This window comes from Netta rufina (assembly GCF_964035555.1).
Source record: "Netta rufina genome assembly, chromosome: 2".
In the NCBI taxonomy this organism is placed as follows: domain Eukaryota; kingdom Metazoa; phylum Chordata; class Aves; order Anseriformes; family Anatidae; genus Netta; species Netta rufina.
The window spans coordinates 88,058,422-88,130,510 of record NC_140124.1 but is presented as its reverse complement, the minus strand read 5'-3'; the positions used below and the strand labels follow the sequence as shown (position 1 = coordinate 88,130,510).

The following is a 72,089-nucleotide window of genomic DNA, read 5'->3' as shown; positions in this document are numbered from 1 at the left end:
TCTATTCACTGGGTGACCTGAACTTTGTAATACTACTAGTTTAAATGAATTTTATTTTATTTTATTTTAGTACTGCTTGTTTGCAGTATGTCTAACTGCATTAGTAATCAAGAACAATAGCTGAAAACAGTACTGTGACCATTCATTTCTTGAAGACCTTGGATAACCCCTTTAGTCTGTTAGCCTGCTATGGTAATAGGCTAATGGGAATGAGAGACTGCAATCAATAAGTATAACTTAAGAAGCCAGTTGACAAAGAATACACATATAAGTACTCTCTCTCAATAGATAGTATATGATAAACCACTTAAGTTTTATTAGTTCTAGATGGAAATTTAGGACAAGTTTAGGACCCATATGTAGCCAGGTGTATGTTAGCTCCCAAAGATTACAATCAACCTTTATACCTACAAAATACAGATAAACTACAAATGTATTGAAGTGGGCATGTCATATATGTTTACTGAGGAAAACAAATAAACAAACAAACAATAAACCGTTTTTCACATGGATTCTGCTAGCCATTCATTTCTCTCACACCTTTAGATCGATCTATAATCATGCTTTTAAGTGAAGTGTCAGATAAAGCTGTTCACACTAAAACAGTGTGTTTAGTAAGTGTTTAGTAAAACCGTGTTAAGTAAGCTGCCACTTACTTAACAGTTCTTGCAAAGTGTAAGACAGATAAGTGTTTTTCTCTTCTGTTTTGAATTGATTATTTTTCTAATGTAATTGAGAGCTCTATTAATATATATATTTATTAATTCTTAATGTCTTGGATCTTAGAAACTTCCTCAATTTCTTCACAGGAAGATCCTTAAAAATCAAATGATGTGCTAGGAGACCCAATGTCTTGAGAAATAAAATTAGACATATGTATCCTGTAAATGCAAGAGGTTTTAGACAGTGCAGTATGACTTCCTTAAACACTAGAGCAATTTAGCAGAAATAGATGGTCATTAGCTATTTTGTAATCAAAATTAGGTTATTTGGTTTTCTTAACAATATGTATGGATTAATTTAAGCAAGAATTAATTTAAGGAAGCTTTCTACACTAAAATCAGACTAAATTATCACAGAAATGCCATTCATTCTCCATTAGTAAGTAGTTTTGGTGTTTTCTTGACTTGTCTTTTAATACTGAAACTCATCACACCTCAGTTTTCCAACAAAACTTATTTTTTTCTACTCTTCATTGTTCTTGTTGTTTTGATGACATGAGAAGAATGGGTTTGTTAAAATTAGAAATTATTTCTGAACTTTTACAGGTTAAGAATACCGCAATTTTCTACCCTAATTATACAGTCCTTGGATGCTAACAGATGCCCTTTCTCACTCACAAAGCTTAAATATCTTCTAGAACTTTATTTCCACATTTAAATGTGAAGCTATTGTAAAATAACCAAATTATCTCCTTCAAGAAATGAGAAATGTGGTGATCTGTTGTTGTTGTTTGTTTGTTTGTATGTATGTTTTAGTTTCTCACCATCCACTACCAATGATAAACAGAAATTTTCTCCAGAGACTCTTGTGAGAGAGACAATATATGTAACTAGGTTGAATATTTTTAGTGAGCTGTTAGTTTCAGGTTCTGTGCAGTTGTAGATTCTCAAACGGTAACTCAGTTGACTATTCCAAGCACTTCTCTGAAATGATACTAGCAGGTGCAATAAGAGCTGTCAAATTGACAATAGGAGGCTCTATGAGGGAGAGTAATTTAGTTCCTATATGTTTATGGAAGTATGAGCATATCATGTGACCATTTCTGGAGAAGATACCATATAAAAGTATAGCAGTCAATTCATTATTTTGCTTCTTCTGTTGCAATAAATACACTAAATGTATCTATAGAAACTGAAATGCTTATTACTAGTTAAAATAATGAATTTTAAATTTCTACTAACAGCTAAGCAAATTTGCTTTTTTCTGTTTATGATTCTGTTCAGGAAATACCATACTGAATTTTATAGCCCACCTGGACTCCATTTACAGCAGAAAGTAGGACGCAGTAAAAGAAGAACTGAAAGCATCCTATTACTATAATATCTCTAGGCAGTTGCTTCAAATAAACAATTATTATTTTACCTATGTTTCATGATATTTCCTATTTCATAAAACAGCATAGAATAATCCTTCACAATTTCAGATGGAGAGAGGCTGGAAGTTTTTGTGAATACATGGTAGAGTTTGGGTTTTGTCATAAGGGCCTGTTCTCTGGGTAAAAATCTTGGAATGATAGCTAATTATCTACAAGTGGAAAGAAAAGTATAACAGTTAATTGCTGCAGTACCATGACAGATAAGATGCATTTTCCATCATCAAAAAGAAGAAGCTGGTAGGAGACGTGGAAGATTATAAATGTACGCAATTCAGCAGAACTTTGACATAATCTGTTTCTTAATGCACAGTCATAGGTAGGCTCATGTACTGTCTGAGTTATTGCCAGCACATGAAGTCAACATAATCAAAATCCATAGTGCTCACAAAATCTGAACTATACAATTTAATTAGACTAGGCATTGCTTACAGTGATGTCAGCTGAGCCTAAGAGTTGCAATTTTTCAACTGTGTAAAAAGGCCTATATAATAAAAGGAAATCAGAACTTGAAAATAATCTGGGTCTTGAAGGTAACAGTTTCACTCTAAACTATAAACAATTAAGGAAGGAGGAGACCCCGAGTTTTGTAATTTGCTATTATTCAACTAGACTAAAAGTTATTATTACTTATAGCCGAGGACTGGACTTGGGAATCGCAGAACATAAAATCAGTTTCTCCTGAGTAAACTGTAAAAAAATAATAATGTACAATAGCCTAGTCATAGCGTAGAGCAAGGTGTAGTACATTTTTTACAGGTGAAAATAATTCCACCCATTTCTGTAATAGTTAAAATTGATGGCATTATAAGAAATGACTTTGCTTTGAATGAGCACTCCTTATCTCATTTCAATTAAAAATGGAGAATTGGAAGAGTGAACTTTGCATATCTATGTAAACCTGTCATTTGTTAAATGTAACTATATATTTAATATGTAACTATAATGGGTTTACCTGACAAGGTTTTGGTAGCAAGGGGGCTGCGGAGGTGGACTCTGTGATAAGAATCCAGCAGCTGCCCCACGTTAGATAAGGGTCAGTTTCAGCTGGCTCCAAAGTGACTCACTGCTGGCCAGCTTTGAGCTAATAAGCGAGGTTGTTTGCACCTCTGTGAGAGCAGATTTAAGAAAGGGTGAAAAAGATTGCTGGGACAGTGAGAAGTGAGAACCAGCCCTGCAGGAGAGTGCAGCTGGAAGGCAGGAGGTGCTCCAGGCTTTGGAGCAGCAGTTCTCCTGCGGCCTGTGGAGAGGCCCCTGGTGGAACAGGCTGTCCCCCTGCAGCCCATGGGTCCCCCATGGAGCAGATCTCCATGCTGCAGCCCCCCCTGGATGGAGGAGCCCCTGGTGGAGCAGGTGGTTGTGGCCTGGAGGAGGCTGCGGCCCATGGAGAGCCCCCGCAGGAGCAGGCCCCAGGCTGGAGCTGCAGCCCATGGAGAGGAGCCCCCGCAGGAGCAGGGGTCTGGGGGGAGCTGCCGCCCAGCCGTGGGGGACCCGTGCTGGAGCAATTTGCTCCTGGGGGATGGATGGATGGACCCAGTGGGACGGAGCCGTGTGGGAACAGTTCATGAAGAGCTGCTGCCTGTGGGCAGCCCCCTCAGGCTTAGCTCGGGAAGGGAACGACGGCATCCTGTGGGAGGGGCACCACATGGAGCAGGGGAAGAGAGCGACTGTGAAGGAGCGGCAGAGACAAAGTGAAGGGTCAGGGACTGACCACAGCTCCCATTCCCCTGCGCAGCTTGGGGGAAGGAGTTGGAAGAAGGTGAATGGGGGAAGGTGTTTGTTTCCTCACTGCTGTAGCTTGTTGGGAAAAGATAATAAATTTGATTAATCCCCCTATTCTGAGTCTGTTTTTCCCATGACAGTAATTGTTGAGTGATCTCCCTGTCCTAATCTCAGCCCTTGAGCCCTTTCCATCCTGTTTTCCCCCTTTTTCTTTGAGGAGGGAGAGAGAGTGGTTGTGATGGAGTTCAGCTGCCCAGCTGGGTAAAGCCACCACAGTAACTTTCACAGATTTTTTTTTTCTGGTTTATGAAAGTTAGCTGTGGTGAAAGTGCCAGTTTTACCAGAGTCATACTGTTAATTATTTGTAATTTAATAAATTACAATGGTGGTGGAGTTACAAAGATAATAACAAAGAAATCAGAACATGGAAACAGCAAGAGAATGATGATTAATCTCCCTTTCTTATTAGTATACTGTCTATTAAGGGATAATTTAATTTCTGTACATAGTTTATGGAATTGCAAGAGTAGTGGAAATATATGCAAGACACATATACATGTATATTAAGAGAATAACAATCCACTCCTGAATTCAAATATATTTATTTGGTGAACATTTGTCTGAATATGATTTGGATTCTCAAAGAGAATTCTCTGTGTATTATTTTTACCTACTTTATTTTTTGCACTGTCATAACCAGCAACAAAAATAGGAAAAGGTGGTATTAGAAAATAAAATAAATGTCTTGCTAGCATTTGAAATGCTACTGGTATTGCTCATAATCAGCAGTAGTAGGCAAATAACTCTTTCAGAGAGAAGAAATAATGACATGCTTCTTAATATTTTTCTTAAAAGGGGCTCTGGGAAATTTTGCTGCGATATGCTGTCAGGGATTAACTTGTATTTAACTATCATCTTGGAAGACAATTCTTAAGTCTGTCAAGCCAAATGACCTATGTGCTGGCTTGATTCACTTCTCTTATCAACCTTTTTCTGTTCCACTTTTCTCTAAAGGCATATTGTAATGATCATTAAAAGTTTTATGAAATGTTAGAATTTATGGCCACATTGTTCAAAGTTGAAGTGCAACAGACATACAAAAAGAATTGTTGATGAAGTAACAATACAAGTTTAGTTTTAAGTCTCTTAAGATCTCATTTTTCTAAAAGTGCTTTTTTTTTGATGCCACAGGTGACGACAATGGCTTAACAGAGTTCGAATAATCATTACACAGGAACATAGCAAAACATCTGCCTCAAGAAATTCTATTCCATCCTGTCATTATTATGGAAAGCTGTACTTCAGCCCTCTTCAACCTTCCCCCCTTCATCCCCCCCCCCCCAAAAAAAAAAAAAAAAAAAAAAAAAAGGCTTCTAAAAAGGCTTCTACTTATGTCTGTGAGCCACCTGCATGTACATCTGTGTGGAAAATGTTGCTCATAATGGTCATCATTACCAATTGTTCTTATGTTTTTCCATTCACAAGGACTTCATGTTGAACTGTCTTCTCTTTCTGTTTTCATTGCATGCAAATGTTTTGCTTGCTATTACTAAAGGGAACAGTGACTACATCTGCCATATGATTAGTGTTGTTCCACATGGTGTCTGGAATCTACACATTTTAATGACCTTAACTGGTTATTGAGTGTTGGTTGTTGTTGTTTTTATTCATTTATTTGTCAGGCAGCACAATTAGAGCTCTGGATTAATATTAAAAATACCTTGGATTAATATTAAAAATACCCTTCATCTTGGAGTTGAATGTCCTGTAATCCTGTTTTTCATCTCTGACTGACCATCATCATCAGTGCCTTTATGTTTTCAACTACTGTGCCTGAAGCTGGGTAGGTTGCAGAGGAGATTGATTGATTCTGTGTAGTTTCAAGCAGTATAACACTGCATTGTGAGCTCTGTTATCTCATATTTTACTGTGTGATGGTTAGACTCAGTGCTGCCTTTAGATTCATAGGTAGGGTCTGAGTTTAATAACTATTTAAGTTCTCAAGATACTCTTGAGAACTCAAGATTCTCAGGTGAAATGAAAGATTCTCAGGTGAAATCTTAAGATCTCAAGATTCTCAGGTGAAATGGCACTTTCTTTAAATTAAAGAGAAGGAGCTGATGAGGTGGCTGTGAAAATCTTATTGAAAACACATATTCCTCCTTAGAGACATGAATACAGTTTAAAAGAAGTCTTTTGATGCCTCTGCAGTCCATCTAGTGTTGAAACTACATTTTTTTGATGTCTTTTAGGGTATCCTAACACTACTTTTTACTTTTTTTTTTTTTTTTTTTTTTAACCACATATTTGAGGACTTTGCACTTAGAAGGAAAAAATCTCACTGTTACCCCAAGTCTTACAGTGAATTCAGACCTTCCCATATTTTGTCTCACAGCCCTTTGTGTCTGAAGCAATGGTAGGGGGGAACCAACACCAAGCAATGTGCTGAAACTTGAAACATCACGATTGGAATTATAGAATGGGTTTCACACTGCAGCTGAAAAATGCAATCACAAAAAAATCAGACAGGTTAATGTGTTGCTAGAACTAGAAAATTGAGAGACAAAGGAAAAATATCTATGCATGTGAAAGAAGGAAAGGGAAGTACCCTAAGAAGCTGGCAGAGTCAGCAGAGAAAGAAGCCAAGAAAAACAGATGCTAGATCTAAATATCAATTCTGGAAAGGCTGAATTACTTATTCAGCAGCCATACATTGACTGCTGATAATAAACAACATGGGTATAATACTGTTGTCTGCTTGGTGAAGAGTTTTTGCACAGTCAGACTTAAATTATTCAGAGAGGTCAAAAATGGCTGTGAAATCAACTGTCTATTTTTTCTTCATACAGATACTATAATGATCCAGATGTCTGCCCTTCAACAAATCACTGAGCTTCTCTGGGCTATCAACATAGCTTTCAAAACACATTTGACAACTTTTTTTTACACGTTGCTCTCTGACACTCTGTAATATATGTATGCATCCAAATATATTTTAAAGGTATTTGTAACATCCATTGTCCTAATCTCTTTGATAATTTTTGCCAGAATGATAACAGATAAAAATTAATGTAAAAAATATGGGTTAGAATAATCAACGTTGTTTCCCTTAATCATATACCATTTACAGTTGATTGAAAAAGTTGACACTGATATCACGTGGCATTAGTTCATGACCAGAGTTTTCCCAGTCATCTTTAATATTTGACTTCTCTGTTAATTTTTGCGAAAGCCTAGAAGGTAGAATGAAGAGACCTTGAGAGTCATTGAGTTCATTCCTCTACTCCAGTACAAAATGATTTATACAACAATCTTTCTGAAGACTGTCTAATCTGCTCCTAAAAGTGTCTAAGAGTAACATTTGGTAAGTCAGTGCTAAAAGGAAAAGAATGCTCTGTAGATAGAGTGCTTTGAGCTAATGGAGTTGTGAAGATAAATTAAAGACTGAGAAAAGCCTTGACCACATACTGCAACTGTGTTCACAGAACCATTTCTAGTCTAGCTGTAGATAGACATGTAGATAGATACAGAAATAAACAATAAATTTAGAGCAGTTAATGGATAAGTTCTGTAATGTCATAGCATTGCACAAAGCAGAGAGAAACAAATTGTTTTCTGTAAATTGTCTAAATGTTCTTTTTAAAAAAAAAAAAAATAGTGTTTTTACTCTGTTAGAATTTGAAATATTGAAAAAATTTAAGAAACTGATATTTTAGCATTATTTTATGTATAAGCTTTATTTATTTATTTATTTTAAGATTTTTTTTAAGATGGTGAACATCATTGAGTTTTGTTAATAGTATGTTGCTATTACAACTGATTTGTATTATTCCCCAATTAGAAATTATAAAGTTATTATGAAATTCTGAGTTTCCATAATATATGGAAATGCAGCTCGTGCTTTCAATGAAGATGAATTTTATACAATTACACAGGTATTACATTGAATGACCGAGGGCTAGGAATTCATTTAGTATTAAATAAATATCTAATTATTCTGATCTTCAAATTACAGTGATGTTGATGGAAACAAGCTATCCCTGCCACTCTAATGTTGAAAGCTGTGTTAGTTTTGGAATCAGCACTGTGCCATTCTTGCCAGTGAGTTAGTATTTTCAGAGTTACCATAAGGCAGTTTCTTAACACCATAACCATCATAACCATTTTTTAACCTTAAAGCAGTAAGAATGTTATTTTATGAGCAATGTTGACTTTTAAACAACAATCTGTTTAATAAATAGCAAACCATAAAAAATAAAATTTCAAATAAAATGAAAGTTTTTGACTATTTATGATTTATATATATATATATATATATATATATATATATATAAACTTTGTTGCTCTTTGCAATAGTAAAGGCAGACCCAAACATTAATTTAGCTACTTAGATTGTGTACATTTGACAATTTATTCATGCATTTTGATCTTTCCTGTTTTAAGCTACTGAGAAGATGTTGCAGAATAACTAGGTAGTTATCATGTAGTTGTGTCAGTATTATCAGTTGGTGTCATGGTTTTCACTGGGATAAAGTTAATTTTCTTCACAGAGGTTCACATAATGCTGTGTTTTGGATTTTCGTTGAAAGTAGGGGTGATAACGTAGTGATGTTTTTAGTTGTGGCAGAGTAGTGCTTCTCTTGCTGCCCTGATAGTGAGGAGGCTGCGGGTGCAGAAGACGTTTGGAGCAGATACAGCCAAGACAGCTAACCCAGACTGACTATACAGTTCGTGATCTTATTCAATGAAAAGCTTTGTGGTGTTACATCAGCCTGCCAAGGTATAGGAAAAATATTACATAGAGGAAAAAATTGCCATGTGAGAAATTAACTTGAGAGATTGATAGACTTGCACGGTTACATTAAAAAAAAATAAATAATAAAAATAAATAAATTGATGGAATTACTATTGCTTCCCTGTCCATAAAAATTTAAGATTAAGACTGTGTCCACTAAAGCAGCTTAATCAAATTGCCATTGTTGAGCAAATTCTTGGTTTATCTTGTATCCACATGCAAAATTTTCTAGAATCCATTTGAGACCAAAATCTTGGCCTAGTACATAGATAGGTGTATATAACTATCAAGAGTTAAGTGTTGGACAAGAATATCCTTTAAGAAGGATATCTTAGTCTTTTTTATTTTATTTTATTTTATTTTATTTTATTTTATTTTATTTTATTTTATTTTATTTATTTTATTTTTTATTTTCAACCTGTAGAAATTTTCTGTTAATTGGCAAATCTTTAAAATATAAAATATAAACAAAATATAAATAATGAAATTAAAGTGAATATAAAACAAAATCCTTAAGAAGCTGAGAGTGGTAGAAATAACAGGGGTGGAAAACCTTGTCAGATCAGACAGGTAGAAGGAAATATGGTTGCTCTAAGACTAAAAGTTTGTGTTGATGCATCAAAAATACAATAATTGAATAAATTTCCATTTCAAAACTCAGAGCAATAGAAGGGAAGTTTTCAGACTATACAAGAATAATCTTAGAACTACTAGTGCAGAGTAGTTACTCATAATTTCCAAAGTTAATACAAATGGTTTCAAGCATTCATCTACAGTTTCACTTGAAGACATCAGTGGGTGAAATCACTTAGAGAACTTAATAATTTTAATACCAGTTCAGGCTCAACTCAAAGACCAAGATGCATGGTGTATCTGTCTGCTATGTGCAGCATCCAGAAGAAACTGACATGGAAGAAGACAGAACAAGTTAATAACCCTTCTACCTAATGCTACTTTCAGCCTTCACTTACTTTCACTTCAAAAGTCTGACTCTACATGTGTCTATATATTTTTAACCCACAATGGCTTTCTCTTCCATAAACTTTTTAAGTCTCCCAGTCAACCTATGAACTTTTAGGATCCACATCAGTTTTGGCAAGGTCTTTGCATTTGATCTTGTTTGGTTTGAAACTCATTCCTGCATTAAAATAAATAAATAAATAAATATTAAAAAAAAAGAAAAAAAAGTAAAAAAGTGAACAATTTCAATCTTTCAAACCATTTTCTGTTATGCCACTTAACATTTTATTTTTCTCCTATTGAACCTCTTCTGAAATTTCTCTTTTCCACAAAGGAAAGCTACAAATGACTTTTATAGTTCAGTAAAAAGAAATCACACATTGATGCATGGAGATAAAAATACACTTAGAAATTGTTAGAAGGTTGTCTCCTATGTGAGTAAATTTAAAGTACATTTAATTGGGTGGTGTAATTACTAATTTAACATACACCAAAATAACTTGAGATGTGACATGTTTACAGGGATTTAAACAACTCAATATACTTAGGTTGAGTTTCTTAGTAGCATGTAGAGTTTTATGTCTTAATTTCTCTCCTTTTTGCCATGCAGAATTTAGCAAGTGATGAAGACAGCATTCTCTTTACATCTGTCTTACTTTTGCACATTTCATAGCTTAACAAGAACTACAGCACTGGGTCAAGTAAAGATCTCAGGACATAAACAGTAGTTGTCAATCTAATTAACCCCATATTTTGTTTTTCATTTTAATTCTGTACCAAACCATTTGTAATAGGTTTATTGCTATGATATTTTTCCCTATCTTCTACTTCATTTTCCCTTCTCTGCACAACTATCAATCTTATTATTCATTTCTTTTTTATTTGTTTTTACTCTTGGCTGTATTAGGCCATTTTAGTCATTTCCCTCATGCCATTATTTTCACTGCTCAGAATGGATCTGAAGAAAAGTTGAACCTCATGATACAGCAGTATGGGAGGCAACTCACAATGTCTGCCATTTGACACTAAAATATCACCATCAGAACAATTTATAAGAAGAGAATTTAACACTGAAAAAACCCTCTTAGCAGCTAAAAAAAATCTCTCTTCTCATTTCTGAAGTCCCTTGCCTAACAGAGGAAAAATTGTGGTCCATGTATATAAGCACTCAAAGATGTGAGAATTTGTGTTTTCAAGACTAAATTCTAAATGTAACTAGTTTCCTATTTCTTTTAAGTGCCTTTTCTCAGCTAGTAGTATTTTAGAGGGCTAAGAAGCTGTTTAAGTTGGTCACTGTATTATTTGAAATACTTGAAATATCATTCATCTTTCTCAGATCTTTCCTCTTCTGATAACAATTATTAGAGGTATGGTGTTATATGCTATATTTATAAAACATATCATATAACATATTGATTGACATATATTGTCATATATTGTCAATGATATTGTTATATCGTATAATGTCATATAAAGATATAACATATTGATTCCCTCCCTGATAAAAAGTTCAGCCCCACATGATGTTGGAGCTCCCTTCTATCCAAATCTTAGTCCTTGAAAGTCTTCTAGGCAATTCTAATACTATTAGTCTCTCATTTTTAAAAGGCAGTGCCTTAAGCAAAAGTCGTCTTAATTTCTCTCTCTGACTTTACAGTGTTTCTCATCTCAACTTCCCATGCCAAGCAGCCTTACACATTTCCATTTTGGAACATTTGTAGTCAAGAGACACATAAAAAGCTTCTTCTTCACTTCTCATTTTATTCCCAAAAGAGACATAGCGAACTGCAATAAAAAATAAATACATTAATAAATAAATATTCAGAGTACCCAATAACAAATCATACTGAAGAAAAGCACCACAGAAGGAAAAGAAAAAGAAACATCGTTCTTATCAAGTCAGTGATGAGCAGTGATAAGAGAACCACTAGCTCCCTTGAAGTAGTCAACCCAGTGCATAGCAAGAATTTCTGGATGAATGTTATTGAATGCATCTGTGATTGTTGTTTATGATGTCTGCATTTGATATATGATCAATTTGTTGACCAATCTCTATTAGCTATGTCTTTTTTTTTTTCCATTTTAACATCAGAAACTCTTGAGAAATTTTAGAGACATTGTAGCATGATAAAGAGGAGAGTTTTTCCAAAGTAGTTGTAACTGAACTGAAGAAAACAAGAAAGCAAAACCTAAGAGATTTTCTAATTGTGTGGCTTAGAGATGAATGGTTCTAAACTCTTATATCAATAAAAGCTGTTTCCTGTTCTTCGGCTGCTGGTAGGATAGGGATTAGATCAATTAGAGATCTGACTTGAATGCAAAATCCTGAACCACTTAAACATTGACTAGATTTTGGGTTTTGCTCTAACCTGGAATGAACCAGACATGAAGACATAGTTCAGAAAGTGTTTCACACATAACTTATGGCTTTGAGTTACCTACCTCTGAGATCTAACCCTGCACTCAAGGACATTTACCAAAAACGTAACCAAAAAAGGTTTTGTTGAAATTAAATAAAAGTCAGTCCTGTGTCATCCCATGCATTCTGTAACTGAGAATTTGTGAGAAAACTGAAAGTTTTTCTTTTTAATTATTTTTTTTTCTCACTTCTCTTTTCCAGAACAACAAGGAGAGCTGTGAATCCAGCTACTTGCTCACTCCCCCTGATTGGTGGAATGGGGGCAAAGCTAGGAAGTACAGGAATGAGAAAGCTTGAGATTCAAGACAGAGACAAGAAGATCACTTACCAATTACCGTTGTGGGTAAAACAGAGTTGATTAGGGGAAAATTAAATTACTGACAATAAAAATTAATGTGTAATTACTGATATGGGTATTGGGAAGAAAAGGAAAGAAAAAAAAAAAAAAAAAGAACAAACATTTACAGACTTAGGGAAAACAGGTTTATTTCAATTTTTCCCAGTTTCAACTTCACTCCAACTCCTTTCTCCTTGTTATTGCTGCAGGTCACATTCAGTCCTTTCAATGATAGACTAACAGTATCTTCTGGTGGAGATTTACTGTCAGTACACAACAGTTTTACTCTGTCACTCCTTACTTCTCACTCTTTTCCTCTGCTGCAGTGTGGGGTCTACATGATAGCAGGGATATATCTGCTCTGTAATGGAGCACCTCCTCCTCTTCTGACCTTGGTGTTTCCCTGGTTGTTTCTCATTTTTCTGTTCACTCCTCCTTTTTCTTACCAGCATGTTCTGACCTTTCTTAATAACATGAACTGACCATTGCAAAAGATCAAGTTTGAGACCAGCTAAGGAATCTGAAAGTGCATAAGTCCATGGGACCATGAGATACATCTGCAGGTCCTGTGGAAACTGGTAGATGTAGTTGCTAAGTCACTATTCCTCATATCTGAAAAGTCATGGAGAAGTAAGTAAAGTTCCCACTGACTGGAAGATACATAGAAAAATTCAAGGTGAAACTGGACAGTGGTAGATGTAATAGAGGTTAAAAACTAAAGTCTACAGAAACAGTAGAAAAGTCTTATGAACAAGCTTTTATGAGTGAATCTAAATCTTTACATGTTTCAGAACTGAAGCTAACAGCTGGTAAGGAATGAAATAATCATTAGGCACACTATTGAATGAACATACTGTTCCATGAGATTTATTTTGCCTATCTCTGAAAAACATGTAGGTATGACTGCTACTGAACACCGAATAAGGAACTAGCTGGAATCCACTGAATGATGAAGAAATTAAGACATTAAGACATGGAGATTTCATAGGTTTTGAACTGTCAGCAGGAATATGGCAAAATTTCTCAACAGTAAAGTCTTTTTTCAAAATTTTCAATTTTTTACATGATGGTTCCTACAACCCAAGAAAATCTTTTAAAGGTAAATGTGAAAAACAAGATTATCATCATAACCTTTTCTGCAGTACATTCTAAGCTCCAAAAGGAAGAATTTGATGATTTTTGAAATTAAAATAATAATAAACAATGCATTATGCGGTTCATATTGGGAAGAAAGGTAGGTATGATGACTGCTTCAAGATGTCACAAGTAGATTGTTAGCACTAGCACTCTGAAGCAGTGTAATTGAAAATTTCAAATGTTAAATTCATAAGATACTGTAATGAAGTTGATTGATAGTTTTATTTTGATCTGGTTGAAAGTGCAAACAATTGTCACATGCGAAAAAAATGTGGAAGTGACATTTCTCTCATCACACATAAAGACATTGGTCCATATGGCTAACTACACAGTCTATCTAGGAAAAGAATACCTTGTATTAACCTTAAGTCTCATAGCATCACTACTCAGCCCATATTTTAAGAGAAATTTTTAAGAAAAAATCTAGTTTTAATCTTAATGCAGTCAAAACAATCTTGTTATTAATTCTCTTGATCAGAAGAGAAAGGATCATATATGAAAATGGGGGAATGTAGAAATTAATATATCAAGACTAAATAAAGATTGATTGACAGATAAATTATCATCACTACCAGCTCATCTCTTCCTTTTCTTCCTTTCAGGAAGGAAGGAAACATGGAAACACATTTTTTGCCTTTTGGTAACCCAAGCTGCTAATCCTTTTTTTTTTTTTTTTTTTTTTTTTCTCCCCTTCATTTTCAATTTTCTTTTCATGGATGTCTTGCAAGGGAATGTATAAATATGATATGCTCAATTATTAATCATGTACCATTCAAGCCTGGCAAGCAGCTTGAGAAATAAAAATGCATAAAAGACTTAGAATTAAGTCCCACTTCAGGAGTTTTACCTAAAAATAGCTGGTTCCTGTATCAGCCACATCCTGTTGACTGTATAACTGAAGTACCAGGCTGGAATTCTAAGTAATCACAAATCATAATGAACACTCACATTAAATAATAAATAAATAAATAATGATGATGATAATATTATTATTAATAATAATAAATGAGTTAAAGTAACCCTACCTGAAATCAGCTGCCCTGCTGCACAGGTATAAAGAGCAAAAAAGTGTGCTGTCTGTTGAACATGCTTGCCAAGTCATGCAGTGATAGAATTTGTTTGCCTAGATTACAAAGGAGTGACATTGCGAAAAACACGGAGCAAAGCTTTAAATCACAGTCTGGTTTTGGGTGGTCATCTTGAATAGACCTAATTAGAATTTATTAAGATGCTGTTTCTGTATTGTAAAAGATCAAGACTTCATCAACATGTAGCCCAGGAAGCCAACTGTAACCTGGACTGTATCAAAAGAAGCATGATCAGCAAGCTGAGGGAGGTGATTTGATAAGAATGGTAAAAGGGCTGGAACAACTTGCAACTCTCAACAGGCTAAGAGAATTGGGGTTGTTCATCATGGAGAAGAGAATACTCTGGGGAGACCTTATAGAAGCCTTCCAATACCTAAAGGGGGCCTGCAGAAAAGCTGGGGGTTTTGTTTTGGGTCTTAAGGTCTTTTGTTTTTGTATTTGGGTCTTTGGGTCTTTTGTTCTGGATTTTTGTTTTGGGTCTTTGTTGGGGGGTATAGTGATAGGACAAGGGTTTTAAACTAAAAGAGGGTAGATTTAGATAAAATGTAAGGAAGAAATTCTTTACTCTGAGGGTGGTGAGACAGATTACCCAGAGAAGTTGTGGATGTCCCCTCCCTGGAAGTGTTTAAGGGCAGGTAGGATGGGGCATTGGGCCTTTGATCTAGTGGGAAGTGACCCTGCCCATGGCAGGGGGTTTGGAACTAGATGATCTTTAAGGTCGCTTCCAATCCAAACCATTCTATGATTCTATGATTCTGTGATTCTATGATTCTATGAGCATGTTTTCTCAGAGGTACCACAGACATGATGGGCTCAGCTTTGTCCAGTGGGGGGTTTATTGCAGAGCTGTCTGGAACTAGTTGTGATTGGCATGGGACAACCCTCTGCCTGTTGCCACATCCCCCTGTGCAGCCCCCATGCTACCAAGCCCCATTTACACCCAGTCTGAGAGCTAGGGAAGCAAAGACTTCTTTAAGAAGATGCTCCTTATGAAAAAGATATAAGGGAAATATATATATATATATATATATATATATATATAAATAAATAAAAGGTATTCATATAATTATTTCTTAAATTACTGTGGCTTCAGCCATCCCAGCTCCATACTGAAGTAGGTCTCCAACTCACGTCTGCATTCAGGTACCAGTGCTGTCAGTGATAATGAACCAAAATCTGAACTTAGCATTCCTCAGCTGCACACAGCAGAAACATGTGGTGTCATTTTATTATATTCAGAGTTTAATATGTAATTTGCTTCATATATGTCAAAATATATTCTGTTTGTTTACCCATTAACCACTACAAGTGTGGTGTGTTGTGTTTTTTTTTTTTTTGTTCTTGTCACATTGGACACCAGTCTTTCTCTGGAATGAATACAGTTAGTACAATAACAAACCTTTCTGGTAGTAGTTTTTGTTTTTTTTGAGAACTTGCTTCTATAGTGATTCTTCCAAACCTCTACACATGGTAGTATAAGTGTTGTTGAAAGACCCCTCTCCAGTGGATGAAACATGGATGGAGAGAAGAAATTACCGGCACATTCATCCTGCCTCCTACAGTTTGTGTACTTCCGTTGGCATAGCTTCATCTACACAATAAGCTTTGTGTTCTGGTTCATCAGCAGACCTGATGCCAGCTGTTGAAAGATGTTTCTCTGAAATTTCCCAATGCCATTTTATTCTTTTGGATGACCAGAGATAGTCATGACTGTTTTATAACATTTCTGTGACTCCACTTGTTTGCTACCACCCTACAGCTAGTAAGTTGTATCTGGGGTGCATTTGGTGTGTATCAGGCACAGCATTGCTGGCCAGTTGAGGGAAGTGATTGTCCCGCTCTGTTCTGCTCTGGTGTGGCCTGACCTCAATTATTGTGTGCAATTCTTGGTGCCACATTATAAGAAGGACATAAAACAGTGTGCAATGGAGGACTACAAAGATAGTAAAAGGCCTAGAGGGCAAGACATGGGAAGTATGACTGAAGTCACTTGGTTTGTTCAGCACAGAGAAGAGTAGACTGAGGAGAGACCTCATCATGACCTATACCTTCCTCATGAGGGAGACTGGATAGGCAAGCACTGATCTCTCCTCTGGTGACCAGCAATAGAACCTGGGGGAATGGCATGGAACTGCATCAGGGGAGGTTTAGGTTGGATATCAGGAAAAGGTTCTTCACTGAGAGGGTGCCCAGGCACTCCCTAGGAACAGGATCGCTGGTCATGGCAGCAAGTCTGCCAGATTTCAAGAAGCATTTGGACAATGCTCTCAGACATATGGTTTGATTTTTGGTTGATCCTGTGTGGAGCCAGGAGTTGGATTCGCTGATCCTTGTAAGTCCCTTCCAATTCAGGATATTCTATGACTCTGTGATTCTATTCCATGAAGCTGGAGTCCTCAAAGCTAAACAGGTAAAGCAGATTGTGCATTTGCTTCTCATCAACTTCAGTAATCTTCTATGGCTTAGCAGCTTAACTTGCTGAAATTGAACACTGAATAGAGAAAGCCATGATAAAATGAGGACAAATAGAACATTTTGGAATCTTCACAGCGGGGATGTTTCAAGCACAACCTCTGTTGTGGCATATGTGATGGCAAATACTTCTGAACACTGGCTCAGATAAGACTTCCATATAACAAACCCATCGTACAGAATAAGATTGTTGTTGCCTTTTCCTAAGGAAATATTTTATTTGTGCAGTATGAAAGATATAGGTCTGTTGATAAGATATAGTCTGATGAAGAAGGAAAAGTACCTAATTGAAAAGAAAAAAATAAAAATAAATAAAAAAACACTCTATATGTGTTTCAAGGATATACATTGATATGTTAATTACTGATTAGTAGGAAAAGTGTGAAGAAAACGTAAGTTATCCATCTGCTTCATCCATCCAAGAGAAAATGAACTGGTATCATTGACAGGAGTCTCAATAATTTTGTGTGTTCTTAATCATACTAAATAACATTTAATTTACTGAATGACAAGCAGCTGTAAGGTTGCTATTGTTCAAAACCAATGAATAATAATAGAGTAGAAATTCCCAGATGCCTTCTTAAATTATATGATGGTAAAACAGTGACTTCTTTAATGTATCTGGTAGAAGAGTTTGTTTTATTACTCAGTATACTTGATAATTTATGTTTCATATTGAGTAAGAATTTTTGGAACAAAAATAATTTGTTTCTCTTTGTTTATTTATACTCTATTTAAATGCTGACATAGCTTTTGAAACTGAAAAAAATAAAGCTTGGCTGTAAGCTTCAGGTGGAATTGTATTCTCCAAGTCCATCTGTGGGGGTAATTGATGAAGAGACTGTGGTGTTTGTTTTTTCTGTACTTCCATATTTGAAGTTTGAGTCACAAACATAATAAATGAGGGAGTCTCCTGAGTATTTTTTATTTTTTTTTTTAATATTCTTTATTTTTCAGTATTCTATCTTGTATTTGTCCTGTGGGATGGGAATCTTAGAAAGGGGACATTTCTAGTTAGACACATCCCATCCAGTGTCTGGAACAGCCTATGTCTAACAGCTCATTCTGTGATATGGGATGAGGCCTCTTATATGTACCAAGCATCTAAGATGTCTAATCCAGACAATGCCAAATAATCCTACCCACTTTGCGTATACTCAGTAGGTCCTGTGGTTTGCAGGACTGTCAGCATTATTGCACACATTATTTGTGCTGTATAGTATGTCCTTTCAGAAATTATTTCCTTTCTGGATCCAGAACATATACTGGAAAGTTAAAAGACAGCACCAGTATCATTCCAACAGTTTTTTCCCACTGCCTCCTCCATCACTCATATCTGATTAGAATGAACTCCAGACCAGTTTTTCCGATGTTTTGTTTTGTTTTGTTTTCCATTAAGACAAGCAGTTCTTGAAACTTACATAGATGCAGAACACTATTAGGTCACTTCTTAAATCTTTTTTTTGTTATCTTGTGTGCTAAGAACTTCTAAAAAACAAAGCGAAACAAACAAACAAACAAACAAAAAAAAAACACAACAAACCTCAAAACAATAATTTATCATACTTATGCAAATATGTAAGCATTCTCTTACTTTTTTAAACAAAATTTGCTTAAATGTTATAAGATTTTTCTAATAAAAACTAAAAACGTTATTTTTTTAACTATAGGCAATTACTGTTTTGTTACATATATATTCATCACCTTATTGCCCTCAAGACTGAAAATCAGGATTTCTGCAGTGATGCTGGAAGGGAAACAGTCTCTTCTGGGTTGTCATTGTCTGTTTGCAAAAGGTAGACAAAAGACATTCCTGTTCAAAGCCCTAATTACAAATCTGTCTTTCTCTGTTTGATACTATACAGTTGGTCTATGTATTACGATGGGCCTGCACTGTGAAGAGTGATCAGATGAAAGAGCAGTAGTAGTTATGGAAGAAATACCTTTGCATTTTGCTAGATAAATTGCTATTAATTTCATTGTGTGTTTTACTTTATTATAAAGTTGTCCTATCAACATAATTTTTAACAGTAGTGTTTTAGTTTAGCTGTTCCCATTAAGACACTTCATTGCTGACTTGTAAGAAAATGGAAGGAATTCTCCCTTCTGTTTTCTGTCTCTTACAATGGAACCCAATTAATTACTAGGTGAATCCTAGGATCCACATTTTCACTTCTTTTTTGTCTGTACTTAGACCCCAAGAGTTGATGCCATATCTGTACAAATGTAATGTGTACCTGATTCATCAAAGAAAAGGGACGTTGAGGTAGATTGGTAAATATGTTAACATTTATTTTTTAATGTGTGAATTCCTCCTTCTAGGTAATAATCACACAGAATCACAGAATTTCTAGGTTGGAAGAGACCTCAAGGTCATCGAGTCCAACCTCTGACCTGACACTAACAAGTCCTCCACTAAACCATATCACTAAGCTCTACATCTAAGCGGCATTTAAAGACCTCCAGGGATGGTGACTCCACCACTTCCCTGGGCAGCCCGTTCCAATGCCTCACAACCCTTTCAGTAAAGAAGTTCTTCCTAACATCCACCCTAAAACTCCCCTGGCCCAAATGCACAGGGAAGTACATTGTGTACAAGTAATTTTTTTGAATTCAATGAACTGAAAGTTTATTGTGGGTTTTGTAGGTTATATGAAAATTTGGCTTTATTATTATTATTATTATTATTATTATTATTATTATTATTATTATTATTATTATTATTATTATAGCTGTTGATGATCAGAAGGGTCTGTTAAATCATTTGGTACTGGAAATCAGTACCAAAATCAGCAGCAACTAACGTAAATTTCTATCAGAAGTAACAAAAGTAATCATCTCCTCCTTCCAATATTACATACACTGATTTCATATAGAATATACCTAAGTGCTTAAAAATCTAAAAGCCATATAACTTAAAAGGTCATAGTTATAAAAGTCTTTTTTAATAAGAAATATTTGAGACTTTGCTTCTTCAAAGATTTATATGAAATAGTTTATTTTAAGCAGCTAGTTCTCAAAAACAATTTTCTCTCTTGTTTTTCAAGTTCATTCACAGTATATAAACAGAGGAAATAAATTAATATTCTATTATGCACATTTCGGCTTCCTTATGAGCTGTAACTGTAAATAGTCTGTGCACATAAGACCTCTTTCTATGCCATTATGTTAAAGTAAAGGAGCATTTAAATGAATGGAAATTTCATTGGCTCCCATCTGAGGGTCTTCTGTACTATCAGCATGATACAGTTGGGATTCAAATCCATACTATTGGACTAAGAGAGTGGGGAGCAACAAAACTTTAAAGGAATTGTCCACCAAAAGCCATTTTGATCAAAATGTTTGACATATTTTGAATCTTTGTTTTATGATATTCTTCCAGACTTGTTTATAGCTTTATTTGTTGCCATTTCTTGTGACTTTTATAATAGTGTGGAAAAATATACTGAGCTGCAAGTATTTATAATTTCCAAACTCAAACAAATCTGTCACTGTTAGTTACAGGGAAAATTATTATATCTGTGAAGTGTATAGAAGACTGTAGGATGACAATCAGCTGCCAACACAGACCAATTTCTCTGTTGCTCCTTCCCCATAAACTTAACAGGAAAGAGAGTTTGAGTTGATAGAACACTGTAAACATTTAGCTTGTCAAATGAAAATATTCTTTCTTTATTTTTTTTTTTCTGCTTACATAACAAATAAGACATTATTTTGTCTTCTTTCACCTTGTAGGAATTGAGTAGTCAGAATTACATTATTCTTGTAGTCTTTAGACTGATGTGTTGGCATGAAAAGCACAAAATAGGAGAAAATGAAATAAGATTTCAATTACACTTGATTCTTGAGAAAGTATACTTTTTCTATATCTTTGCAAATATCTCTATGAATTGTTTGTATTCATTATTACAGACAAACTTAGCTTTATTCTTTGCTTCTATCTCCCTCTGTTATTTAGATGAAAAACAGGACAATATATAATATTTCATCTATATGAAGTATGTGCAAAGTTTATGACTGTGAAATCAAATAAATCAATATTAGGAAGCTTAGAATGAAAGACTGAAGCCATTTATGATAACACGCATTAGGCAATTTACTTTGTGCTTAGTATTGTTCAGTTAAGCTAATCACAGAAGATTAACCTTTAAAAATTTATATCACAAAATATGTTGATCCCATTCTTCGTCCTTAATGCTTTTAGCTTTTTAAACAACTTTTGACATTTACTAATAGTAATGTCAGGGGCAAATGTTTCCCCATATGGCAGATAACAAAGGTTTGAATTATTGTCTCTCTCTCTCTTTCTCTCTCCACCCCGACTCCCTCCTCCCACCCCAACAAAGACTTTGAGGAGTGCCATCAGTGGAGTCTGTAGGTTTGTTTGTTTGCTTTTAATTGTGAATTAAAGGATGACATCACTGTAGAGTTTACTTATTATTAAGCAGATAAAAGCTTAATACTGAAAAAATATTAAGTTAGCACTAATATCCCTCCCACCACCCCCCCCCCACTCCCCTAGTGGCCACTGCTCTAATATAAATATTAAACTCTGAGAATTAAACAAATAATAATAATTGATAAGATTTGGTGGTTATCATTCAAGTTTTCTAGTACTGTTCTCAACACAAGTTCTGAGGAAGAAACAGTCAGTCCTAAATCAATCTGCCAAGCTTTTTTTTTTGTAATCTATGGGCTGAGCAACCCTCCCGTTCCATAAATTTCGTTGAAGAATCTACAATAGATAACTAAGAAAGACAATGTCAAACACATTATGCAACAATTTGCACACATGAAGTTCCAGAGATTAAAAGAATATTGGTAACCATTGAACCAGAGGAGAAATTATGTAACAGGTTCTGTAGCAGTAACAATCTTTGTTAGTATTGCAGAAGTACTGTAGATTTCATAAAATCATAGAATATCCTGAGTTAGAAGGTACCCATAAGGATCATCAATTCTAACTCCAAGATTTTTTTGCTAGTAACAGAAAAGGTAGCTGGAATAGTAGAATATTGTTATTTAATGTTATTTAATGGAGCTGGAATATGTTACTTTTAGGTTCACAAGACATAACAGCTCAAAATGTGTGTGCTGTATTCAGATGACATATACCTTGAAATACAGAAGTGCTTCATACTCACATTTACTCTTCTATTAAAAACAAAAAACATTGGAAATATATTAAGAATTTGTAGAATTGAAGAACTAATGAGGTCTTGAGGACACCAAGTGAGAAGCGAGAAGCATGAGCCAGGTAATAATAATAATAATAATAAATAAATAAGCCAGGTAATGATAATAATAATAAATTTTACTTTTTTCTATTAATGTTAAGCTTAAATGATGGAACTGGAGACAGGGGACAGAAAACAACTGCAGTTCCATTACTATATCAAATATTATTTGCATCTAAATTTGTGGGAGAGGGGCTTTTGTCTTAACTTCCTTTTGAGGATTCCTTGGAACTAGAAGCTGATTTCTAAACAGCTCTTAAGTAACATCATAAAATTTTGAAACAACATAATTGCTCCTTTTAGAAGATGTTACAACATCCACACAGATTGGTAGAAGCTATAAACCTAACATCTACATCTGTAATCAGAAAGGTTGGACCTGCCTCATCTGAAGAGTTTGGGTTTATTATCTTAGGCGGGGAGGAAAGGAAGAGGAAAAGAAGGAGGAGAACTAGTATAATAATACCTTAGCATCTCATGCAAAATTCAAAGTTTTTTCAAACGTGACATTGATTGTCTATCACCCTTGTCTTTATCTTTTTTTTTTTTTTTTTTTTTTTCTCTGACACCATGAAAAGCAGATCACAATATGGCACTTCCCTTGGTAACATCTAAGCTGTTACATCACATTATTCTCAGTAGTCTAGAATCCTGCTTTTAGTTTCAGTTGGTTCTTTCATCTCATTTCCTAATACATGGTGATTTATACCTAAGTAGATAATAGCATAAAAAAAAAAAAAAAAAAACACATATTAGGTTAACATAATAAGCAGAACATAACTTTAATAATATGTGGCTAAAATACTTCTGAAAAATTTTTTATGTAATGCTGTGTTTGTAATTGATGGTTGTCTACTTGACTACATGCATTCCAGAATATTCAATATACAAGTTACATGTAAACATATGAAATATGTATGATGTTAAGCATTTGGTTCCTATTGAGATCAGTGGAAACATACGTTTCCAAATGACAAATGGGAGATTCTCACAACATGCATTCATAGATGACTATTGCACAGGGAAAATGGGGCGTTTCCTCCAGAGTTCTGAAATTTTGTTTGCACAGTGCATTCTGAAAATGAGTTTCAAAGAACTTTGACTCTTTTTTCTTTTACTTTCTCTTCAATCCAAAATACTGTGTTTAATTCAAAGTACTTGAATGGGGACGAGTTCTACTTTAAACAAAAAATAATTTATCAGTAGGATGATAAACTATTCTTACTTCAGCGACATTTTCAATATGCAATATCTCTAATGAGTTACTAACTTTGAGTTGAAATAAAAGAACGTTCTCCTTTTTTTCTCCTGATAATTATTCCTCATTTATCTGAATTCAACCATATTTTATTCTCTTTATAAATGCTAAGACTTTTCTAAAACCAAAGACTGACCATTCCCAGTCAAGCTTATGATTAAGGGGAATAACATCTGCACTAATACGTTACCCTCTTACAAAACATTAGTGTTAATCTTTGATTCTGTATCATATTTATTTTTTTCTACTATGAAAATAATGAGGGAAGACTTAAGGGAATGCAAGAATGGGCTCTTCTGGACATTTTGAAATAAAATATTAGGACTATAAGCCATGGATAGGTGAGATATTAAACATAATTTTTACTTCTTCTTTGTATTACTTCAGAAAGTGGAGAAATCTCTCAGTTGACTACACAGCAGCTACTTTATGCTGTTGTAAATAGATCATAATGAGCATATGATGTACGTAATTGTCTATGCTAATAGATGAAAGGGCTTGGATTGTTCAGCACCAGTGGAAGGATGGGAACAAGAAAAAAATCCTTCTTGATTGCAGCTGCAGATGGAAGCAAATTTTCTTTCCTGCATTAATAAATGTACTTCATGTAATGCATATTGCTATAGTCAACAGCAAAATTTTCATGTTTAGTTCTCAGACATAAAGTATTTTAATTAAGAATATCAATGAGCAGTGACAATAGAGTTCCAGAAAAAAAAAATAAAAAAAAAATAAAAGAAAAAAAAAAAAAGATTTTTCTTTGGCTATTTGAAAGGAGTTTGTCAGTTTGTCGGTTTAATAAATACACTTTCCTAACAGTCTTTGCTGAATAAATATCCTTTAAGCCATCTTGTTTTATTTGTCTGTTTTCCTTTTCTAACCTTACTTTACATGCAGAATCTGACTGTAAACCTGCATTTTACAGTCTCTAGTGACCAAATCACTTCATTCTCTATAAACATCACAAATTAAAAGAGCTTTCAGCAACTGAACTCCAATACAACATACACAAAACTAAAGTAATTCATTGTCTAGAGACCATAACAATTTTTAATGTGCATTTACAGAGTAAACAGAGGGCTGAAAGGGGTCAAACCAGTGGAAATGAAGGTATGATTTACAAAATCCACACAGTACTGAATTACAAACTAAAAATTAACGAAGAGAAGAGAAGAGAAGAGAAGAGAAGAGAAGAGAAGAGAAGAGAAGAGAAGAGAAGAGAAGAGAAGAGAAGAGAAGAGAAGAGAAGAGAAGAGAAGAGAAGAGAAGAGAAGAGAAGAGAAGAGAAGAGAAGAGAGAAAAGAGAAGAAAAGAGAAGAAAAGAGAAGAGAAGAGAAGAGAAGAGAAGAGAAGAGAAGAAAAGAAAAGAGAAGAAAAGAGAAGAAAAGAGAAGAAAAGAGAAGAAAAGAGAAGAAAAGAGAAGAAAAGAAAAGAAAAGAAAAGAAAAGAAAAGAAAAGAAAAGAAAAGAAAAGAAAAGAAAAGAAAAGAAAAGAAAAGAAAAGAAAAGAAAAGAAAAGAAAAGAAAAGAAAAGAAAAGAAAAGAAAAGAAAAGATGTTTACTGGTGGCACAACATATAGGTAATATTAAAAACTGGCTTGCATGGGGACCAAAGTATGTCTACTTGGAAGTTATATCACAGAGACTGTAAGCAATTTACAGAATTTAAGTTAGTTTTGCATATACAGGAGTTGCAAAATTAGAGAAAACACACTGAAATATAGAACACACACACACACAAAAAAAAGATGTATATATATAAACCTCCACGCAGTCATCAGGGGTTGGCCTAAATCTGCAATTGCCACCATTGAACAAGAAAGGAATCAAAAAAAAACCACACCACCACCACAAACAACAACAACAAAACAGTAGAAAAAAATAAAAAAAGGGGGGTGGGGGAAGAGAATAACAAACAAACAAACCAAATAAAAAGAATAAATCTAATTTATTTTACAAAAACAATGTTCTATAGTCTGCTTAACTGCTTTGTAGAATATCTTTTCTCCTCTCTATTCCTCATGCAGGAAAAAAAACAAGCCTATCCAAACCAAACCAAACCAAACCAAACCAAACCAAACCAAACCAAACCAAACCAAACCAAACCAAACCAAACCAAACCAAACCAAACCAAGCAACAACAACAAAAAGCAAGCAAGCAAGCAAACCAACAAACAAAAACAAAACAAACAAACAAACAAAAAAAAAATCTGTTTTGATTTTTTGGCAAAGTTTGTGATTTTTTTTTTTTTTTTATTAGGTCAATGTTGAATCATTATATTTTGTCTCATTAATTGGCCTCTGTTTGCTTCTAGGCTGGAACAGTTCTTTGTGAAACCAAATATCATCCATGGTTAATTCTAAAATACCGATGACTCGCAGACCAACCCCTGATAAGTCAAGGATGAGGCTTCTCCTTGCCGAAATAAAAAGAAGCTATGTCTTGCTGTTACAAAACATTTGATTACATCACACCAGTTCTCTTCAAATAAAAGATCAGTGATACGCCAAAGAAAATAAGATATATCAAGAAAACATGTGGTATCCTCTTCTTTTTATAATATTTATTTACTTATTTATTTATTTAGTATTTTTGTTTGTACTTCCTGAAGAAGGTGCTCCTTGTGTAGAGATTTAGAGTACATTGGGTGCAGAGTGGTGGTTGGAGGTTAGGGTCAACTTTGCTGTCCGCTCCGTGGATTTTACAGGCGATTTGCTCTTTGCTTTAAGAAGAGAAAGTGATATTGGAAAAAGTCAGCACTTTTAGATTAAAGCAAAGCACCCTTCACAAAGCCACAAACAAGAAGCAGGACAGAAAGTCCATGGCTTGTAGCTATCCTCGCACCTGCGGAAGAAGTTATAAGATATTCGCTCATCTTGCAGATTTCCAATGCTCCTTATAAGGCTGTTTTAAACATATACATTTATATATTTAATTAGCTCGCCAGGTTGGCTCTGGTGCCCATGAATGTCTTGGCATGCACTGCAAATAACAACACATACAAAGTATTTCAGTCCCAGGGAAGTTTTCTCTTTTGTTTTGCTTTTGTTTCTTGACTGTTTTTTTTTTTTTTTTAAAAAAAACAAAACAATGTTATATAGTGAAACTATATACCAAGAACACATACAAACACCTTCCATTTCAAAGCATTCTTTACAAAATCATTTCCAGCATCATATCATTGCCTACTAGCAAAAAAAAAAAAAAAAGTCTAGTAGCTACAGAGTATTTCCTTGTAAAACAGAAGAGATACTGTGGGAATTTGTAAATTGTAAAATTTGTGGGAAAACAGATTTACAACGGGAAAACAGAATACTAAATATTTCAACTATTTATTTTGAGCAATAGAATTTTCTTTTTTTTTTTTTTTTTTTTTTTTAGAAATCTATGAAAAAAATTGCCTATATTGTTTCTCAAAACATAGCTTTATATTTTAAGCGTCTTATCAGAATAAAAACATTCAGAACTACATTAATTAAGTTGAAATATTGGCACATGAAGAACATGGAGATTTAGATGTCTTACACATCAAGTCTCAATGATAACTTCTTATGATAAAAGAAAAAAAAAAAAAAAAGAGAGAGAAATCCAGAATTTGAAACATATTATTTGAGGTGAAAATCATAAGTTTGATTTGGTTATGCCATAAATAAAATTATTATTATAACAGGTTTAATACATGACTAATAGAATTTATTACTATGTTGTTTATTTGAAAAAGATGAATGTTATCAATCATTACAGGCATCAATTCTATAATGAAGTGCTGATAGTGTTATAAGCAGTCCATACTACTGTTGGACTTTTCACAACTGATTACTTTTAAAAGCATTTAATCCTGTAAACGATTCTTATGTGAATAATTCAATATTAAATTGAATACTGAATTCCATTGCAGCCCCAAAAAGCACATTTATCTTCTCATCAACAATGCATACAATGAAAAAAAAAGGGAAAGGGAAAGGGAAAGGGAAAGGGAAAGGGAAAGGGAAAGGGAAAGGGAAAGGGAAAGGGAAAGGGAAAGGGAAAGGGAAAGGGAAAGGGAAAGGGAAAGGGAAAGGGAAAGGGAAAGGGAAAGGGAAAGGGAAAGGGAAAGGGAAAGGGAAAGGGAAAGGGAAAGGGAAAGGGAAAGGGAAAGGGAAAGGGAAAGGGAAAGGGAAAGGGAAAGGGAAAGGGAAAGGGAAAGGGAAAGGGAAAGGGAAAGGGAAAGGGAAAGGGAAAGGGAAGGGAAGGGAAGGGAAGGGAAGGGAAGGGAAGGGAAGGGAAGGGAAGGGAAGGGAAGGGAAGGGAAGGGAAGGGAAGGGAAGGGAAGGGAAGGGAAGGAAAGGGAAAGGAAAGGAAAGGAAAGGAAAGGAAAGGAAAGGAAAGGAAAGGAAAGGAAAGGAAAGGAAAGGAAAGGAAAGGAAAGGAAAGGAAAGGAAAGGAAAGGAAAGGAAAGGAAAGGAAAGGAAAGGAAAGGAAAGGAAAGGAAAGGAAAGGAAAGGAAAGGAAAGGAAAGGAATAAAGACAACTGCTCATTTTTTTAAGTTTTCAGGCATTTATCAGTAAAATATTTTTTGATCTGCTAACTATGTTTATAACTGTAGCAAGAAGTATTTTGGCTTCTCCCTTTACTATTTTTTTTCCTTCAAAGGGGTATTTAAACCAAATCCCAGATCTGTGAACAGACCTGTCTTGTATTTATCATGTAAATATATGGTATGTCATGTAAACATAGTGTAGTTGTCATAGAAGACAGTCCTCTGTAACACACCCAAGAGTTTCTAAGTAACAGTAATATGTAAATTATCCACATTTGAACAGAACTTCAGAATGAATATTAACTTTTAAATAGAGAAATGTCACAAACATATAATTAACATTTTCCAAGAAGTCCAAAGGAAGCCTATGCCTAGTTAGGTATAAAAGGTAGAACAAACCTATTTGCTTCTTGCCTGTCTCTACAGTGCTACTGTCTACACTATGCTGCAGTAATTTGCTGGGTTTCTCAAATCACTTGTTCTGTATAAGGAACAGGCAAACAAACAAGAAAATTTGCTACAAGTTCTTCCTGTGGTTTGTTCTTGTACAGCTACTATTTACAAGCTGGTATACAAGGGTCAGGTTTAATTTCTAGTTTTGGTTTTATCATGGAGTGGCTTTATTCTGTCTTTTATATAGGTATAAAATTTGTCATTTAACAGATTTTTATAGAAGATTTTCTTTCCCTAAGTAGCATAGCGTAGTTACTGAATCTATTTTAGTGTTAGATTAGTTTATATTATATTGAATTATTTTCCCTTTTTTTTTTTTTTTTTTTTTTCTATTTAAATATCTTTATGACTGAATTAGGGAAATATAATGCTAAAGACAATTCCAGGGATGTCTTTGGAGATTTTCTTTACATAACATTTAGAAAATGCAAATAAGGAATTAAGGATAAATACAAGAATTTCATGGAAATTTTAAAAGTTTTTTTTTATTTTTTTTATTTTTTATTTAACAATTAATAGTATTACAATTTGAGATTTTTAAAACTGTAGTGTTAATTTTAAATCTGTAACTTTAAAGGAAGAGAAACCTTAGAATAAAAAAAAAATATTTGTCTTAAACTACTCATTGGCAGATAAGCAGCACCATAATATTTTCAGAAAAAGCATTCTTTGATTTTTGTTTTGTTTTTCCTTTCCAGTATTACAATCCATAGGTCCAAAAATTAGGGGTCATATATTGCATGTACATTGTAAACTTTTTTTATATAATGTTCAGTTACTGTATAAATAATGATCTCCCTCTCTGATAATTATATCACATTCTGCAAGAATGTTCTTCTGTAAACTAGTTTGTTTATCTTGGGAGGAATTTAGGTTAAAGTACATGCAGCAAGTGCAAGATAAAGCAATAGAGAACATAGAGAAAATGTTGGGGTAATACTAACACAAATTCATCTTCTAAGTGAAGAAAGGCTCTTAGGATTGCTGGAAATCATTTTAGGCATGTCTTTTGTACCGTGTCCTTTGTATGGTTTCAGGAACTGGTTAGTATATCCAAATGTCATATCAGAGAGGCATACACTGATTAAAGAGTTTCCAAAATGCTGCCAAATGCAAATGATATATTTTCAGTAATATCTCACCCTCAATAAAGTTGATTTGCAATCCACAGTGACAAATATGGTGGTTAGGTGAACTTTCATCTTTTCCATGATGCTTTAAGAAATACAACTGTAGTTTAAATATACCAAGGCTTGACTTTTTTTTTTTTTTTTTTTTTTTCAGTAGATACATAAATTATCTTAATTTCTTCTTTCATGAACCCAAGAATCACTTTAGATTTTGGAAGAGCAAAAGTTGTAAATAATATGGCATTTTAAATATACATGTAATACATATATACATATGTTTTATATGTATATATACACAAAATATACATTTTAAAACAGAGTTTTGTTGCATTATTTTTAGACTTAAGTCAGAAGAAAGTTAGAGATCTAAATCCAAATGTCTCAAAAATATGGAATATCCAAATTTGGACTTTTCATAAAGATCTGTGTCTGGTGTACTTTTCTGAGTGGCACTTAAATAGTATCACTGGAAGTGTGAGGAGTAGTATAAGTAAAACACTGTTGACCTGGTTGTGGATTTGCTAAATCAGTTGCTCATTTCCCTGTTATTTCTAACATCATCTTCTAATTAACATAATAACAGTTAAAATAGATTTTATTGCAGGTCAAGAGTAGTGGGCGAAGCTGGACTAAAATTATGTTACCCTCAAAGACAAAAGAGGACTAATGGCAGTATGAATGCATATTTTATTTCTGCAATGTTGGTTGAGCTGTACCTGATGTGTGGGTCAGGGTTTCCCACATTTTGGCCTATCAGCCATTGGGATCCAGTTAAATTATAGTTGAGAGTAGTGAATCCCTACATGTTTTTTTGTTGTTGTTGTTTTGTTTTGTTTTCTGTCACTGACACACATCAAGAAGAGCAAATGCTCATGAAACATTTGCCCTTCTGTAAACAAATGCTGCTTTGCCAAAGGCATACTATCATGAGATATGGCTCTGTTCAATATTACAAGAGTAATTCATGCCATTAAACTCTTTGAACCTGTGATTTATTCTAATATGTCTTTTAGTTAAATGCCAGGAAAACAGAGAGAAGAGAACAATAGCAATAAATAATTGTGAGCTTATTGTTCAAATTAATAAAATAATCTCTGTCACAAATGTTGAAGCACATTTCATAGCTGTATGGACCAAATGACGGAGCATCAATTTTGTCCAGTTAATGAAATTAATTTTAGAGCATCTAAGTATAAAACATTGCATATCAGCTGAAGTTATAAATTGCTAGTTAGCCCTAACTGATCAAAAAGCTTGTTATTCACTGCATGCCATGAATATAGTCCTTGAATTAATATATATCATTGCTTTCACTAGGATATTGATCAGACAAAGTTTGTATAAAAATATATGGGATTTTATGAACCAGGCAGAGGAAAGCTAATATTGGCTTCATGATTTTGCTTATTTATTTTTCACATCTGGACAAAACAGAAATTTGTAAGTTAAGCAGCTGCTTCAGGCCCTACAGTTTTAGAATCCTCTACTTGTAAGATCACCTGGTACACTTCATCATGTTGGGTGTGAAGCAGTTTACATCTGCAAGGATTGAAATGTAGCAAGTTTGGCATACCTTTTGCTTGCTGAGACCTGTAAAGTCACTGGGATTTAATAGCCTACAGCATTCTTACCCTCAGGACCTAATTCCTCAATAAATGAATAAATAAATACATTCTTGCAGGTTCACTTACAATGAGTGTATTACATAAATACTAGAGTGAATATGTGAGTTCAAAAACACTGCTTCAATTTTTTAATAAGCATGTACTTTTAAATGAGGGTATCTTTCAGTTTTCTTTAAGCAATAAGCCACTGATCACAAGGGAAGAATAATGTTTGAGTATAGTCCTGGTTTTGTGCTGACCAGTACAGGGAAAATACAGCCAGTCACACAGAAGTCTGTTCTAGATTCTTTATATCTATTACATGATGACGATCTATCTCTGTATATATATTGGGAAGTGGGCGAGTGTATGTGTCCTTTTTCCTTGTCTTGAATACCAGCAGGGCTACTGGCTTCTGAAATCAAATATATGTTAAAATATTGTCAGCTTCATTTTTTATTTTTTTTTCCTACAGGATATTTTGCTGACATCTGCCATTTTGAAGTGCATGGTTTTCTGTTTTGCAACAATCACATTTGCTATATATACTGTTATATTTGAAACAGCCTTCTGTCAATCCTAGTTCAAACAACATGAAACCATAATTTAGCATGATTTCCATCTAAAATATGTAAGAGTTACTGCCTTAATTTTATTGTGGAAATTCATTAATCATTAAATTTATTAGAAGGTATTTGCATTTTTATGTCAAAAAAAAAAAAAAGTGGGTGAAAATGGTTGATTCGGAAATTTTATTTGAATATGTTTCACAAAGATTTGAAACAGATTCTTCCTTTCTGTCCCATCAATAGTTACTTTTTTTTTAAATTATTATTATTATTATTTATTTATTATTATTATTATTCTGTACTGCAGAAATAACCGTTAACTATAGTTATCCTGTATGGCTAGAATATATACACACTCTGGGGAAGATAATTTCCCTTCAACAAATGTAAGGTCTACCTTTCATTCCTCAGGGGAACTACTTCTCATATTTATTTCAAGGATCAATCACTTGTGTTTGATTTTGAGGAAGTGATCAATAAAAGTGTTAGGCATTATGTTCAAGCCTCCTAATGTAGATATTTTCTTCCAGTACAGCTTTTCCCATTAGCTATACAGGAGTCAGATTTCTATCAATATAAAATAGTCTGAATTGCCCATCACTGTCTTGGGTGAGTGTACCACATCACGATGGGCAAATAACTTCATCTTAAATAACAGAAAAAATGTATCTGATCTTCTGTTTTTGTTTGATTGTTTGTTGTTGTTGCTGTTTGTTTTGTTTTGTTTTGTTTTGTTTTGTTTTTTAGAATTTTGGAATGAAATTACTGCTTCCAACTGGTGGAACTTTAGAAATTGATGGGAATTTGGAATAGGCTATGTATTACATTTCCATGAAGCCTACTTAGACTTTGCAGACAGTGTGTAGCTCTGTTCATTTCCATATCACTGATCTTTTCTGTCTGTGTTACCCAGGGAGTAGGTGAGGGAAAGGGCTGGGATCCCTAGCTATATTACTGTTCCCTAACTTTCTGTAAGTGAGATGACCAGGCAAATGGAGGTTTTCAGTACTGTCCGAGGTCAAAAGAAAATGAGAATTTTCCAACCCTGAGCAGCAGAGAGAACTCTGACAGAGATTTATGCCACAATAATTCCTGCAGCTCTTTCTGGGCTGGGACAGGTCACAGCCTTGAATTCACTTCCAGTTATATCTAAAGCCATGTTCTAATTCAAACTTGTGATGAAATACTTGGAAGAGGAAAAACCTGAGGAGACTTCAAACATTGGTGGCATGTTGTAAAATGGCTTAAGGCAGTTGTCCAGAACAAGTCAGAATAAATCTATGGAACGGCAATTGTTATCAATATGAAGTAAGAAAGACAGATTAATGTAACTGTTCATGAGCTCTGCAATTTCATAATGCCAAGATGGCCAGAAGTGCAATTATGGGTATGCTGGTGTGAACATTCATGGGATTTTACATTTAGGCTGTTTTCTACATCTTTCCTTGCATCAACCCATACCCAAGTCAAAAAATAAGTCTTGTTCTTCCTCTGCAACCTATCTGAGGGTCATAGTTTTCTTTTTAATTCTTCAGACAGTGCTTTTGTTCATTATTAATTCTTTAACTCTTAACTACTACCTAGGCTCCTAATTAGGGCATCATTCACTATGAAGAAGCTAAAATGACCTCTAATGTAATTCTTAAAATGAAAGATGAGAATGATATCATCAAAATGATCTGACCATGTCCTTTTAACTTGAGCAGACACTAGGGAGGGGGTAAGTTCCCTATATGTATAGCTGAAGTGGGAAGTGATCGACATTTGTAGATTTTCATACCATTCTGGTGAGAATAGTGTAAAAATAACTGCTGAGTTTGAACACATTTTCTTCAGGAAGATGTGTAATTGGCTTATTCCACCTCTAGGATAATTTTTGCTCTCTCTCATCTCCTTTATCCTGTCATTTACAATTATCATTTCCATCAGTGCATTTCCTTCTCTTTTAATAGTGTAACTTGGTTTAAATTGCATTAATATGTAGCTCAGAAGAAAAAAAAATATTTTACTTACTAGCAGGGTTGAGTGTGTCAGAGTCAAAATGATCTTTGAACCTAACACACAACTTTAATTTTTAGTTATGCAAATTCTTTCTTCTAGCATCTTAAACATTTTTTAGTGCCCAGCTACCTCACTTTTCATGTGCTCAGCCAATGATATAGTGAGTCCTTCTTGTCTCTGAAGTATTTAGAAGATGTACAAATATAACTAGTTCCACTACTAGGCATTTACTATACTATTAAAAAGGTTTTTTTGTCTTATACTAGAACTTCCCCAAGTGATTTCTTGTTCCGAGGAGAATGACATTCTCTGCATCTGGGGCTTTCAGTCACAAATCTTCACACATTACCAATTTTATCCTAATTCTCTTCCTCCTTTTATTTAGTTATTTATGTTTATTTATTTATGCCTGAGCCTGAAATTATCTCTCTCTTTTTTTTTTTTTTTTTTTTTTTTTTTTTTTTTTTTTTTCCTATATTGGCTGCCTCTTCACATGTCTAAGTAATACATTGACTTCAGCTGTTTCATTTTTAGTGAGATAGTAGTTTTAGGGAAAGGGGTTGCTTGTACATAATAGGTGAAACACCACTGTTAGCTACAGCACGGGGCACCTTTATCCCTCATTCTATTCCTGATAAACATGGATATAAAAATGTCAATTTTTTTTTTTAAATATGAGACAGAAAAACGTGTAAACTGATACATTTATATTAACTTGTGTGAAATGGTTGATTCCAAAGTAAATGCAGATTTTTTCTGACTGACTTATAGTATCCCATCCTCATCCCTTAACCTGCATATAGCTATGCTCCACCCTAAATTAATGTAGTAACTTCACTTGCTAGTTAAAATTCTTCTTGAATTGACTGTTGTTAGCAACCACCTTCTACTCTTTTAGCTAAAGCTGGCTCTAGCATGCTTTGCTCAGAATTTTTGTAATATACATAAATGTGTGTATACTTGATATATGTGTCATTGTAATTAAACAGAGACATTTCTGAAAGATGCTATTAAGTTGCAGTAAAAAAAGATTTATTTGAAAAAAATATATATATAATTGAACTCATCTTTCTCCTGCTTTTTGCACCCTGTTCATCCTTTTATCAATCAGAAAAAATAAATAAATAAATAAATAAATAATAAAATAAAATGAATGGGATGATAGTTAATATTACTCTATCTTCTTCAACAGTACTGTCATACCAAAAAGCACATACAAGAAGGGTTATTATAACATAGACAGAAGGAAAATTGTCATTCTTTGTAAATATTTCAGCATGAGATATTCAATCCCTTTGCTCACTTTTTACACCTGACATGTCTTAGGCTTATGTTTGACTTACAGTCAGCCTGATTTCTTTCTATTTATATCATTTACATAAGAGATATTTTCATGGAACTCACCTAAGTTCCCCTTTATCTGTACTCATCTGACTGGATGAGTCTGTCTTCCTCTGATTCCTAGATTCTAAGTGTTTTGAGGCAGGGACCATTCTTCTAATCCTTTGTTTGCCTGGTGGATAATGCACTTGTTATAGAGATTAGAACAATGACTGATTAACAAAACATCCCTCTGTCTAAGGACTATGACTCACGAGCTCTTAATGACTTTAGCTGGAGCAGTTTAAGATGTTAGTGCCTCCATCTATCTACCTCCCCATTTTATGGAAATTAAACCCCCAACAGAAGGAGTAACAGGAGCAAACCCCATGCCATCTCTTTATCTACCTTAATTTAATAAACTGATGCTTTAGTTTATCATCTGTTGTAGTCCAGTGACTTCATTCAATGTTCAGTGCTGTGAATTAAGACAGTTAAGGAGCTGACACATATTTTCTTCTGTTTGCCAAGGTTTGGGGCAACAACTTCTGATCTGCACAAGACAGAGACTTTGGGGTGACATTTTAAATTGTAAGAGCAAATCAAAAGGTACAACTCAAAGCCTTCACCCTTCCTGTTCCTTTGATACAAATAAGTAGTAATAATAATAATAATAATAATAATAATAATAAAAATGTTTATCACCCCTACAGCCAGTGTAGTAGTTTAAAAATGGTGGATCACTAGAATGTATTTTGAAGGATCTGTGTGAAATCCTGCATCAATTCCATCTTATTCACATTCTAAATTGCTGTTTGTTTGTTCGTTGTTGTTTGTTTGTTTCTCAGATATTTTTTAACATTCTGAGGTGTGCTTTAAGTCATAAATATAAAATGTCATTCCTTTTTGTTGTAAGATTTTTCAGGTGTAAAATGATCACTGATCAGTACATATTGTATGCATGTGAAGAATTAAATTGGACACTAATACAGGTCTTTGAACTGTTATTTTGACAGAGCTTTGGACAGGCACAATGCTGTCTAACCATATTCTCCAACAGTATTGTATACTATAAATCCGTATTCTAATAAAGGGCTTTGAACCATCTGAATGTCTATTTTACTGTGAGACCTACTGTAAGTTCTTGGCTTCATTTGATCGCTGATGAAATATCTTTAACTCTTCTTTTCACTTGCACAGGATGAAATGGAGAAAATAGATAGACCATAGCCATATAGTCATGTTTAAAAGGGGTTTTCTTCTTCCTCTTCCCCATTTTCCCCATTCTCTTGGGAGATGCAGCTCCCTTGCAAGGGCTTCAGTTGGGTGGCCAAAAACCTCCCTCTGTGTTATTGACAACAGTAGAAGCTGAGTGAATAACACCAGTAGAAATAGGACTGGAAGCAGAAGTAGCATTCTGATTTGTTATATATATATATGTTGCTGTTGATGCAAAAACCTTGCCTATGTGCAAAGGGCTAGGAATACCATCTGTGGCAGTTAACATTCCCTTTTCAACACACTAGGCAGTTTTATTCCAAGATGGAAGCATTTGTAAGTAGGTGGGGCAACAAACTTCCAGGAGGTGGATCAGACTGTAACAACCACACAGACAGAATAGCAAGCTGGACTGCCAAATAGTATGATGGCAACTTCCTTGTGATAAAGTAAAATTAAGGTTTTGAAGCAGAGTCTTCTCTTTACAAGACCAAAAATCTTCATCAGCTTCTCTTCAAATGACATCTGGTTTTATCATCAGCAATGCAGGATTAATTGTTCCTGTAACTGTGAAGAAGCTTATGTGTCTGGAATATCTTTATCATTAATTGTTTATTCAAACTGAAAATTCCTGTTCAGAGAATAAGAAAATACTAAGAGCACTGAGCTTTCAAGATAGTCTGGGGAAAAAAAAAAAAAAAAAAAAAAAAAAAAGCTCAACAAAAGCAACCACATCTTGCCTCTCCCTGAATTTAAATAAGTTGAAAAACAACAGTTTTTAGGCATAAACTTCTGGATAAAGCTTGGATTCTTCTTATAATTTATTCTCACTCTAGGAGTGGGGAAGAATTTATCCTCATTCTTATACTTGAGCCAAATTTTTTGCTATTGTAAACGAAATTCCGTTCTTTTTGCTTCAGCATTCATCTATTCAAACCAGCAGAAAATTCTAGCCGTTCTTTTAAATTATCATAGTGATATTACTTATAAGTGATGCAAAGGATTTTCATAATGCAGTAGTGCACCATACACAAGAAGCTTCCTGCTCATCAAAAAAAAAAAAAAAAATGTCCTCTGCTTTGCTGTATGTGTCAAGTAACAAATGAGTTGTGTTCTGAAGCAAGGAAATCCCATCAGTTATGTCAAAAGCAGGCCCTGTCACATATGCTGCAATCTCTGATGACCCAGTGCGAGCTGCCTGATTGTGTAGCAATGAAAAAGAATTTGAGTGAGCTGACAAGAACTTATAAACAGCTTCTTTTTTTTTCTTCCTCTTTTCTTCCTCTCAACATCTCTGCCTCTCTCTAAATATCTTTCTTTCCTAACTGTGTGGCCCATCTGCAATCTTTATTGTGGCTAACTACCAACTAAAGTTATATCACACAAGTAGAATAGAATGAGTGTGATTCTGCTTCTCAGGGAACTCATGTGGGGTTCCATACCAGACCTTTATGTACTAGTTTCGTTCTGTAGGTAAGTCTGAAGGGTTAATTTTTAAATAGCTAAAAGAAAAGAAGAGATGTAAGTACATACATAGCAATAGCATATTGAATGCCTAATATTTCTGTAATGTTACTAAAAGAACAGGAAAGATCTTAGTATACAGTTGTGTAGATAACAATAGAGATAGAAAAATGGTGAAATGATTGGTTTTTTGTTTGTTTGTTTGTTTTTCTTGTTTGTTTATTTTTTGTTTGTTTTTATTGTTGTTTTTTTGTTTTTTTTGGGGGGGTGGTTTGGTTTGGTTTGAATTTTGTTTGTGTGTCTGTTTTGTTGTTTGTTTGTTGTTTTTTTTAAACTCTGTTTATTTAACACCTGCCATGTTTGTCCTCGTTGTTTCTGGACTGACTTCAGGGGAGATAAATACATTGTGCAACACCCAAAGACAATTTCGCATGTCGTCATGCATATAACCTGTGAGTTATCTGGAAAATCAACTCTTCAGCACTAGGCCAGGTATCAAAAAAGGAAATCTGCCATGGAGTCCCCTTTCCTGTAGTAAGCTGTTTCTAATCTGTCATTATTTGTTTTCTCAAATTCTCTGCTACCTCTGCTTGTGATTATCTAAGATTATTTCATGTTTCATTACAAACACAATCATTTTTACAGATATACGTATTACAAAGGAGACACATTTAAGGTCAGAATCCATGATGATCTAAACAAATCTGAGATGACACTGATTTTATTGTAGGGTTCAGTATCGGTGTTTAACCATGGGCATAACTAAGAGTGCAAATAATTTCCCTGATTTCAAAGAGGATATGTTTGAAACTAAGTATACCCAGTACTGTCTGGCATGAGCATATGGTACTGAACAACTGCTAAAACCCTTAGTACAATAAAATGAACATTTTTGTTTGGGGAGTACTTTCTCTTCTCAGTTCCTGAACATTTGTTTCTGTAAGAGAAATAGAATGGAATAGAAAAGTGGCAGTGACATGGTGTCAGCAATTGGCAATGGTAATGAGGGATTGTTATAAAAAATATGTACTATTTTGCATGATTTATGGCATCTATTTTTAACTTGCAACAGGAGTTAGAATTCCAGATCCACTGAAAACTCTTAGTTACAGTTGGACTAAGGACCGGGAATAGGAGTTTAAATACTTATATGCATTTGTTTATAACAATAAGTATATTTAAAAAAAAGAAAAAAATATATATATATATATATAAAGCAGTAGTGAATTCATTCTCCTCTGGGACGAAGAGCAGAGTAGCACTTCTCTGAAGATACTTACAATGTCAAGGTCAACATCTAGGGCCTACTAGGGTTACATTAATTAACATGGTTATAATTTATTTAGTTATTTCAGAGAAACTAAAAACAAGCAGAGTAATTTCATTTCAGGAAAAGAGAACTAAATGCAAATTAAAAGTAAAAATAGAGACTGCAATGTATACGAATCTAAAATGGGATAGTCCTTGCATCATCATCATCATGAAAGAATTTCTGAGAACTTCTGCTGATAAAGTTTTAGAACAAGAACAAAAACCTCATTTGACTTTTGCTTTCACGTAGTCCTAAGAAGACAGAAACTTGACTTTTACTGTGCAACGATCACAACAACAGTTAGTGTTTCTGAAAAAAAGCAGCCTCAAAAGCTAGTCTCTTCTGTAATGAAGTAAGTAGTAATGTTGGCTGTCACCTTGGTGGAAGCTAGAACAGACCTACCTTTCACCCCTTAGCTTTAAAAAGAGATGTAAAAGAAAAAAAAAAAAAAAAAAAAAAAAAAAAAAGTTGGTATATATCTCAGAAGATTTCAAATTAGACATTAAATTTGTTTTTAATGGGTAGTTAATAAAAGATTCCTGCACTCTGTAGATAAAAATGGAGGCTGGAAGGAATGTCATCTGTTTATCAGTATCAACAGACTCAAGAAATAGGTTTTTATCCTCTTCTCTTGTATTCAAACCTGATGATCAGTTTCTCAGCATGATTTATGATGCCAAAACCCAGGTAATTCTGTCTTAGGTAAGGACCTTCTTCTCCTTTGAGCTCCTTTTCCAGTCACTTATTGCAATTCTGCCATCACAGGAATAGTTTTGACATGTAGTTCAGTCAGCAGTTGAAATTTCTACTTCAGGAAAGAACAAAAGGTTGCAAGATATCTGCAAAGTCTGTATGTAAGCAGTGAGAAAATGGGTCTAATGTCATTTCTTCATTTGTAGTTACTCCCTCATGAGTTCTGTCAGCCTAATCTTCATGAATCTGAAAAGCAACTAATGGCTTTGAGTGGTTTGACAAAACATGGCAGAACAAAAATAGTTTGGGGGATATATATGTTCTTAGCACCTCAAATTTCACATCCCTTTGTGTTGCTACAAATGTTGAGTGACTTGAATGCAGCTAGCAGAGTTCATCTTGATTCATATCCATGAAAGACTGAGTTTTGGTGCCAACTAGTTAGCTTGCTTTTGACTTGCTTTTTTCCAGCTCTTGGAGCCCAGTTAGTTGCAACACTGCCTAGAGTTACAAGACCCTGTGATAACTCTGTACTTCTACCTGTCTAATATACTTTGTTATGAATTATGCAGGAAAAAATAAAAGTCTGTCAGTCTACCTACACGGGACATTTTCTGGATTTATGCAGATTAGTCTGTCAAATTCCTCAGATTCCTGTTATGCTGTGATGGCTTACTTCATTTGCTGCAGCCCATGAATATGAAATGAAAGGGTCAAGCACTGTTAACTTTGACTTTTGCTCTCCCGACTTTTTTTTTTTTTTTTTTTTTTTTACTTTGCAGTAGATGTTGAATGCTTTTCAGTGTATTACCTGAAGACTGTCTGTGAGATGTTCTCTTTAGCTTTTTCTTTCTATACTACATCTCTATTACTCTAACAATAATAATTATTTTTAAACTCACATAGCATTTTTCAAAGCAGAATAAAATACTGAATGAACCTCATACCACATCAGTTTGTTGATACTGGCTATACAGACCCCTCACAGATTTTCACAGATACATTTATATTTGAGTAAAAAGGAAGAATAGCAGAAACATCTGCTCAGCTGGAAAATGCTGATATTTGCTCAGATGTGGAAAAGTGATAGTTTGAAATGGCAGTGACTGTCAGCTGTTTTTCTAGGGCTACATATTAAACATCTATTGCTAAGAAATAGCTGGAATTCTGCAGTATGCTTCAGGAGGGAAGGAGTTAAATAGAGTGCTACCTACCTTTCCAAAACAAATGTTATGGGCAAAATATTTGTATGATTGGAGCCAGTTTTTCTTACACTGGTAGCTGAGTTCTTAAGAAGTGGTTGAATACTTTTCCCAATAATTTCACAGTGTCACATTCTCCTCTGTTGTTAAAGTATTTTGCTTTACAGTATCATGTCTGTGAACATGGCAGTAAAATTTATTGCTTGCTGAAAACTATATACTGGCTCTCTAACATTGGAGAATATTTGATACAATTAGTAGTACTTCTCAAACAGTATTGCTGAAGTCAATGTATTAGCATGAATAAACATATCTCAGTCAACCTTTAGGTTTTTCAAACACAAACATCGGGTTAATAGTGATAAATTTCTGTTCGACTACATTTCTGTGTTGTAGGTTGGATAGATTATGATTACATGTAATGTAATCATGCCATAATATTGTGTTTGCAGCATTTTTTTGAAGAAGAGAGGAATTTCTCATTTGACAGTATAAAGAGATTGTGTTGATTAGACGTCATAAAGAAAAGTTATTCTTTCTTGTCTTTTTCTATTTTTCTGAGGTCTCACAACTACAGTCTCACACTCCTCAGCTGAACTTGCTTCTTGACATTGCATACAGATATTCCTCCTCTCCCCACCCCAACACCCCATCACCTTGTGCTGTTTTTGTGGGTATTTCTATCTGTGTAGAATGTGGAGAATATATCTGTGTAAAATGGGGAGAAAATCAAAATTACACCATAGCTAGAAAATCAGGCCAACATATTCTAAAAAATAATAATAATAAAATAATTTAAAAAAAAGATAAATTTTGGTTCTCAAAAGTTGAACTGATGTTCATCAAAAATATCACCAGCAATTACTTTGTAGTAAGTGACCATTAAATTGAATTAAGCCTAATATGGATTCCTGATATGTCCTGTTTCTTCAGTAGATAAGTTTCACCTCTGATGAATATACCATTAATCTGTGCTACATCATAAAACAAATGAAGTAATAAATCAAATTGTATTTTAATCTTTTTAATTTTTAAATCATATATGATTGGGATTGACTGTACTTGTTCTATAACAGTATTTGCTCGAGGAAAAAAAAATAGAGATATTTTTTCCTCAGTTTATTTTACGAGGTCTTTTCCAGGTAATGGCTTACTAGCTCTCAAATAACCAATGTCCACTAATTTTGTGATATATTTTTAAGAATAGACAATATTATATATTCAATTATATATCTGAGGTGGATCAGCTGTTGTGAGCATGCTTTCGCCCCACTGCAGTATAATCTGTCTATACAAGTGATAAACTTGTGACAATTTTAACTAATTTCACATAGAACTGAACAAAAAGCAGAGTTTAAATTTTATGGACAAGCCTGCTACTTTGAAATGCATGACTCCAATGGTAAGTAATCACTATATGTATTTCTATGAAAGGAAAGTCTGTAGTAAAGTGATGACTTTAAACTTACTGAAATATTTTTTTTCTTCTAACAGCTCAAACATTGTTTTGGGAGAACTAAAAAATTGAAAGTGTCTCCATTCCAGGGAAAGGGAACTAAATGTAAGTTTTAAATAAATCAATCAATAAATGTTCACAGAGGTAAAATTGTGATAGCATGTGCATCATCTTTTCTAATACCAATAATAGTTTTCATATGAATAACAAGATTTTTTCATTCTGTAAAGGAAGTGTATTTTCTTTATCAAAATGTTTTCCTAAGATTATGCCTGTGAAGTGAAATTGATTTCACAATAGCTGTACTATGAAATTTGTTGTATTCCCAGTTTTGTTTTTGATGGCGTAGTGTTTGGTAGCAGTAAAATGATGCATCAAAACAAAAAAAAAATTAGTATTCGTTCCTTATTTTACACAAGGTTGTGGTCTCCTGCCTTGTTAAACTGGACCCTCAGTATATAAAGAAGTAACCCAGAAACCCTTAAACTTGCATAGCTTATTTTCCAGAAAAAAATTTGGTAATTTACAACATCTAAATTATTTATCTTGTATATCTCTCTATTGCTATCCTAAAGTAGTCAAGAGTTTCACCTCCTGTACATTCATGTACCTTTACATAACTGTAAAATTTACTGTATTAATGTATTTTGAATGTTTACTAAATTGATGAAATTTACTTAACTGTAGAATTTACTAGATTTACTGTATCAATTTACTAAATTCAGTGATAATCGATATAAGTTATTTGTACAGTATGATACAAAATCTCCCAAACAAAATGTGTCAAATTACATATGACAGACAATTGAGGTGTTAACATTTTAGTGCTTGATTCAAAGCGTATGGCCAAGCTTCCGGAGATGACAAACCTGCATTTTCTGACAAACCTGCATTCTTTCTAAAGCCTACACAACAGAAAAATGACAAGTATCTAAGGTCTGCTTAGATTTAGGGATCTAGTTCATTTTGAAAATAGAACTGACTAATTTTAGAAAATATTAGAGGTATATAAGTTAGGTGACTGGCCTAAATCACTCTAGGAATAAAAACTTCCAGATAGGTGTTTTATTTCATTTATCATGCACAGGCATCGTTAAAATGAGGTAAGTCATTCACTGACATGCTCCTCTCTCCATTCACAACACGGAATGCTAAGTCTTAGAGACTTAACCTTAGATGAATGAGTAGAGGTGAACTCTAAATATAGGAATGTAATGTTTTTTGTTTCTTCTTCCCAGAAGCTGATTTTTCAGCTTTTAAGAACTAAGGAGATAACAGGAGAGATAGGGTCAGAAAGATGGGAGAATAAATGAGCACCAGAATCTTCCTAGTCAGGAGGTCAGGTAAACCTTCCTGTTTACTTCATTGAGTTAGTCTCCTTTTACATGCTGGTAAGCAATCAAGTGAAATACTCAAAATGCTTTACCATACCTGATTGTGGACTTTGTTTGGGGATTTTGGCTGCTGCTTCAGGGCTGGAAGTGGCACGTACACGCTGATTGGCAGAGTTATGGATGCTACTTGGAACAGCTGCTGAGATGTTCTTGCGAGGTTTCATGTCTTGCAACCACATTGGAGATGCCTCAAAGGCCTGCATTCGCCGAGAGTGGCTGTTAGCATTGACTTTGAGAAATGCCTGGGCCTTGTATTCCTGAAGGTCTCCATAGTTGGCATCGGTCACCCTGCACTCATACAAGCCTTCATCCTTTTTCCTCACTTTTGAAATCTGCAGCTTGTGGGAGATGTCATTCCCTTGTACTTTCACTGTCTGCAAATTTTCCAGGAAAACAAAACAAAACAAAACAGAAAACATGGCATCAGCTATTATTCTTTCTCTGGGAAGACTCTACTGATGTAGAGCCTGTCCAGAGATCATGTGCCAAGTTAACCAGTGGTGTAATTGTGCTTACTGCAGGGAAGTTACAACTAGGATAAGTTTGATTACTTATATCTAGGATAACTGGGATAACAATAAGATAACAATACTGATATCTTCTTTTCAAAACTGTTTAGATGGTTTACTCTGAAAAGTTAATTGGCCTCAGACGAATAAAGCAAATTACCATGTTCATTCCAATTAACTACTTCAGATTATGTGTACTTTTAATAAGCTTTCTTTTACAAACATAATATCTGTTCACTTTTTTGGTTAAAACTTTACAGTTAGTTGGCTATATTAAATAATACAGCTTTTGAACTACTTTATAAACAATTTTGTTGGAGATGCTTGCCAATATTTAAACTTCTTCAATAATTATTTATTAGATTAGCCTGTAGTCTTTACTATATTGAAATTGCATATTTCACATTCAGTTTGACTCCAGGCATGTCCAAACCTTAGGAATTTTTGGTTTATTAGCCATAACAAGATATCTTGTGTTGGGCAGTTCCTTTTGTCTCATTTATTTAAGTGTGTACTTATTAGAGGTCATATGTCATTTCTGTGACTTAACAATAGAAAGCAGCACCTATTCAGGATAATTTTAATTTTCTTCAGCTAAAATCAGACTACTGGTTTATCTGTAATTGCTTTTAATATCTGAGAATAATATAATATATTTTTGTCTCACATATTTAAAACGTCTGAGCAAATTATGCATCTAGAAATGTCTGATAGACATTAAGACATTAAGAAAAGTAACACAAATACTTTTCTGTACATTCATCACTTCAGATAATTTATATTTAATTATTTGGCTATTAATTTCTGTATTGATTAATATCTGCTGTCCCGTAGAAAAACAGTTAAAGGGGATTCAGTGGGGCAGAAAACTACATTATTTCCACCCACCGTTTAAACATGGATGTAATAGTTACCTGGTGTAATATCAGTGATGGGCACTGAGGAAACATCAGGGTAATTAATATACGGTGGATCACAGAAATGGGGAACTGTCAGATTGAAATGAGGCATGTGTTCTTGGTGATTATTTAACACATTGTTTCTGATAACATGGCATACTATAGTCACTAGTGTTGGCAAAGTGCTTTTTCTTCCTGCTTGTTAAATGGAAGACAAATACTTATGAATATGCTTTAAGGTACTGGATGGACCTTACAGCCCGTTGTAGAGTTTCCAGATCTGATTTTATTCTTGGCAATCTGAACTGAAAGTATAGATTGCTTACTTTCAGGCATAACATATGCAATATCAATTAAACAGAAAGTGTTGGATAGTTATTTAAACCACATTTAATAATAATAATAATTAATAATAATAAATTTTCTACTGAATAGCTCATATTCAGCAAAAAGATTAAAAAAGTTTCATATGAACTATATGGATGGAAAAAGAATCTGTGGGTCATATTTTGTCTCGATTTGCCCTCATGCAATATCTGCAAAGTTAACAGAGTTGCACAATTAGAGAACAGAATATGTTTTGGGGTTTGAATTTGAAATTTAGAAGTTATTTAATTTAAAACAATATAAGTAGTGTATTTCAGCACAGTTTAAAAACCCACTACACATATTTTTGCACCTCTTTAAATAATTTACTAAGTATATTTAAAAGTTTATTCTCCTCTTCAAGAAGATATTTTCCTTTAGTATTAATGGGTATTCTTTGTATACCAGAAAGAAGAAAAGAAAAAAGGAAGGAAGGAAGGAAGGAAGGAAGGAAGGAAGGAAGGAAGGAAGGAAGGAAGGAAGGAAGGAAGGAAGGAAGGAAGGAAGGAAGGAAGGAAGGAAGGGAGGGAGGGAGAGAGGGAGGGAGAGAGGGAGGGAGGGAGGGAAGGAGGGAGGGAGAGAGGGAAGGAAGGAAGAAAAGCTACATTTCTATCATATATTTAGTCTGTGAACTAATGGTGATTTTTTAAAAAAAAATGAAAAATGCAAAATATATTATGCAAGCTTTTAAAAACATTTAATAAATACCCCACCATGGATTATTATAGTACATAATGAAAGTTTTTCAATTTGAAAGAAAGGTCAAGCTTTACAGTCCATAATGTGTCACAGACATATAGATTGCTATGTGGATTTTGAGTGTGCTGATATCAATGAAGAATAAATTGGCTGCTATCACAGTTTCTAGTAGAGTACTATCCAGAGGCCACATGTGGATTTTATTTGTAAGATGGCCTACAAATGTAGCTGAAGATATAGTATATACCTGCACTTAAACCTGACATAATTACTGAGGTTAATTTTTCACAGACATGGAAGAGGAAAAAAAAGTGAAGGATTTAATGGAAATGACTTGCTTCTGTTGCTGTTTTAAGTTTGGCTGGTAGTTATAGCCTTCAATGCAGCTAAAAGGCAGTCCCTAAGAGATTTTGCCTGAGAAAAAGAAAACTCCGCTGGGCTCTTAAGAAGTATTTATGTTGCAGCATCTGCTGCATGTCAGTGACTTTCCACTGCAGTGAGCATGACCCCACCACTGTACATATCTTGGGATGTTAAAGAAAGAGTGTCTGAGCTCTACTGGGGTCAGGGGCCGTAGCTCTGCCTGACTTGTGATATGAGTGTGTTGAAGTGCAATTCATTCTTCCCCTGGACAAGGGCTGGAACAATGCTGCTCATAATTTTATCTCATTTGAGAATTTTCATTTAATCTCAGAATTACAGGTAGTTAACTCTGGTGTCAAAACCCCACTTCCCTCAGAAAGAAACTTAGCAGCAAGACCTCTCTTTCAGAGATTACTCCCAATGTTCCTTGGACTGAGCTTTTTTTTTTTTTTTTTTTTTTTTTTTTTCTGCCAGTGAGTATGATGCTAGGAAAGCACACATTTAAACACTGAAGGAAAGTGCAGTTTCGGGGCCAGATTTCAGCCTTGAAAGCACTTTAGGACTGCTAAGGCACACTCGGCAGTTACTCAGGGCAATTGGAAGCAAGTACAAGGATGGACACGGGCTGTCTGCTTCACATGGCAGAAACAGAGGTTCTACCAAAGCTCTACCACCCGGATCATCTCTTGCTGATGTCTTCATGCCCGCTGTCAGCAGGGGTTTCACTGTGGGTGAGGGCTCCGCGCCCGGGTGTGCTCTGGGTTAGGAACATCCCGGCCACCGGGCTGGGGAGCTGCCCGCGCCGTGGGGGCGCCACTTACGCTTATCTTCGTGCCGTCGTTCTCCAGGTCCCGCTCGGGCAAGAGCTCCACCTGCAGGGAAAGGAGCGCCGCCGTAGCTCTCCGGCCCTCGCACCGGGGAGCAGCGCGCCGCGTCTGCCACCTGCGGGCCGCAGCGGGCAGAGTCCGGCCTCCGCCTCCTCAGCCTCAGCCTCCGCCTCCGCCGGGCGACACCGGCACCGCTCGAGCCGGAGTCTTGTCGGGGCCCCCAGGTGGCGATGGAGGCGGATGCGGCTCCCTCTGCCCCTCTCGGAAGGCTGAAAGTGAGCCGTTGTATGGATTTTTTTTTTTTTTAATTAATTTATTTATTTTTGGCTTGAACGGGGAATTGGCTTCTCCCCCAGCACCACCACCCCCCTCAAAAAAAAAAAAAAAAAAAAAAAAGAGCGCGTGCCCTTCTCTGGCAGCTGCATGCCGAGTTAGGGTTGCCAACTCGATTGCACCAGCTGTAAATAGGAGAGCTATATAGGATCTTGCCATCTGGGAAATAAAAATTCCCACAAGGAGCAGTTTCTGAACAGCTGTTTCCAAAGGGAAAATGAGAGACAGGAAAGAAAAAAAAAAAAAAGTTTTTAAAAAATAGTAATAAAAAAATAAAATAAAAAGATAAGAAGATAAAAACAGACTTTGGAAATCAATGTGGTTTCGTGAACATCCCTAGCTGCTTCCTGAAAGTGACAAGCACCAAATGCGCCATCTCTTGAGGTGGACATTTTTCTCTGCAGGTTCCTGCACTGTTATTTCACAGCTGAAATTAAGACCCTGGTGAGATCCAGAACCTCCCTTTGCTTCCTCCCCCTTTCTCTGCCTCCCATTCCACCCCCTCTCCTGTGGTGTACCCAGGTGGTTTGGGGACCCCAAGGCAAAGGACCAGTACCTGAGTGCCTGTCACCTCAGCTCCAACCTCTGGGTCCTCAGCTGCACGCAGAAACCACCACTGGATTTCAAGATACACTGAAGCGGAGCCACTTTGGAAAGCACAAGACATCTCCACATTCTGTCCTTCAGTGGCCGTGACATTTCGCGGAAACTCAGTGAATTTTGCTGCAAAACAAATGTGTGCTGTGTTGGAATCCTGTTATTTGCACATTTAATTCTCTCTTTGTGTTGTCTTTCTCTTATTCCCTATTCTCTTATTTCCCTATTCATTTCTCCGTTGTCCTTTCCTCATTCCCTCTCTTTTCTGATTTTCCAGTTTCCCCACACATCTTCCCGGTCTTTCTAAACCCCAGGTATTCATTTTCTCCCTTATGTACAAATCCACTTTCCTTGCAGTCTCATGGCAAATGTTAGAGACCCCACTGCTTGCTCCCATGGGCTACTAAAGTTTCATTTAATTAGGTCCAAATACCCTTGGGTAGTATGCAGTATTTCTCCAAACACACTGAGGGATTTTGTTCAAGAACAGTTTGGAACAGGAAAAAGCATATGAGGCTGATTTATTGTGTTTTGTAGAGCTGAACTGGAAATGTGTAAATAGTCAAACCTTCCACAGCTGCCTGGAGCAGCTACTGGAATGGGCGCTCTTCTTAGGGGTGGGTTATGACTACTTTTTTATTAAAGTGCCTATTTCAAAGGCTTTACCTGAGTTACTTACTCTTTCTGAGAGTCTCTGCTTGCATAATCAGACCACGAACAACACATCTTCTAATTCTCAGTACAGGCATGCACTTTCTAGAACTAACCTTCACCTTCGTATCGCAGTCCTTTGACAAACAGGATTTGCTCATCTCTATATACCACTGCTAGGTTTAAAAACTAATCCTGATGGACATAGTCCGGGGCAAGAACATTTCTTTAAGTTTCAGTCTTGACTTTTCTCTTATCCTATCACATATTTCACTTTAAAATCGTGGAACATAATGAAATATGATAGTCAAGTGAGGGAGGACTACAATCAAACAGTGTAATAAATGAGACATGTTTCAAGAAGAGGGAATCTGGGGAAGAGCCTGCAACGTTGCTTTCTGTTATACATTGTTACAGATTGACTAGAGCATATTATGATGCAAAGGAGATACTGCCAGTGCTTCCTCCCCTCTTTCTGTCTCCCTATCCAATCTTCCTAGCTAACCTGGAATTGGTGGGATAATTTAGGAATTTGGGCAAACAGCTTTACTTCCCCCCTCCCCCCCCCCTTTCCCTCCCTACGTTTGTGCTTGTCAACAGCTACTCGGCAATACTACTAGCTTTTTATTTCACGGTGCCCTTCCTGTGCTGTCGTCCAGTCGTGTCCCCCCCCTCCCGCCCCCCAATCACCGCCTGCTAATCCCCCAGTTAAACCGGCAAAAGGGCTTTGCATTTTGCGTATTCGGGGCTCGTAAGTTTTGGTCTTTTTTGTTTGCCTACTCCCCCCTACCTCGTCCTTGTGTGTCCACCCTCCCCAGCCCCCTGCCACCGGTCAAGGGTCGTGAGCGCTGCGGGGAGGCGAGGGGGAATACCGCCACCGCGCAGCCCCGCAAAGCCCCGTAGGGCTGCAGGCGGGGGTCGGGGGGCGGCGGGCAGGGGACGGCCCCCCGGGAGCTGTCCGTGGTGCTGACAGCGGCGCCGCAGCCCTGGCGGTCCCAAACAACCGTCTCCTGCGGCGCCGGGGCTGCTTGAAATGCAAGGCGCGCCTTTCGGCGAGGAGGGGGGGGGAAAGGCGACGGGGAACGGGTTGGTGGTGGTGGTGGTGTGTGTGGGGGAGGAAGGTCTTCAAAGAAGTCGATTTTATCTTTTTGCCCCCCCCACCCCCTTATTTTTTTTCAGAATTACACAGTCACCAAATGGAAATGAAGGTCTGACTCCTAAGATAATAAGAAAGGAAAGGGGATGCAGTGAAAAAGTCTGCAATATTTTAAGGGAGGCAGTAGATTTAGTCATCCGGTACTTGGTCTGAATGCAATAATTATGCATGCAAGGATAGGTGTTTATTATATGCAGGGATGCATATACACAGACATACAAACCCCAAACACATATACATCCATTCACCATCACCCCTTTACTCTTTTGCAAGGTGCCTCTTATTTACTTCTTCCCAATCAAGTAAAAGAAGACTCTTTTATTACCACTTTGGGGAAACTTCTCGTTACTGTTCCTATTTAAAGATGGTTTTAAAAATAAATTTAAACCTGATACTTGGTGTCTTCGTCTCCTATCCACTGTAGTTGTTTTCCTTCTTTTTATCCTTTTTTTTTTTTTTTCTCTATCCCCAATTCTGTTCTCACTATGTTATAGCATGAAAACACACACACAGGCATATGACAATAAGCAATCTTACCTTGGGTAGAAAGTCCTTGTTGAATATACATAACTGAAAAAAAAAAGATTCCAACATAAGCTAGAAAGATCCCCATCATTCCAAGACGAAGAAGAAGTCACATCAGGGTAACAAAAGCCAAAGGATCCTTCAAAAAAAGGAAGAATTTTTATATGAGTGTGTTTATGTATCTCTAAACATATGAACAGAAAGAGACTTAAAAATGTTACAAAAAGGCTCTGTATTGTAGCCCTTGCTGCGACACTGGCAGCATTCTGCTACTCAGTGGAGTCTTTTTCTTTGGGAAGAGCAAGTATTGCAATACAGTGAGGTTTAGATGAGCTGTCTCAGGCGCTGTGTTGCTTGAAGTCCAGATTCAGTCTAAAAAAAAAAAAAAAAAAAAAAAAAAAACGTTGAAAAGTGGGTATCAGCTGCCTTCCGTGCCTTTTTTCAGCTACCTGGCAGCTTCGTCCAACGTCAGCTCCTGCTGCTCAGGATGGCGTGATGATTGCCCTCCCTACACACTGATCCGGCTTGGGAAGAGGGGAGTGGGGAATGGCCGGGGGTGGGGGGTGGGTGTGTGAGAGGGGGAGAGAAGTCTACTGTGCTTGTATTGCTTCAACTTTTTCCTCTAATGGCTGCGATGATGCCTTTAACCCTTCCTTCTCTCTCTATTCTCTCACCTCTCTACCTGTTCTGATTTCTACTGGCTTAGATGCTGGCGTAAAGCTGCTTTTTTTTTTTTTCATGGTGTACAGCTTGTGATTGTAGAGAGAGCAAGGAGCCTCTATTGCCTCTATTGTACTGATGTAATCTTCGGTCTTACATCCCAAACCACTCAGTGGCTAAGAGGGCAATGCAGTGGTTTGATTTTTGGTGAGTTAAGCTGTTTCTGTTTTCTCCCTTTCCTTTCCCTCTCACAGGGTTTTGGGGGAAAATAGTTATTCAGTTAATCTGCACTTGCTACTGCCTGCTCCAAATAACTATGCTTTTACCATCTTACATTAAAGTGATGTGGTTTTGTGTTTTTTTTTTTTCTTTTTTTTTTTTTTTTCAAAGACACATCAAGAAGATGGCACTTAGAATGTCCTTAGGATACATGTATTTATGTAGATTTCTATGGAAAAAAATACTGAGCCAGATAAAAATGTATTTTCATATTCAATATATTACTTACAGTAATATATATATATACAGCATAGAATGTTTGCAATGTATTAAAGAATCTTTCTCTTGAAATGAATACTTCCCCATCTCTTGTCTGTTTTCTGCTTATGTATATTAACACTGTTGAGACAAGAGACTAACCTTGACTTTATTAGGTGTTCAAAACACCCTGAAAAGCACCTGCACTGAGAGAAGTTCTCTGACTAAAATCAGAGTGTTGTTTATAGTAAAAAAAAAACATCTAGAAAGTGTTTGTTGCACTAAGCAGACACCAAATACCTTCACAAGGCTGAAACAAAGAGAAAACTGAATTTGAAAAGAACACATGGTAATTCAGACTGCCAAACAGCTAATCTTAACTACTAATCACAGAATAAAAAGGAGATAAAGAGTACCAAATTTAAAAGAATTTTATCAGAATAGGCAGTGTGTTTTTCTAATGGATGAATTGGATAGGTTCCTGGCAATGGGAGTGCAGCAGTTCCACAAAGACATGAGACACAACTTTTACCCTACTTACTGCACTATCCAAATTATTACATGCATACAAGATATCTGTCATAGCTAAAGAGAACTCTTACAGAAATAATGTCATCTAACCAGAGAAGAATACTTCTGACTGCATTTTAGCATTTATGTGTTTTATAATTTTGTGTGTTTCTGTCACTCTTTATAAATAAATAAATAAAGGAAGGAAGGAAGGAAGACGTTTCCCCTTGGTAATGGTCTATTCTGTTGATGTCATATCATAAGCATAGCAATCATTCTGAGTAAAATATATATATATATATATATAATTTAATTGACTAAAATGACCCCCTTTATATTTATATATATATATGTAGATTACATTGCATGAGAGGTTTTCTATTATTACAGTTGAAATTACTTTAAAGGAGTTCATGATGGATATATACTCAAAACCAAAGAAAACCTGTAAAACAAAAGAAATGCAGAAGTCTTTAAAGGTGATGGAGCTAAATTGTCTGAAGTAGCCAATGACGGTGAGTGATTCAATGATTAGACACACACTATAAGGGCCTTTACAGGTTCAGATGGTGAATGTTTTGATAATTTCTGTAAAAGAAATCAGATTCTTTTCAGATGGGCAACCAAAATCCTAAGTCACTCTTGAAAATGAAGGCTGATTATAGGATTCACTTCAAACCCATGTACGTCATCAGTAATCAGTTGAAATTACAAATTAGAGACATATTATCAGCAGTCAAGTTAAATGTAAATTAGGCATGAGGAAAAAAACAAAAAAACAAAAAACAAACAAAACAAAAAAAAACACTAAGCAGTATCACCTGGTTTAGAAGGAAAGCAGAAAACAAATATAGATCACTTTTCATTTCTCTGTATTTTGGCCTATTCCAATTCAAGGCACTTGATAGGTAAATTTAATTTTATTAATTAGTAATATAGAGACAAATATAATCCTCCCAAATACCTTGTAGTCAATGGAACTAAATAGATCTTAAGCTAGTGGCATAGGGAGGTACAAAGTAATATACATGTTTATAAAGATATCAAAAAAGAGATTGTATTTATTAGGAGAATGATTTAATAGACACAATCCTAAAACTTGGTTACAGATTGGTTATTTTTACTTTATTTATGTGCTGCATAAGGCTATATGATTGCAAGCAAAACCATAGAAATAATCCACCTCATGCTATCAGTGTTAAATTTTACCCTGATGGCTGTGGCTTGTCCACAATCAACTACGTTGTATGAATCTCTGCAGTGAATGTGTGTCATAACCTTGTGTGAAATTTCTACCTTTTCTGATCTAGAAAGGGTTTTCATGTAGCATAACTTGCATGAGAATATCAATTGTATTTTATGACATGAATTATATGGTTTATTCCAGTTTGTTTTTTTCTGCCTCTTTTTCTCCCCTTTCAATGATTCTAAAAGATGAGTCATCACTGGACACTCTCCCAGGTCATAGCCAAGACATCTATGCACAGGGGAATGACTTTTCAAACATGCCAAAGAAATCTAATAATTGAAGACCCATTTATTCTGCTTTGGACCTGAATTGTGTAGCTCTACTTTGTGTCATATTAGTAATGCAGTACACTTTCCAGATTAAGTCCTCCTTCAAAACCGTAAAAGGTCATGCATGTTCTTCACCAGGACTATGCATCTGTTTTTCCTACTGAAGAAAAAGTGACTACTGAAGTTACAATTCCATGCTCAATAAAGATTAGAAATGAAAGCTGCCAGTCAGCAGTAAAGTTGGAGTGCTTTGGTCCCACAAAGACCTTGCATATGCAATGGCATGGGCTGCTCTGCCATGCAGGAAACCGATCAGCTGATGACTCATATCTCTGCATAAAACCATGACTGAGTGTTGCTATCTAACAATCTCAGTCAAAAATGAAAAGAAAATATGTTACCTGGAGATTATTTTTTTTTAATGAAAAAAAAAAAAAATCCTGTTTAGAATACTCTCTATGTATTCCTATTTTTGAATTTGAGTTCAGCATTGAAAAAATAATTTTCTATATAAGTTCCTTATCTTATTCACTCTGTACTTCACCATGGATCTGAAATAAATAAATAAATAAATAAATAAAAAATCATGCACTTAAAAAGGCTGTAGAATAGTATAAGATAAGATTGCAGGGAAGAAAGAACCTAGAACAGTTATTGCAGAATAGCAATACAGATTACTTTTGTGAGACTACTCTGGAAATAGATTAGATGAATCTTCACATGGCCATGTGGTCTGATTTTTTGTGGACCTAGAATTAAAAATCTATTGTACTAGAAATTAATCATCTAGAATACTGTGTCATGGAATTTGATGCAATATTTTCACTGTGTAAGCAAGATAGAATAACTTATTTTGTTCAGGAAATAATTTCAGCTGATGAAGAGTCTTATTTCTCGATCCACCAAATGTATCTTATGCCTTAAAGGGATGAGAGGAAAACTGTGAGAAGGTTAATGTGATACTAACTGAAGACACTTTAAGTCAATCAGCTTCAAGTTCAATGTCTCATGGAGATTTTATTGATTGGTGAGTTACTGTTCCTCTCCAGTGACTTTTATTTTGCTGTCTGTAAAATGTGGTTGGACTGCTGGATGATCTTAGACAGAGTTGACTGAAAGAATTAAGTTAAAAGAGTTCCACTTTCTTTCTTTCATTAGTCACACAATGGTTATGTTGGGTAATTTTTTGCAATCACATGCATAGAGGTCTGTTATGTTGAAAAAGGAAATTTAAATGTATTTAAATGTTTTCTGCTTTCATAATATAATGAACTCAGTATTATAGTATGTGGAAGCCATATGATGTACATACTTTATCATAACTTTGTTCAAGCCAATACATGGCACTTAATAGAAGAAACCTGTTGGAGACAAATAATCTCTTGAGATACAGCTGAATAATCCAGGTTTTCAATTACTTTGGTGGCTGGGTGTCAAAGAAACATCTGCAATTGGAATTAGCTATTAGAACTCAATTTCTAACAAAGTTTTACAAGCTTCCTAACCAGCCTAAAAGGTGCTACCCACAGAAATGTGAGTGAGGCTTACTTTCCTCATCTCACAGCCCGTTTTCTATATCATTGAACTTCAGAACTTGAATCATTTTCAACACAAGCATGAATGATGTTCTCAAAGCATTTTGAGGGATATCTACCACTTCTTTATCAGTGGTAAAGTATTGATCTATTTTATGTTATATAGAAGTCTATCTTGTCTTAAAACTTATTCCTTTTTTGTCAGCTGATGAAGCAGACCAGAGAATATCCCTAGTCATAATTACTACAAGGGGGCAGTTGCTGTGATCCCAAACGTGGCAGATGCACTCACAAAAACAGTAGAAGTTTCAGTTCTACAGCTGAATTTTATGAAGACATTGGCAAGACTGACCTAATAATTTTGGGGACCTCCTGAGCAATCAGACCTAAGTATTCAAGATCATTACTATTTATAGCCATGTTGTGAATAACTTTATATATTCAAGTGAATTTGACTAATTTTTATGTAAGTGTTTTTGGGTGTGCCTGCGTGTATGATGAACTCTATAGAATGTTGGAACATAAAGGAATCTTGTCTGATATTTTCAGCATTTTTTTCCATTCTTGATGTTATTTGAAAGATTGGCTTATTATTTCAAAAGGAATTTTGCATTTTCTGAATAAATTTCTGATTTATAAAAGTAAAGAAGGAAGTTGGTTTTCTTCACTGAGGATTGCTGTTTGGCTTTGTTAACCCAAGTGATTGTGTTAGCCTCTTCCTACATATCATGTTGCTTCTTTGCAACAAAATCACTGTCAATGCAATAGTTAATTAAATTATGTAGGAAATTTATGAACAAGCTTGATTTATAATGTATTTACAAGTTTAACAGAGCTAGTAGCAGCATAGCTCAAAACTGATTACTTTTTATAATTCTGAAAAAAAAAAAGTGTGGAAGTTTAACTTTCAAAACTGACAGTATCAGTGGGACTTCTTACACAGTTTTGTATCTATTCAGTCTAAGGCAATAACATGAACACAAAATTGCCGTTATTGAGACAATGAAATCTTTGGCTATGTTCAGAGTGTTTGTAATCTTTGAAGATTCAAGAGTCAAGTTAGACAAAGCTTTATATTTTAAGTATTGCCATATCAACTACTTTCTGGTATACATACACTTGAAGTGATTGTGGGTTCCCAGAAACAGTAACGCATCTGGTAGCTTAATCATAACGAAGAGGTATAAGGGGATAACCTTTTGAAACTACTAGTACTTGGGACACTTAGCAATCTGGAAAATATTTGCCAAATGATCCTTTATGTTACTTGAAAAAGATTGCTTATTCTGGTTACTGTTTTGCATAAACACAAATAGTATACTCCATCATGCTCCTAGTTTGTAAATTTGTAATTTTTGAAACTATGTATTTGGTCTGTAATGTGTTTATACTGGTCATATCTTTCAGGATTTGAGATGGTGTTTTTTTGTTTTGTTTTGTTTTGTTTGTTTGTTTGTTTGTTTTGTTTTTGATTTTTTTTTTAATGCTTTTATTCAAATCTAAATCACCTACCTATAAGACCAACAGTAGAGGAAGAGATAAGAGAGATAAGAGATTAGAGATAAGTACTATTTTAGCTTTAAAATATTTTATTTGAAAGGTTCACACTGTCACTCTGGTCAGGGACATGATATTTCATAGAGTTATAATTTGTATTTGGACATTGTACCTTTGTCATTCTTGTGACAATTCATGCATATTTGGACATATTGAAAGGTCTGAAAAAATTACATGTTGCATATACTCAGCCTGTGTTCACTGATCATGCCTAAACCTCTTACAGTCTTGAATGCTGACTAAGTACATTTAGTGCACATACACAGAGTGAGCAAACATGCAGGGGGAGCAACTGCACATACACAACAAAACAAAACAAAACAAGACAAGACAAAACAAAACAAAATACCTGATTAGAATCTGGAGGAATAAGAGAAAATCAAGAGAAGAGAAAGAGGTGAAACATCAGTGAAAGGGTTGAAATTTAGAAAACATTATAATGAAGTTTATCCATTATCTTAATTCACTCCTTTAATTGACACACAATTATGAGCAAGCTCTACTTGAGGTGAACACCTATTTTTAACCTGATCTTATATTTCAATCAATAGACAAAAATGCTTCTACCTTATTTCTTACAAAGGTTGGAAGACAAAAGATGGCCTTCCTTCAGAGTAGCTAAGCTGTGGCTTAGAGAAGCAGAGTCCAACTGACTACCAGAGTTCCTGTGTGATGTTGCACCTTCCATCACACCAAATGTTTCACAGATAGTAAGTAACTCTGTGCTTCTCATTCCTCAATGCCACCTTGAGATCCTGGGGACTGAGATGAAAAAGCAGTAAGCAGTCACAGCTGCAATTAAAGTGAATGGTGATGTATTTGAAGGTTCAAATTATTATGAAACATGATGAAAAACAAACAAACAAACAACAAAAAAAGCACAACTTGGGGTTGAGGTAGCTCAAAGTTGACTGTTGTTTGAGAACCTCTTTTGTCTATCTGTAAAGAGGGATATATTATCTTGTCACTTCAGCAAGATTTTTTTTTTTTTTTTGAAATAAATTAACTTTCCTGAAACTCACAGAGCTTCATGTAATATGCACTGTAGGGAAGCCCATAAAGAAATGAATAATTCCACCTTCAGCTCAGGGTTTGTATAGTGTGCATGAGGCCTAGGGACACAATAAAAGTAACCAAAACATTAAAGACCTGTTCATTACTTCAGTTCCATTCTTCATATACCCTGAATGATGTGGGGGAAAGTTTAGGTAAATCCCCCACATCACAATGTATTTAAAGACTGCATGATGTTGCATATGAAGGGAGGCAAGTTTAATCCTTGTTTTGTTGTCTCTTTGATTTTGTGACTTTAACAGTACTCTTTCAGTAGATTTTTTATCTATATTGAACATTTTATAGCTCTCTCTCTTCCATTGTCTCTCTCAGCCATTAGGCAGCTGGGATAAAAACTCAAACCTTAAAATGGGACTTTGGGCATCAATCCAATTTTTTTTTCCCCATCTCTCTCTTTCTCTCTCTCTTATTAGAGAAAAAAAAGGAAAAAAAAGGAAACAAACAAACAAACAAAAAACTATTTTTAGCACACTATGTACCTTAAGTTTATGGAAAACGTGAAGCTCGGCATCTAATGTAAAAAAAAAATTATGCTGTAATTCTCTTGTTATGGATCTCTTATGGATTTTTGTTTGTTTTATTTTGTGGTTTGTTTTTTTTTTCTTCCTTTTTTTCTATTATTTTCTTAACTTCTTCCCACACCAGTTGGTTCTTACCAAGAATAGTTTTGACGTATCTTTATGATAAATTCATAATTCTGTCCCAAGTCAGTTTAAAAAAAACTTGTGAGATTGTATAGTTCCTAAATCATATAGTCAGAGCTTTTTAGCAAGACAAAAAAGTAAGATGAGGAAATTCTGTTGTAGGATTTTATATTGACTGAAAAATGGATATTGATTTCAGCTTTTCTAACTTCAACTTTCTAACTGAAATTTCAGTTTGATTTCCCCTTTTTCAACACCTTTGACTCTCTGAAAGTGTTGTTGCAAAATATAGCAATAGTTGAGGAGGTTTCTTGGAAGATGGGCAGACTGGAGATCAGGACAGTAGCTGAGTTGTGTTGACTAAGCTGGTATGCAGTTAGTGAGAGGACATGCTCAACAGTTTCAAAAAAAAAAAAAAAAAAAGGGCTGCTATAGATAGCTATTGGGCTGGTCAGATAAAGAACTTCATTCCTGACCTTTAAACATGCTAAATCCAATCACACTCTATGTATAGAAAAGAATGAAAGATTTATTTATTTATTTATTTATTTATTTATTGTGGAGGTAGTCCCCAAATCTACTTGATTCATAGAATTATAGAATGAGTTGGAAGGGACGTATAAGGATTATCGAGAAAAACTCCTGGCTACACAGAAAACAAATGATATGTCTAAGAGTGTTGTCCAAATACTTCTTGAACTCCAGCAGGTTTGATGTTGTGAACATTTCCCTGGAGAGCCTGTTCCAGTGCCCAACTACCCTCTCAGTAAAGAACCTTTTTCTTATATCCAGTCTGAAGCTCTCCTGACACAGTTTCATGACATTCCCTCATGCCCTATCACTGGTCACCAGAGAGCAGAGATCAGTGCCTACCCTGCCACTCTCTTTGTGAGGAATCTGTAGGCTGCCATGAGACCTCCCCTCAGTTTTCTCTTCTCTAGGCTGAACAAACTAAGTAACTTCAGCCACTCCTCGTACATCTACCCCTCTACAGCTCTCACTATTTTTGTTACACTTCATTGGACCCATGCACCCAAAACAGCAGGTAGTACTCAAGGTGAGGCTGCACCAGCATAAAGCAGAGAACAATCACTTCCCTCATCTGGCTAGCAATGCAGTGTGTGGTGCAACCCTTTTGGCTGTCAGGGCACACAGTTGACTTGTATTCAGCTTGCCATCAACCAAAACCACCAGATCCCTTTCCACAGGGCTGCTTCCCAACCACTTGTCTCCAATGTGTATCCAGGATTGTCCTGTTCCAGGTGCAGAATCCGGCACTTGCCCTTACTAAATTTTATGCAGTATGTGCTTGTCCAGTTTTCCAATTTGTTAAGATCACTCTTCACAAAGAGAAAGCTTTTTTCCATCCACAAGGGAGTCAACAGATCCTCCTTTATGCCTGTGACAAATGCTGTTATCATCTGCAACCTCAGCATGCATTGGAGTTCTACATCCAAATCATTTATGAAAACATAGAAGAGAACAGGTCCTAAAATGGAGCCCTGAAGAACCCTGCTAATGACTGGCCACCAGATCAGATTTCTTAAGACATGTCAGTTTGATGAAGAAAAAGCTTAACAAAAGAACTTTCTTCATTTTCTTAATGGAGTAATACAGGAATATTTACTGGAGATGTTATTTTTTACTTCTATTTAGTTTCTTTTCTTTTTTTCCTTACATTAGCTGTCACAGGCATATTGGATGCAACCGCATATTGAAATAATGTAAAACAAAACAAACAAACAAACAAACAAACAAAAACATAAGGAATGTTGTGTTATTTTTAGGTTGAATTTTTACAATGAATTGTGGTACAGGGTGGTCTTGGTGGGGGAAAAATCCTTTCTTGCAAGACAAGTTTCTTATTTAGCACTTGAAAATACTCTTACTGCTATTGTGTGATAGCACTCATGATTTGTGTGACTGTGAGAGGCACTATCTGTTTCTTTGTGTTTAAAACAAAATCTACTTTTTCAAATAAGTCTTTATGAACTACACTACTTTGTGGCCATTTTTGTTAGCTTGTCATTTCTAATTGCCTGTCAGTTAAGCCTTACGGGTGCACATAATTTGTACAAAATTTAACTGTCGTAGACATAGGAGATTTTACAAATCGTAACAGTTTCAGTTCCTAAAAATCCAAGTCCATGTCAAAATCCAATTATGAAACAGGTGTCTTTTATAGATTTTTGGGGGTTGTGTTTTTAATCCATACTATTTCTTGCCTTCTTGTGGACAGTTGTTTAAGAAAGGAGATGGTAAGAAACAGCTGAAGATGGGGAGTTTTGCTTGTATCTTTTCCTATAATGTTGGGAAACTGGGAGAGTCTGTTCAGCTTGCAGAAGAGACACATTATGAAAGGTAACGTCATTGTCTATGGTCAGGACAACATCACTGGATAGTATTTGCAGTTATTCATCCAGAAAAGCATAAAATATTTAGAAAAGTTTTAATTTGAAGAATTCAATTCCTTTCAGCTACTTCCCAAATGCCTTTATGCTATTTCATATTAAAAACAACAAGCAAACAAAGAATCACAGAATCACAGAATCACAGAATTTTCTAGGTTGGAAGAGACCTCAAGGTCATCGAGTCCAACCTCTGACCTAACGCTAACAGCCCTCCACTAAACCATATCCCTAAGCTCTACATCTAAACGTCTTTTGAAGACCTCCAGGGATGGTGACTCCACCACTTCCCTGGGCAGCCTGTTCCAGTGCCTCACAGCCCTTTCAGTGAAGAAGTTCTTCCTAACATCCAACCTAAAACTCCCCTGGCTCAACTTAAGCCCATTCCCCCTCGTCCTGTCACCAGGCACGTGGGAGAACAGGCCAACCCCCACCTCGCTACAGCCTCCCTTGAGGTACCTAAAAAGAGCGATAAGGTCACCCCTGAGCCTCCTCTTCTCCAGGCTGAACAAGCCCAGCTCCCTCAGCCGCTCCTCGTAGGACTTGTTCTCCAGGCCCCTCACCAGCTTTGTCGCCCTTCTCTGGACCTGCTCGAGCACCTCGATGTCCTTCTTGTAGCGAGGGGCCCAAAACTGAACACAGTACTCGAGGTGCGGCCTCACCAGAGCCGAGTACAGGGGGACGATCACCTCCCTAGCCCTGCTGGTCACACTGTTCCTGATACAAGCCAGGATGCCGTTGGCCTTCTTGGCCACCTGAGCACACTGCTGGCTCATATTCAGCCGACTATCCACCATCACTCCCAGGTCCTTCTCTGCCTGGCAGCTCTCCAACCATTCCTCTCCCAGCCTGTAGCTCTGCTTGGGGTTATTGCACCCCAGGTGCAGGACCCGGCACTTGGCCTTGTTGAACTTCATGCAGTTGACCTCAGCCCATCGGTGCAGCCTATCCAGATCCTCCTGCAGAGCTTTCCTACCCTCAAGCAGATCGACACACGCACCTAACTTGGTGTCATCTGCGAACTTACTGAGGGTGCACTCGATGCCCTCGTCCAGATCATCGATTAAGATATTAAAGAGGACCGGCCCCAGCACCGAGCCCTGGGGGACGCCACTAGTGACTGGCCTCCAACTGGACTTGGCTCCATTTACCACGACTCTTTGGGCCCAGCTATCCAGCCAGTTTCTAACCCAACGAAGTGTGCACCAGTCCAAGCCAAGAGCAGCCAGTTTCTTGAGGAGAATGCTGTGGGAGACGGTGTCAAAAGCCTTGCTGAAGTCAAGGTAGACCACATCCACAGCCTTTCCCTCGTCCACCCAGCGTGTCACTTTATCGTAGAAGGAGATCAGGTTCGTCAGGCAGGACCTGCCTTTCATAAAGCCATGCTGACTGGGCCTGATCACCTGCTTGCCCTGCAAGTGCTGCATGATGACTCTCAGGAGGATCTGCTCCATGAGCTTTCCTGGCACTGAGGTCAAACTGACAGGCCTGTAGTTTCCCGGGTCTGCCCTCCGGCCCTTCTTGTAGACGGGCGTCACGTTTGCTAGCCGCCAGTCGATTGGGACCTCCCCCGATAGCCAGGACTGTTGATAAATGATGGACAGTGGCTTGGCCAGCTCCTCTGCCAGTTCCCTCAGTACCCTTGGGTGGATCCCATCTGGCCCCATCGACTTGTGCACATCTAAGTGCCGTAGCAGGTCACCAAGCAGTTCTTCATGGATAATGAGGGCCACATCCTGCTCCCCATCCCCTTCCACCAGCTCAGGGTACTGAGTATCCAGAGAACATCCGGTATTGCCGCTAAAGACTGAGGCAAAGAAGGCATTGAGCACCTCCGCCTTTTCCTCATCTCTTGTAACTAAGTTTCCCCCCGCATCCAGTAAAGGATGGAGATTCTCCTTAGTCCTCCTTTTTGTGTTGATGTATTTATAGAAACGTTTTTTGTTATCTTTAACGGCAGTAGCCAGATTGAGCTCCAGATGAGCTTTGGCCTTCCTAATTTTGTCCCTGCACAGCCTCGCTACTTCTTTAAAGTCCTCCTTAGTGGCCTGCCCACTTTTCCAAAGCTTATAAACCCTCTTTTTCCTCCTAAGATCAAGCCACAATTCTCTGTTGAGCCAGGCCGGTCTTCTTCCCCGCCAGCTCGTCTTTGGGCACGTGGGGACAGACCGTTCCTGCGCCATTAAGACTTCCCTCTTGAAGAGCGCCCAGCCTTCCTGGACCCCTCTGCCCTTCAGAACCACCTCCCAAGGGACTCCACCAACTAGTGTCCTGAGCAGCTCAAAGTCAGCCCTCCGAAAGTCCAATACAGCGGTTTTACTGGTCCCCTTCCTGGCCTCGCCAAGAATAGTGAACTCCACCATTGCGTGGTCACTCTGCCCAAGACAGCTCCCGACGATCACGTCCTCCACCAGTCCTTCTCTGTTTGTGAAGAGAAGGTCTAGCGGGGCACCACCCCTGGTAGGTTCACTAACCAGCTGCGTCAGGAAGCTATCTTCCATGCTCTCCAGAAACCTCCTAGACTGCTTTCTCAGGGCTGTGTTGTGCTTCCAGGATATGTCAGGGAAGTTGAAGTCCCCCACGAGTACAAGAGCTGATGATTTTGCAACCTCTGTCAGCTGCCTGTAGAATTCCTCATCCGTCTCCTCATCCTGGTTCGGCGGTCTATAGCAGACCCCGACCAGGACACTAGCCTTGTTGTCCCTGCCGGTCCTAACCCAAAGGGACTCGACCTTGTCATTCCCAACCTCGGGTTCTACAACCTCGAAAGACTCTCTAATATAGAGAGCCACACCACCACCCCTTCTATGCTGCCTGTCCCTTCTATAGAGCTTATAGCCAGGCATTGCAGCACTCCAGTCATGAGACTGGTCCCACCACGTCTCCGTGATGGCAACCAAGTCGTAGCCTGCCTGCCGCACGATGGCTTCCAGCTCCTCCTGTTTGTTACCCATCAAGAAAAGCATCACTCACAAAACCACGCAGTAAAGTACACCTAGCTTGAAAATGGAGAGCCCTCTGACTTCATAAAACTAATCTTTCATGGTGCTGATGATGACAACACATACAAGAATTCCAAAATACAGCAGGCTGATTTTGTCAGCAATGGATATTTTACATCCTTTTGAGGTAAGCCAATGACAATGCACAATCTATACTATAATGTCCTTTCAACGCATTGGAAAACTTTCTAGAGGAGATGTTGAAAACCACTGTGACAGCTTCAGCTATCTATACACCAAAATATGAATATTACTAATGATAATAATCATGATTATTAATAATAATATTTAGTAAATAAATCTACTTTCATCATTTTAAGTAAAGGTATCTCTTCTTATCCAGTTCAGATATTTATGTAGCTCAGTGAAAGAGCTACCACAGCAGTTTCAGCTTGTGAAAGGAACTATTTTCTTGGGATAGAAAAAGTTAGACTCTTAGCCTTTGACTCTGGGCATTATGTTTCCACATTCACCCACACTAGCTTTCTAGTAGGCTTGATGACTGTCAAGGTATCTTCACGATGCAGGACCAAGAAGTCAAAGGGGACTGAAAGCTTCAAAAATGATTGAAAACTGGGAAAGTTTTGGTTGTAAACCTAGCAGGCAGGCAGAAGTCCATCAGAGCTTAGTTTCCATATGAGCTCTGTTAAAAAGAAACTTCTAAACTTCTAAACTTCAACATATTCACCTGAGAAACAGTCTTTTTTTTTTTTTTCTCCTCAGCTTTTCCAGCCTTTACATTTTATTTTCCTTCCTATTCAGTGAATCAGTAAGAATAGTTTCCACCATTTCTGCATGCATCTTCATTCTGGGAAGGAAAATACATCATTGGAAAAAAAAAAAATGTGAATAAGGGTGACAAATTTTGACCCATAGCACTTACAGTAATAAATCCATTGTATCAGGTAATACCTGTGGAAGTCCACAACCTAGAGGAAAAGTGCCTTTTTCAGTAATTATTTATTAATTATTCACTTTCTATAGCATTCAAAATGAGATTTAAAATGGTAAAAAAGCCTGCATTCTGATTGCTTGATCCTACTTTTAAAAGACATGAAAGACGTCTCCTTTAAAAAGTAAATAAATTTTTGATTGGTTAAGTACAAGAATCCATCATCTTCTGCACAGGAAAAGTCTTGATTCATGATTCTGCATTTTGACAACACACTTATTAATTAGAAGCTTAAAGACAGAAGTCGATCCATATTGAAGTGTGAATATATCTGTGATTAAATGTTAGGATTTGTTGATTGGAAACAATTGATAGATTGCTTTGTTTTACAAGATTATTTATCAGTAAAACTTAATGTGTTAAAAAAAAGCAATATGTTGCTTATGTTTTTTTTTGTTTTTTTTTTTTTTTTTTTTTCTCTCTTTTATTTAAGGGGTTTTGTTTTAAGAATATAATTTGGAATATTGATATACAAAATAAGCCATAAAATAAAATAAAACAAAGTGAACTTTTATTTGGTTAAACCATTAAAAGTTGCCCCTAGGGAGCACGAGCGACCAGGAGCGCGGCGAACCGGACGGGCAAACAGGGCGTGGCGCATCGAAGGGCGTGGCGTGGCAGTTTGCGCGGCAGTTTGCGCAGGCAGGGCCCATTGTTGCTCTGTTGCAGCTGCCTCTCCCTTCGGTGCTTGTAACCTGCTTGCGTAGAACCTGACCATGGTATCAACCAGGCAGAAAACCGTGGCCTCCACATCTCGTGCGGCATCTCCAGCCACGGTCACCAGTGTGGCTACTCAGACGGAGGGCTCGGGGAAACACGCAGCTGTCCAGGTCCTGGGCTGCAGAGTGTGCCCCAGCCTTCTGTCGGTCTCCGACAGCAGTGGTGGGTATGCCTGTGGGAGATGTGCCCAGGTTGAAGAACTGCTCAGCCAGGTAGCGGAGCTCCGGGAGGAGGTGAACAGGCTCAGGAGCATCAGGGAATCAGAGAGGGAAATTGACTGGTGGAGGTGCACTCTACCCTCTCTGAGGCAGGCTCACGAGCCTGCCACAGCACAGGCGTCTCCTGTTATGCAGAAGACGGAGGTTCCCTCCTCCTGCCAGGCAGCGGGAGGAGACCTAGATCAAGGGGGGGAATGGAGGCAGGTGCCTATTCAGGGTGGTAGGCGAGCCCTCTCTCTGCCCACCTCACCTTCTCATCTACCCTTAAATAATCGATATGAAGGACTAGAAGAAGACAATCTGAATGACAAAGTAGATAAAAACCCGTCCCAGTTGGAGGGGGCGCCTAAGACAAGGCGACCTACATGTCGCATTGCCACATCATCCTTCAAAAAAGAAAGAAGGGCTATTGTTATGGGGGGCTCCCTTCTGAAAGGGACAGAGGGACTGATATGCCGACCGGACCCAACCTGCAGAGAAGTCTGTTGCCTCCCTGGGGCTCAGGTGAGAGACTTTGCCAAGAAAGTCAAGCGCCTGGTACGGCCCACTGACTACTACCCGCTACTGGTCTTTCAGGCTGGTAGCGATGAAGTAGTAACGAGAAGTCCAAAGGCGATCAAAAGAGACTTTAGGGATTTGGGGCGACTACTTAGAGGATCAGGGGCGCAGGTTGTGTTTGCCTCTGTCCTTCCGATAGGGGGGATCGAAGCTGAAAGGCGTGCTGTTCACATAAACTTGTGGCTTCGAGACTGGTGTGACCGGCAGAACTTTGGGTTCTTTGATCACGGGAAGGTCTATGCTACACCGGGCCTGATGGCACCGGATGGGATGCGCCTCTCTCGGAGAGGGGTAAGGACCTTTGGTCAGGAGTTGGCAGGGCTGATAGATAGGGCTTTAAACTAGAGTCGAAGGGGGAAGGGGCTAAAACCAGGCACGCCGGTGAAGACCTAAGGGATGGTACGCTAGAATCAGAGGGGCTGTGTGCCAGGGAGGTCCTTCGGTCAGATCCACAAGGTGCTGAGTGTAAGGAGACGCACCTGAAGTGCTTCTACACGAACGCACGCAGTATGAGGAATAAAATGGATGAGCTAGAAGTCCTGGCCCAGTCCCGCAACTACGACATCATCGGCATAAGTGAAACCTGGTGGGATGAGTCCTGTGACTGGGGTGTTGCGATAGATGGTTACAGGCTCTTCAGGAGGGACAGGCAGGGTAGGCGAGGTGGTGGGGTGGCGATGTATGTGAAGCAGGGGCTGGACTGTGGGGAACTTCAGGTCGGCAATGGCAAAGTTGAGAGCCTCTGGGTAAGGATCAAGGGACGAACGAATAAAGGGGATGTCGTTGTGGGAGTCTATTACAGACCGCCTGGCCAGGACGATAGCACTGATAAATTATTCTTTACAGAACTAAGAGAGGCCTCGAGATTAACTCCCCTTGTCCTTATGGGGGACTTCAACTTGCCAGACGTTAACTGGGAGTGCCACACGGCTGACACGAGCAAGTCCAGGAGGTTCATGAAGCACCTAGATGATAACTTCTTGGTGCAGGTGCTAACGGAGCCAACTAGGAAAGGTGCCCTCCTAGACCTGTTGCTAGAAAACAGAGAGGGTCTGGTGGGAGATGTGGTGATTGGTGGCCGCCTCGGTCATAGCGACCATGAAGTGGTTGAGTTCAAAATTTACGGTGACAGAAGGAAAAGTGCCACCAAAACCTCATCCCTAGATATGGGGAAAGCAGACTTCAGGCTGCTCAGGGAACTAGTCAGCAAGGTCCCCTGGGAAACTGCTCTTGAAGGCCTCGATGTCCACCAGTGCTAGTCATTCTTTAAGCAATGCCTCCTAGAAGCACAAGATCAGGCAATTCCTAAATATCGCAAGTCAGGCAGGCGGGGCAGGAGGCCGGCGTGGCTGACCAGGAACATTCTAATGGAGATTAGGCGGAAACAGAGAGTGTTTCGCTACTGGAAGGAGGGCCAGGTGTCATGGAAAGAATACAGGGATGCTGTTCGTGTTTGTAGGGAGAAAGTTCGTGTGGCCAAAGCACACCTAGAGTTGAAGCTGGCTGTGTCTGTGAGAGAAAATAAAAAGGGTTTTTTTAGATATGTGAATGGAAAAAGGAGAACTAAAGAATACATAGGGCCGCTCCTTGATAGGGAAGGTCTCCTCACAGACAATGACATAGGCAAAGCAGAGACGCTTAACGCCTTCTTTGCCTCTGTCTTCAATGCTGATGATGGGCTTCGGGACCCAGGGTGCCCTGAGCTGGAGGACCGGGACGGTGGGGTTGACAAACTCCCAACCGACCCTGAATGTGTGCGGGATTTCCTACTCCACCTGGATCCCTACAAGTCCATGGGTCCAGATGGGATTCATCCCCGGGTGCTGAAAGAGCTGGCGGACGTCATCGCGGAACCTCTCTCAATTATTTTTCAATGATCCTGGGAATTTGGAGAGGTCCCGGTAGACTGGAAGCTGGCAAATGTTGTGCCGATTTTCAAGAAGGGTCAGAAAGAAGACCCTAGCAATTACAGGCCTGTCAGTCTCACGTCAGTGCCTGGTAAAATCATGGAGAAGATGGTTCTCGAACTTATTGAGGCGCACCTGGGGGACAAAGCAGTCATTGGTCCCAGCCAGCATGGGTTTGTGAATGGTAGGTCCTGCCTAACTAACCTGATTTCCTTTTATGATAAGATCACCTGTATGGTGGACCAAGGGAAACCAGCTGATGTGATTTTTTTGGACTTCAGCAAGGCTTTTGACACGGTTTCCCATAGGATCCTACTGGACAAAATGTCCACCATACAGCTAAATAAAAACATCATACGATGGGTGAGCAATTGGCTAAAGGGCAGGGCCCAAAGGGTTATGGTAAATGGGGCTGCGTCAGGCTGGCGGGCAGTCACCAGTGGGGTCCCTCAAGGCTCCATTTTAGGGCCGGTACTTTTCAATATTTTTATAGAATCATAGAATCATAGAATATCCTGAGTTGGAAGGGACCCTTAAGGATCATCAAGTCCAACTCTTGACACCGCACAGGTCTACCCAAAAGTTCAGACCATGTGACTAAGTGCACAGTCCAATCTCTTCTTAAATTCAGACAGGCTCGGTGCAGTGACCACTTCCCTGGGGAGCCTGTTCCAGTGTGCAACCACCCTCTCTGTGAAGAACCCCCTCCTGATGTCAAGCCTAAATTTCCCCTGCCTCAGCTTAACCCCGTTCCCGTGGGTCCTGTCACTGGTGTTAATGGAGAAAAGATCTCCTGCCTCTAGACACCCCCTTATGAGGAAGTTGTAGACTGTGATGAGGTCTCCCCTCAGCCTCCTCTTCTCCAGGCTGAACAGGCCCAGTGACCTCAGCCGTTCTTCGTACGTCTTCCCCTCCAGGCCTTTCACCATCTTTGTAGCCCTCCTCTGGACACTCTCCAACAGTTTCATGTCCTTTTTATACTGTGGTGCCCAGAACTGCACACAGTACTCGAGGTGAGGCCGCACCAGCGCAGAGTAGAGCGGGACAGTCACCTCCCTTGACTTACTAGCGATGCTGTGCTCGATGCACCACAGGACATGGTTGGCCCTCCTGGCTGCCAGGGCACACTGCTGGCTCATATTCAACTTGCTGTCTACCACGACCCCCAGATCCCTCTCTTCTAGGCTGCTCTCCAGCGTCTCATCGCCCAGTCTGTACGTGCAGCCAGGGTTTCCCCGTCCCAGGTGCAGGACCAGGCACTTGCTCTTATTGAACTTCATGCGGTTGGTGATCGCCCAGCTCTCCAACCTATCCAGATCCCTCTGCAAGGCCTTTCCACCCTCATTCGAGTCCACAGCTCCTCCAAGTTTGGTGTCATCAGCAAACTTGCTCAAAATACCTTCTATTTTATAAAGAAGGGCAAGTAAAAAAGGGAAGGGAAGGGAAGGGAGGGGAAGGGAAGGGAAGGGAAGGGAAGGGAAGGGAAGGGAAGGGAAGGGAAGGGAAGGGAAGGGAAGGGAAGGGAAGGGAAGGGAAGGGAAGGGAAGGGAAGGGAAGGGAAGGGAAGGGAAGGGAAGGGAAGGGAAGGGAAGGGAAGGGAAGGGAAGGGAAGGGAAGGGAAGGGAAGGGAAGGGAAGGGAAGGGAAGGGAAGGGAAGGGAAGGGAAGGGAAGGGAAGGGAAGGGAAGGGAAGGGAAGGGAAGGGAAGGGAAGGGAAGGGAAGGGAAGGGAAGGGAAAAAACTGTTTATATAAAAAATATAATTTCCATGTTGGTTAGTCTATCTCTGTGTTTGACACAAAAGAGGTCAGAATGTCCCCCCCATTTATTTATTTTTGTGTGTGTGTGTGTTTGTGTATGATGAGACATACAAAACATGATCAGAACTCTCATCCAATTGGATTGGAGCAAAATCTTCAGTTTCTTTTTAGTCACTGCCTGTTTTTCTTCACCGATTCTTAAGCATCCCAGTTCTTTTCAGGAAATACTTAATAATAATATTTCTTAGGTATCTAAGAAATACCATTTGTGGATAAATAGCTTTTCCAGTGCTTCTGTCCTCATCTCAATTGTTGGTGTGTGATCTTGGCACGGTAAGAAAAAAAAAAAAAAGTCCTAAAATAAAACTTCAGAATCTCTGTAGTTTCTTTTTTTTTTTTTTTGTCTTTTTTTTTTTTTTTTAACCTTCTCTTTCATTTTTTTTTTTATTATTATTATTATTTCATTTTGGCTAATGGGGACAATTCTTGGAAACACTAAAAGCCTCACAGCAGCCCTAACATTGCAGAGCAAGCATGACTAGTGCCCTTCTTTGAAAAACTTGTAAAGGATATAATTCAGAAGCTGGGAGGGGGGACCTGTGAGAAGAGACTGAATTCAGACACAGCATGCTGTGTAACCAAACAAAGGAGTGTTGCCTTTCATTGTTTAATATTCCTAGCAGTAAGGTGGTACCACTTAGGATGCTGAAAAGTAACACATGGTGGGGCATATAATTAAGTGAAGCCTGAAGAATAATTATGCAAGCACAGCTCAGCATAATGAGGTGTGTTTTTTTTTTTTATCACATTTTGGCATTAAGTACAAAATTAAATGTGAAGCTAATGTGTCTGTTGGAAATGGAGAGAACCTGCACACAGGCATTTCAAAGTAGAAGACTATTTTTACCTCCTCCTGTGTCATAGTACCATTCTACATTTTATTTATGTAAAGTAAATTTTTACTTATTAAGGGCTTGATATAATTTCAGAAGAATGTTAGAATGTCCATTGATCTGAATAGAAACTGGATCAGTCCCTCTGTTGAATTTTTTTTTTCCTGTATATTACACAAATAAAATGTCACAATTATTCTGAAAACTGCAGTACATACCAGTTAAAGACAAGGCATACAAAGGTAGAGGTAGAATCTAACATCAGCCTTGAGTAGCTCTTTCCATTCCATTCAGAATATGTATTACATATAGGTGAGTTGACTAATTAAATGGTTTTCAGTTTTCAAAGTTTAAATGAAGTTCATGGAGAGCTCTGAATTTCTGTGGTTAGCTCTTTTAAAGAGATAAAATATGGCTCCAAAGACAGAGTGATTCTTGAGCAAAGCAGGTTTCACTCCTATTTTCTGAACTGCAAGGGTAGACTAGGGGTTGTACCAACCTACAAATGCTGCAACAGCCGAAATCCTTGACTGGAAACAGGTCAGAAATGACTGCTAGTGCTGTAACCAGCCGAGACCCCAGTGGTGTGGTAGAACTATTATATAGTTTTAGGTATACATGTAACCATTCTATAGTTCTATATAGTTCTACAACTATTCTATAATTCTAGGTATAACTATTGAAACTGCTTCCTCCCATCCTCTTCACCTGATACCGCAGAAGACAACAAGACAGTTTAGTTGTTTAGTTAATACAGCATTTGGAAGTGTGAAAATATTTTCTGTCCACCATAATTCTCCAATACCAGGACATAGCTTAAGTAGCAGTTTTCTTTTCTTTTTTTTTCTTTTTTTTTTTTTTTCTCTTATTATGCAAGCTGTATTTTAAGAGATGAACCAGAAGATACTTGAACTTCA

The 72,089-nt window shown here is 37.1% G+C and overlaps 1 protein-coding gene across 2 annotated transcripts; it reads right to left on the bottom strand.

Annotated features, from left to right (window-relative positions):
- Window positions 1–26,153: 26,153 nt before the first annotated feature.
- On the bottom strand, window positions 26,154–50,872 carry VSTM2A (V-set and transmembrane domain containing 2A; the record flags this gene model as incomplete). 2 transcript variants are annotated; one of them, XM_084282989.1, is made up of 5 exons in its annotated part: window positions 26,154–26,242; window positions 43,894–44,230; window positions 47,514–47,564; window positions 48,409–48,575; window positions 50,794–50,872. In XM_084282989.1, 5 exons carry the CDS (start codon window positions 50,870–50,872, stop codon window positions 26,154–26,156), a joined length of 723 nt encoding a protein of 240 aa, XP_084139115.1. The 2 variants fall into 2 exon arrangements, with proteins under 2 accessions (XP_084139115.1, XP_084139116.1); XM_084282990.1 differs by lacking the exon at window positions 26,154–26,242 and adding an exon at window positions 26,288–26,364.
- Between the last annotated feature and the right edge of the window lie 21,217 nt (window positions 50,873–72,089).